Genomic DNA, 72,089 nt, shown 5'->3' with positions numbered 1-72,089 from the left:
TCCACCTATTTCACATGTCCATGAAGAAAATACATAATGCGAATTGATAGTAAGCATACCTCACAATACCACAGATCTTGAATATAGCATTTCTAACATGTTCTTGTAAGCACCCTTTTATTGTAATTGGAAGGATGAACTATCAAAGCAACAACTAAATCATGTCAACAATATAACATAATAATAATTACGCTAATGCATCACTATTATCGGTACACTAATTCTACTTAGAATACCTGTAAGACCTTGTGCCAATCATGGGACTTGAGGCCACTAAGCTTATTGTCCTTTGAAAATGCTCCTTTCAAGCAATGCATATACCCTGTCGGTGTTTGAAAAGAGGCAATGTCTGCCTTGATCGCTGCCTCCTCCCTCGTAGAGAGGATCCACGTTGCTTTCGGGAGGACAACTTTTCCTGAAGCATGCACTTGGGGCCACAAACGAGACATCCTATTCATAGCACGCAAGTCTTCTCGCACTCCTCTCGAGTCCTTGGAACCAACCAAGTGTGCCCAAATGGTAGCCCCCACATTCTTAAAGATATGCATGGGATCCAAGAGATGATTGATTTGTAACTGACCCCAATAAGGAAGCTCGTGAAAGATCGATAGCCTCTTCATACCAGGAGGAGGTTCCTCTCCATTCTCCCTCCAAGCTTGAATCCAATCACTTGCTTTCAAATATGATGGTGGTGGATCAAGCTGACCTCCATGTGCGAGATGGTCGAGCGGAAGGTATCGAGCATGACCTTCATAAACATTTTTCCTCATATGTTTGGAGTAGCATGCAAGCGATTTCAGAGCGGGTCCATAAACAGGACAAGCATGGTACCCACTTGTAACAAGTCCTGCACGCGTGCATGAATATGTTAGTACAAGACATGCGTGCAAAAGAGAGTAAAAAAAGCATAATCCCTCATTGTACATGTAAAGACATAACCACATACGTGCGCACTCTCCATATCCTGGGTAGTCATGCATGGTCCACATCAAGATACCCCTGACCAAAATATCATTGGTATGCCTAGGAGCTCTGGAAATATCAAAGACCTGCACTCCTCTCCATAATATCTGTAACTCCTCTATCAAAGGTGCCATGTACACGTCCATGTTTTTTGCCTTGTACTTTCCTGGCACAAGTAGTGCAAGCATGAGGTGTCCCTTTTTTATTGTTAGCCATGGTGGGATATTGTAATTCACCACGACTATGGGCCATGTCGACCAAGATGTCGAGCGTAACTCGAAAGGATTCACGCCGTCCATGGCTAGCCCAAGATGTAAGTTGCGTGGCTCTCTCGCAAAGTCCGGCCACTGATTATCTATGTGCTTCCAAGCTGCACAATCTGCGGGAATCCTCAATGTGTGATCAGTGGACCGATGAGATGCATGCCATGTCATCAACTCTGCTATGGATTTGCATCGAAACATGTGTTGTATTCTTGCAATGATGGGAAAGTGTCTTAAGACCTTTACCGGTATCCTCTCACCCTGCAAGTCATCTCTATATCATTCTTCCCCACACTTTGGACAACTAGCCAAATCTCCATGCTCACGACGAAAGAGAATACAATCATTACGGCAAGCATGGATGGTATCATAATCCATACCCACCATTGTTAGCATCTTTTTCACTTCATCTCTTGATGCGGGCATGGTATTTGGTGCAGGCAACATCTTTTGGAGCAACCTATGACAAAGACACTATCCAAATGATGATTCTCAAAACAAACAATATCCAAATAATGAGTCAAATTAATGCAAGGGCTAACCTCATTAAGGCCGAGACACTTGTATCCGACCACCCATACTGTACTTGTAGATTCAAGATTGAGAGACAAGCACGTAGTTTAGACATCCTAGCCCCCTCGTACAATTGTGTTGATTGCAACTCTCGCATTTTCACCTCAGACTCTGACATCACGTGTACGTGGGATGTAGTGCCCCTAAAAATGGAATCCATCATGTCGACCATACCCTTGTCGTCATCCGAGAGACTATAGTCTTGTTGAAAGTGAGAAGGTATATGTGTACCCTCGTCACCCTCGTCATCCTGTCATAAGCTCATTCGTGTAAATAGAAGATCTTCTATTTCCGAGTATACAATAAGATTGCGAACTTAAATAGCTTTGACTTACCGATGATCCATCAACATGTGCAACACCAACGGGGGGTACTGGTTCCGGCTCCTCCCCATACATCCGCAAGTGGCGCATGATAATATGACGTTGATGTCGTACTTCTCGCTTGCAATGAGTGCAATGACAATATAACCTCTCCGAGAGCCACTTCGTGCTCCCGGGCGTTGGCGCATCATCGGATGAGCTTCCACTCGTCCCTTCCATCTACACTTATAAAACCAAAACATAAGCATGAAGAGGAGATATTGACAATTATGAGCATAGCATGTTTAATTTGAGCTTCTCTTGAGGCCATATAAAAAGAATGACGTCACTATATAGTAAGGATTGAAACAAAAAATCCTATATAGTAAGGCTATATAGTAAGAGGAGATATTGACAATTATAAGCATAGCATGTTTGAGCTTCACAAGAGGCCATACAAAAAAATAAACAGTAAGCGTCGCTATATAGCGACGCTCTGTTTCGTCGCTATATAGCGACGTTTTTAATTTAAAACGTCGCTATATAGCGACGCTTTAAATTAAAAACGTCGCTATATACGATGAAAGAGCGTCGCTATATAGCGACACTGTGGGTTAAAACCTGAAACGACGAAACGTGCGCCGTTTTGCTCAAGCCATACCTAATCTCTCAAGTAAGCAACCCAAAATCTCCTCCCACCTATTTTCGACGACCTCCCATCTATTCCAAGCAACCTCCTACTCTATTTCCCACTCCTCACCCTTCTCCTACCTCTTGTACTCCCTCTCTCTCCTTTTTCCCTCTTTGGTTTCCAGAAAGAAAGTTCTTCAAGAGGTGAGTTTGTTTCAACAATGTAGGTTGTTTGTTTGTTAGCTTTGGTTTTGTGAGTGTTTCTACTTGTATTGCTAAAGTTTTAAACTAGTTTTCATGCTTGATTTGAAAGGATTGAAACAAAAAACGAAATTTCAAGAAAGAAAGAAAGAAACTCACCTCTTCTTCCTGTATTTCTCTTCCTTCTGTTTCTCCTTGTCTCCTCAATCTCCTCCTTTCCTTGTCTCCTCAATCTTCTCTTTCCTTGTCTCCTTTCAAGAAGTTGCTTTTGTGATCTCCTCTTTCCACTAACATCTTATTTGAAAAAATGGGTTGTTTTCTCTCTTTTGTAGGGCCAGTCCACTACACCGAGCGGGACATACTCTCTCTTTTGTGGGGCCAGTCCACTACACCGAGCGGGACATACTTTTACAAGTAAGTGCTTCCTCTTCTTTCCATTTAATATTTTTGTTATTTGCATTGGCCTGCAGCTAGCGCCTTAAGCGCTAGCTGCAGTGATGGGCGTAGGAACCCTCTCTTCCCCTCTCTCTCTTTCCGTCTTCCCCCTTCTCTTTTTCTCATTTTTCCCCCTTCTCTTTTTTCCCTCTTCTCTTATTCTCTCTTTCCCCCTTCTCTCTTTCCCCCTCTCTCTTTTCCCTTCTCTCTTTCCTTTCCCTCTTATTCTCTATTTCCTTTCCCTCTTATTCTCTTATGCTTATGCTTCTCTCATTCCCCCTTCTCTATTTCCCCCTTCTCTCATCTGCATAAGCTCTTTTTCCGCATGAGCATAAGCTCCTTCTCTATTTCCGCATGAGCATAAGCATGAGCTTATGCTTATGCTTATGCTTAAGCATAAGCATAAGCATAAGCTCATGCTTATGCTCATGCAGAAATAGAGAAGGAGCTTACTTAAGCATAAGCATAAGCATAAGCTCATGCTTATGCTCATGCGGAAATAGAGAAGGAACTTATGCTCATGCGAAAAAAGAGCATAAGCATAAGCATAAGCTCTTTTTCCGCATGAGCATAAACTCCTTCTCTATTTCCGCATGAGCATAAGCATGAGCTTATGCTTATGCTTATGCTTAAGCATAAGCATGAGCATAAACTCATGCTTATGCTCATGCATGAGCATGAGCTTATGCGTAAGTTTCCGCATAAGCTCCTTCTCTATTTCCGCATGAGCATAAACATGAGCTTATGCTTAAGCATAAGCATAAGCATAAGCTCATGCTTATGCTCATGCATGATCATGAGCTTATGCGTAAGTTTCTGCATAAGCTTATGCGGAAATAGAGAATGAGAGAAGCTTATGCTTCTCTCATTCTCTTTTTCCGCATAAGCTCCTTCTCTCTTTCCACATAAGCTCCTTCTCTATTTCCGCATGAGCATAAGCTCATGCTTATGCTCATGCATGAGCATGAGCTTATGCGTAAGTTTCCGCATAAGCTTATGCGGAAATAGAGAATGAGAGAAGCTTATGCTTCTCTCATTCTCTTTTTCTGCATAAGCTCCTTCTCTCTTTCCACATAAGCTCTTTCTCTATTTCCGCATGAGCATAAGCTCCTTCTCTTTTTCCGCATGAGCATAAGCATGAGCTTATGCTTATGCTTATGCTTATGCTTAAGCATAAGCATAAGCATAAGCTCATGCTTATGCTCATGCATGAGCATAAGATTATGCGCAAGTTTCCGCATAAGCTTATGTGGAAATAGAGAATGAGAGAAGCTTATGCTTCTCTCATTCTCTTTTTCCGCATAAGCTCCTTCTCTTTTTCCGCATAAGCTCCTTCTCTATTTCCGCATGAGCATAAGCTCCTTCTCTTTTTCCGCATGAGCATCATGCATGAGCATGAGCTTATGCGTAAGTTTCCGCATAAGCTTATGTGGAAATAGAGAATGAGAGAAGCTTATGCTTCTCTCATTCTCTTTTTCCGCATAAGCTCCTTCTCTCTTTCCGCATGAGCATAAGCATGAGCATAAGCTCCTTCTCTATTTCCGGATGAGCTCCTTCTCTATTTCCACATGAGCATAAGCATGAGCTTATGCTTAAGCATAAGCATAAGCATAAGCTCATGCTTATGCTCATGCATGAGCATGAGCTTATGCGTAAGTTTCCGCATAAGCTTATGCGGAAATAGAGAATGAGAGAAGCTTATGCTTCTTTCATTCTCTTTTTCCGCATAAGCTCCTTCTCTCTTTCCGCATAAGCTCCTTCTCTATTTCCGCATGAGCATAAGCTCCTTCTCTTTTTCCGCATGAGCATGAGCTTATGCGTAAGTTTTCGCATAAGCTCCTTCTCTCTTTCCGCATAAGCTCCTTCTCTATTTCTGCATGAGCATAAGCTCCTTCTCTTTTTTCACATGAGCATAAGCATGAGCTTATGCTTATGCTTATGCTTAAGCATAAGCATAAGCATAAGCTCATGCTTATGCTCATGCATGAGCATGAGCTTATGCGTAAGTTTCTGCATAAGCTCCTTCTCTCTTTCCGCATAAGCTCCTTCTCTATTTCCGCATGAGCATAAGCATGAGCTTATGCTTATGCTTATGCTTATGCTCATGCATGAGCATGAGCTTATGCATAAGTTTCCGCATATGCGTGAGCATATGCGGAAACATGAGCATAAGCTCATGCTCACCCATGAGCATAAGCATAAGCTCATGCGGAAAAAGAGAAGGAGCTTATGTGGAAATAGAGAATGAGTTTCCGCATAAGCTCCTTCTCTTTTTCCGCATAAGCTCCTTCTCTTTCTCTTTTGCGTGAGCATATGCGGAAACATGAGCATAAGCTCATGCTCACCCATGAGCATAAGCATAAGCTCATGCGGAAAAAGAGAAGGAGCTTATGCGGAAATAGAGAATGAGTTTCTGCATAAGCTCCTTCTCTTTTTCCGCATAAGCTCCTTCTCTTTCTCTTTTGCGTGAACATATGCGGAAACATGAGCATAAGCTCATGCTCACCCATGAGCATAAGCATAAGCTCATGCGGAAAAAGAAAAGGAGCTTATGCGAAAATAGAGAATGAGTTTCCGCATAAGCTCCTTCTCTTTCTCTTTTGCGTGAGCATATGCGAAAACATGAGCATAAGCTCATGCTCACCCATGAGCATAAGCATAAGCTCATGCGGAAAAAGAGAAGGAGCTTATGCGGAAATAGAGAATGAGTTTCCGCATAAGCTCCTTCTCTTTTTTCGCATAAGCTCCTTCTCTTTGTCTTTTGCGTGAGCATATGCGGAAACATGAGCATAAGCATAAGCTCATGCGGAAAGAGAGAAGGAGCTTATGCGGAAATAGAGAATGAGTTTCCGCATAAGCTCTTTCTCTTTTTCCGCATAAGCTCTTTCTCTTTCTCTTTTACGTGAGCATATGCGGAAACATGAGCATAAGCTCATGCTCACCCATGAGCATAAGCATAAGCTCATGCGGAAAAAGAGGAGGAGCTTATGCGGAAATAGAGAATGAGAGAAGCTTATGCTTCTCTCCTTCTCTTTTTCTGCATAAGCTCCTTCTCTTTTTCCGCATGAGCATAAGCATGCGGAAACTCATTCTCTATTTTATGCATAAGCTCCTTCTCTATTTCCGATGCCTATGCTTAAGCATAAGCTCATGCTTATGCTCATGCATGTGCATGAGCTTATGCTTAAGTTTCCGCATAAGCTCATCCTTATGCGTGAGCTTATGCGGAAATAGAGAATGAGAGAAGCATAAGCTCATTCTCTATTTCTGCATAAGCTCATTCTCTATTTCCCACTCTATTTCCCCCTTCTCTCATTTCCCCCTTCTCTCCTTCTCTATTTTCCCTCATCTCTTTCCCCTTCTCTATTTCCCCCTTCTCTCATTCTCTATTTCCTCATTCTCATTCTTTTCTTTCCTTTACATCTTCTTTCCCTCTTATCTTTCCCTCTTCTTTCCCTCTTTCCTTTCCCTCTTCTTTCCTTTCCCTCTTCTTTCTTCTTGCCTATGAGAATGCTCATGTTTGTTTTTTGTTTTCTATTTTCGTGTTTGTGTCTATGTTAGACATGGGATCACGTCGCTCATCGGACGAGTACGGACAGCCTCGCAGGAGAAGAGCTCACGATCTATATGCTCCAGAGGACTTTGATTCCTCTCAGGCGACTACCCCGAGGACTACCCCTGGTCCGACTCCTCTCGGTCCTAGCACTGTGACTACCCCTGGTCCGACCCCTCTTCCACGTAGCACTGCGACTACCCCTCAGGGGACTCCTTTGCTAGCCGTGCATGGCTTTGTCGGGACTCCCGACGAGTTTGTAGTGCAGATGAGTGATGAGGAGGCAGCGAGATTCTTCTCTCTACTCTCTCAAAGGACCTCCGCAGTTCCTTCCCCTACACCGATGGGTGGACGTACTGCCCAGCCATCCCCTCGCGCCCCTTCGACCGCGGGATCATCACCTGCGCATGCCTCCCGCAAGGGAAGGAAGAGTAGGATGGGCGGCTCATGTTGTGCTGACTCAGGAGATGTAGACGAGTCAGCACACTCACTCTCCTTTAGGTCTCCACTTGGTCCGGAGACACAGTATCAGTCAGGTCCCTTTCCCTCTCCTACTCCCATAGCTACTCCTCGATCCAGAACCGGTCGCGCAGCTTCCACTCCTTCAGACTCTGCTACCGTCAGTCCCCCTTACTCATCAGGGGATCTCTCCTATCAAATCACATCTGCCGGAGAGATAATAGAAGACAAAAAGGGCAAAGCAGTGATGGCCGCCATGAGGCGGTTGATGAGTCATCACTTCAAGAGCGGCATAAATATCGATTGGCGGTATCAAGATGCCCAAAAGAAGCAGGCGGTGATCGATGAGTTAAAACAAAGATATCCTAATCCGCCAAATGTGGAGTTTAATAACAATTATATGCTCGAGCGCATGGGTTTGGTCCTAAAGCATCGCAGATCAACCTTGCGTACTTCCATTACAAAAAAGGGGTTGGCTAAACCCAGCTGGGCAGACAAAGCTGATTGGAAGTACTTCAAGAAGCAACATAGGGACCATCCCGAAATGTTCGAGGGTCAAAGGAGGGCTGCGAAGAGACGGCTCGACATCGCAGGTACTTCGCACTTTGGTGCAGGCGGACGGTATGCGTTCGAGGCAACCGTGGTAAGTCTACTTCTTCCCATTTAATGTATTGTTCTATTTGTTTTACTTACATATTACATGCACTTTAGCTAACTCTAACTCTTGTAAATTGGATCCACAGCAAGCTACGATGGGTCGTCTTCCTACGGATGATGAGAGCGGCGCGCATTTCGGATAGGAACAAAGCCGTGGTTCATTGAGCAAGAGGCAATGGGAGCGACAGTCGATTGGGCTGAGGTGGCTGCTCGCACGGTATAAGTTTACTCCTACTTGTAATCTCACTTTTTAATTTAAGTTCCAATCTAATTTTCGATTTATATGGTTCACTCTTAGGGTCAAAGCTCAAGCGTCCCATCATCAGAGACGAGCGATCAACAGGGGCAAGGATCGGACGCAGGTGCCGAGGACGAGGGAGAAGACGCAGGTGTCGGGGACGAGGGAGAAGACGCAGGTGTCGAGGACCAAGGAACAGGCCAACAAGACGATTCGGATTCGGATTCGGATTAGTAGTGGTAGTAGCATTTTGTATATCCGCTCGTTAGAGCAATTTTGTATCGCCCTTTCACAGGGTAATTTTGTTACAAACACAGTTGTATATGTATATGCATTTCTTCCTCATCGTTCACAAGAACAATTTTGTATCACCTTGCAAGCAAGGGAAATTTTGTTATAAAAAACTTTCTTTTGTAATTACAAAAAAAAAAAAAGGATTAGTGGGGCTAAACAGGGCCAAAAGGAAGCCCTGTTTAGCCCCACTAACCCTTTTTTTTTACTTCTGTTAATCGTCGCTATATAGCGATGTTTACCAGTGTCGCTATATAGCGACGATTAACAGAGTCACTATATAGCGACGTTTGCATCATCGCTATATAGCGACGATTAACAGCGTCGCTATATAGCAACGGTTTATAGCGACGCTCCTTTTTCGACGATTTTAACGACTTTTATAGCGACCTTTGCGCCCGTGAAAAAAAAAAAATTTAATGTAAAAAGCGTCGGTATTTCCGTCGGAAAATGGCCTATGCCTTGTAGTGAAAGCACATAATTTTAATAAAAATATCAATGATTTTTGGCAAACCCTACATATACAAAAATTAAGTGAGGTGAGGAGAATGAGACAATATGTAAAATAGTTTTGCCAATATCAATGATGCACTACGGTTCAATCTCATCCTTAATGAGATCAACCCTTTCCAAACTATCTACTTCAAAATACAAACCAATGTTGAGATCTACAAATACATTCCACCCACTACTACTTATGCTACTCATGTGCTCATCAAAATCAACATCAACGATGGAAGGCTCGTCCTCATGGGTAATGGCCTGAATATTTGTATCTCCTATCTCATGATCATACTCCTCTCTCGTATCATGATCATCATCACCTCCATGGCCATGATTACTCCATGCGCTCCATAGTAGTAAATGTACTACACGTCACTTTGGAACGTGCTGTAATAGGTATGACATGCCACCACCTATTATTATCCACCATTGGTTGATAAACAACCTGATTTAAACACAAATACAATCATGTTATTTTCCTTGCATCAAAGGTATCAAATATTTAAAAGTGAGTATTTTTATATGTGTACAGTACATGTTCACATTGTTGTGGTACTACTAGTGTGTCCTTCTTGCTTTGCGAAAACTTTGTGGAGTCAATAGTTATTACAAAGCCACTTGCATGCAATTTAATTATTACATTAGGGCCTCTTTCCACCATGTCCTTAAACCACTTGACATCCAAAACATACACAAAGAAGCATCGAAAGTCAAGCTTAATACTATCTTGGATTATGCCACAATAATCATCCATGGCTCCATTGGCTCCCTCAAAGATAGCAATGATGCTGCGATCTTGTGTGTTTCTCTTATCATCAATCCATTGTATCCGAAAATGCTTGCCCTCACACCATATAGCATTAAACATAGTACACTATACCAAGACAAAATCAATTGAATAAGCAATCTAAATTGTTGAAAGCTCCTAGCTTATGCATAACATTCTATATACCGACCTTGCTCATGGATCCTCTAGCATACTCCCATTCTTCCATTGTGATATTCATCCCCTTGTCTCTCTCCGCTCTCTCCATTTTGTCAAGTAGCCAATCCACAAGAATATCCTGGAAGTGCTCTTAGATGCTGAGGGTATGGCACACGAGATTCGTGGTGTATACGAAAGAGGGCCCTTTCTCCTTGTCTTCTTACCTTTGCATCCTAGTATCTTGTCACCCATCTTTTCATCACATCATTATTAAGCATGCAATACAGTTTGATATTATTAAGCAACTCTGTGTCCATTACTTTGCTCCGTCCTTTTCTTTGAGGCACAATAGAGGTCATCCTTAGGACTTCATCGTCTTTGCATAGTCGTGGGAGAGAGCTATCCACATCAACAAGAACTCAGAAATATATACAAGTGACTCTTGTAACGTCAACCAACCCTCGGCCATGCTACCTTCGGGCCAGCCTTGCATTTTGCCTTACAAAACCCTTCAAGGTCTTCATGAAGCACTCTAGGAAGAACAACCATCGTGCATGTACAGTGCTGCATATAGCAATCTCATCCACCAAATGCACTATGAGATGTAGTTGGCTTGTGAGAATAGAACGTGGAAAGGTCTTCTCCACTAAATAAACCACCCCCACTGACATAACTCAAGCATCCTCAAGTGTGGTGGGATCTATTTACTTTGAGCTCACATACTTAGAAAGAAATAAGTACACCATATTAGCAATATGAAAACCTTGCATGGAGAATTGATCCGCTTCACATTTTGTATCATGTAAAGTACATCACAAGCTCGCCCATCTTGTAAATACAATTCTTCACGTCCTTAGACGCACTACGAGAAATGCTAGTGGATAGTATGAACTGAACACATGAGCGATTGTTGATTAGTTGCTTTCACACTCACAATTTGGAAGGAAAAAGAGATTATGCTAACTTATACTTACTTCGAACATCTTGTGCCAATCATTAGATTTCAAGCCATATAATTTCTCTACACCTCTTTTCTTGCTATTTGTGACGGCCCCCTTCAAACACCTCATGCATCTAGTGGGAGTACGAATTGTAGTGATAGCTCGCTTCATCGCCACCATCTCTAGCTTTGATAACCTTCATGGTGCACGGGGTAAAAAGACATACCCATTTGACCTCTCGTGTGGCCAAACTTCACACATTCTCCTTGTGGTGCATAAATCCTCCCTTATGCCTTCAAAATTGCGTGTCTCGTTCAAATGTTCCCAAATGGTAAACGCCACATTCTTGAAGATATGCATGGGATCAAGTAAGTGATTGATTTTGAGGTGGGACCAATATGGCATCCGATAAAAGTTGGAGTATCTAAAACACTATATTTAAGGGTTGGAGATTTGACCATGTGGCTAAAATTTTAACCTGTAAGGATTAATAATCCTTACAATATAGTCTTTAGGTTGGATTTACCACTACTGGATATATTTCGAAATCGGATATCTTCTGCAGAGATTTTTAATCCTGCTATTTGATTTTGAGTACAGGTGTGGACTCGGACGCGTACGAAGTGCACGAGATGCAACGCGGTAGTGATCTTTAGCTGGAGGGAAGATCCAAAAGCGGAACTGAGGAATTGTGTAAGAGAAGGCTAATAATATATGGGATAGGCCGCAGGGCCGGGCCACCGGGCCGTGAGGGCACCCCAAGTTCCAGCTGATCTGCCTGCATGATGTCTGCATGCGATTGAGGGGATGTGCACCTGATCTGGCATCGTTGCCTCTGGTAAGGAAAAACTTGCGAGACAGACTTGTGAGTAGTGACTCCGATTCTCCGAGGACCGAGACTCGACGTACGTTGCCTGATGTTTGCAATCAGACTAGTCGCTGTTCAAATAACTAGTCATTGGACGCGCAGGCACCAGCGCAGCCTGCAGGAGGAAGCCTCGGGGTCGGAGTGATCCTTCGTGTCGCGGTGTCTCGTGCACTGCGCAATCCAAACTCTGAGTGCTCAGTAGTCAGTACACCCGTTTGCACCGCCCATCTGCAGTGAGCGAAGAGAAGGACAGAAAGAGAGATCGGAGCGGAGAGAGAGAGACAAAGCCTGCAACGCCAGAGACCGGAGAGAGAGAGAGAGAGGGAGAGAGAGAGAGATGTCTTCGCGCAACCTCCTTGCAGCTCTTATGCCCCTAACTCTTGCGTGAGCTCCGCTTACGTCTATTGAGCATGGCCAACGCCCTGCAAAACGAGTCCATGGCCGATCTGAATGAGGTTCCAAGTCATTTCCTCCAGACTGCAACGCAAGCCACACCCTCGGAGTGCAAGAATGCTCTACTTCCAGACAGGATCTGGAATCGAAGCTGCGTCGCTGATAGACAAAGAATGCAGTCTGTACTGTGGTGATGTTGGTATCTTCGAGGATCTCTTCCGATTCAGCAGATGTGGCTAGCATATGGAAGGACATGGCAGTCATGCCAAGTTGCAAACTTCAAACCATTGGATCCCATATGTTTTCCTTTCGTTGCATATTTGATAGGGATCAGTATGCATAATATGCTTTATCCGAAGTCTCGGGCGGGTGCGACTTCTTGCAAAGCAAGAGAGAGAGAGAGAGAGAAGTGGGGCAAGACCTTTGACGCGCCCATGAAACATCGTTATTTGCACCATGTTTACACTCAGAGATGTCGATATGCAATTGGTGCTTGCACGAAGATGATACGGCCCAAAAGAACAAGAAGTTGATGCAACCGAAGCTGAAGACAGACTCTCGTGCTCGTAGAAATAACGCGTTCGAGATCCTACTGCAGATAGCTCAAATTTCACCAGACAACAAGAGCAGCACTCCTGAAGAAGATACGCTCGTGGATAGAGAGTTTTATATTGCCAGGAACACCGAAGTTCAAAGGCGCCAACGCTGCAACTATGCAGTAGAGAAAAATCGAGAGGTAGTGTTGGATAGATGGCAGGAGATCTTCAAGGACGGACGTTTGAACAGGCCGAGGGGCATCGGTGGCCGTTACAAAATTCTAACAATGTTATGTGCCAGCAAAATGGGTTGAAACATCCAGTAGCTTGCAAAAAAAACACCAATTTGAATTTACAATGTCAATCTTTGCAGAGTTCTTTGAGTCTTCTATTGCATGAGCGCGCCAAAGTATGGTTTAACTCCCGAAATCTTGAATCAGTTGGACTTGGAGCGATGCTTCGACGAGATCATGTGTATTGCATGTGTGAGCCGAAGGCCTAAAGTTCGCCTGGAACTAGTTTTACAGCAACGTAAACACCATGAAATCTTAGATCTATTCAAGTCGTATTCCGGCTTCTGCTCTTTCCTCACGGACTGCTCTTGAGGATGCTCTAGCAAATTATTTTTTTGGCAACGAATAAAATAAAGACGACACTCTAACTAAGCGGGACCTTTATTAGCACTGGCTCGTTATAGACAGTTGTTTTTATTTGTTTACCGGATGCTACCTCTTCCTTTCTATCTCGATTCTCTACTCTCTATTAACTAATAAGGAGAGTTTTCTGGTGGAGCGATCGCCCGGTTAGGACGATCAGAGCATTGTTGATCATTGGAAAAAATATGCTCCATTGGAACTGGATTCATTGCTGACGAATGGAAGCACGCACGGAGAACTGATGATCATTGGATGATTTTTGGAAAATATGCAGGTCCATTGGATTCATTGCTGACGAAAGGAAACACGCGCGGAGCACTGACGATCATTGGATATTTTTTGCAAAATATGCACCATTGGATTCATTGCTGACTAGTGGCCACACGCATTTGTTCGCGTCTACTCCGTGCCACGACGTGCGTCGTGTATATCTCCTTGCCTCGTCATTTGATTAATATATTACTGTTGAATGCTTCCGTTCTGGAAGAAACCACATGAGAATCTATCCACCCAGTAGCCAAATCAATTCTCGAATCATTTACAAAACACTAGGATAGTATTGTGGTTATTCAATTCTGTCCTGCTGCTTGAAGCTGGCACTATAGTCTCAGGGAAGGCGAGAGCCGCGAGACATCACAGATCATAGGTGGACTGTCAATTCTGATAAATCGATTCCGTTGTGATTAGCTTCAATCGACACTGGACAGTACCTATACGAGCTCGTGTCGGCGATACTGTCATGGTGGAGCTGCTGTGTAGAATCTGATACACACAAAGGCCTCTCTGCTACATTCGGACGACATTAGGCAGGTATGCAGTTAATGTTGTATGATGTTGATGGTTTTTTTACTGAGGCAAACGATACGCTTTTTTCTTTTCTTCCTTAGACATTTTGAACCGCATTTACCGCACCATGTTTCCCTCACCTCTCCTCTAGCTTTACGAGTTTTCAATCAAGCTTCCAGATTCCAGTGGAAACCCAATGTGCGGCATTTTCATATAGCATCGGGAATGTAAAATTTTAATGTCGGTCCGTGCCACCAAGGAATGACATATCCTCCTCTGAGTTCTTGCTCAACATAGGAAACGTTGGTTCCGTCAATAGTCAGTCTAAATAGAATATGCAGAGCAAATATGATGCCGGCTTGGAGATTCCTGTCTAACGAGTTAACTACGAGAGAGCCGCGGAGATTGTGAAAGGAAACTTACTCGAGATCCCCGGAAGCCTTGGTAGTGGACCATCTCCTCAACTTCCGACTTTCTAGTGTATGAATGGAAAGCACCAGATAAGATAATGACTATGGGTGAGATAAAAGAAGGGCTAATTGGGCGAGATAAAAGAAGGGGTAATGTAAAAGGCAGGGGAAGATACGCATCACAAGAAGTAGAGAATCAAACGATGCCACGGAAAGACAGATCAGACGTGCCGGGATCAAAAGAACCTAAAGATAGGACCCTAAGAGAGCAAGAAGAAGCCAAATTCGAGGTTGAAAGGCAGATGAGAATGCTGAAGCTTCCTAGGGAGAAAGGGGACTAGCGTCAATGTGTTCCATTTAAAACTCCAGGTGCGACGTCATTTGGTGAGTATGCTGATAATTATTTGACATTGATCTTCTTCGTATGGTTGTTCGGAGGAAAAACTGATATTGTAATTTCCTTCTTATTGTTTAGTCGCATTTCTTTTGCTAAGTGTATAGAAAGCATGTAATCGAACACGTACAAGGTCTACAAGGTGACATACCTTCTTGTCCTCATATTAATATTATTGAGACTAACCTTATTAAGACGGTAGTAGAAAGGAGTATTCGCAAATATTGTGAATTTTGGCTGCACATTTGTTGATGGAGAGATTCTAGGACACATTTCCTTTCTACAATGGGATTCAACCAGACTAGAGAAACAACTTTAAAAGCCAAGAGACTACAATAGTGAGTCACATTAATAGGAGTACGTCCTTCCCAATATAGATTTATAGGTGTAGGTCTATGGATGAGTTAGATTTATGTGTATGAAAGAGTAGTTTATAGGAAGGAATGGTCGGACCAATATGTGTAGTTTGTTCTCGAAACTTTGTTTTGGATGAATGCACTTTCTCGAATATGGTCTAAAGTGAAAGCATAAATCATAGTGGGCTCGTGAATGCGTTGTTCCATTCTGTATTATTGCATGAATTTGAGAAGTTTGTCCATGTTAGTTGTTTTGTTTGTATAATCAATGTTGAAGTCCTGCAAGTTATAAGTGGGAATGTTTGCATTTAAAATGTTAACCATTTTTTGAAGTGAATGGATAAGGACATTTACTAGTAAATTTTGCAATTTGTACACATTTACTATGGCTATAGTTTGTAAGGTCAAAGCAAACACTCAATTCCATCATTGAAGTAGTAGTCTTTGTTTATTAGATTTAGTTCGGGTTTGTAGTATGTTGATATTCTGAGGACATGGTTCCATTGATATGGTTGAAGTTTGGGCTTTTCGAATCATCATAAAGTTTAGGGTACATTTGCTATAGTGAGGCAAAAGCTGTGTTTTTTGTAGTGACAGAATATTTTGCAGTGTTCTGTAATGGCATCTGATTCTCTTTCACAGATTGTCACTGAAAAGCTTGACAAGAACAACTTCCAGGCATGGAAGTTTAGAATGATGAATTTCTTGATGGGAAAAGGCTATTGGGAATTCATTACAGGAAATGAAGAAGAACCTGTTCTTCCTAATGTTCCTAGTCAACAGGAAATGCAGGCATTCACATTGCAGTATGGACTATTTTATGAGGCTGGGGTTCAGATACAGTTGCATGGATACACTGATGCTGATTGGGCTGGTAGCATTTCTGATAGACGATCTACCAGTGGATATGTGTTCTCTTTTGGGAGTGCTACAGTCACTTGGAGCAGCAAGAAACAGCCTACAGTTGCCTTGTCGAGCACAGAGGCTGAGTACAAGTGTGCAACAATGGCTGCATGTGAGGTAGCTTGGTTGCATAAGCTACTCTATGATATGCATCAGTCTACAGATGGGCCGGTTGTCATTTATTGTGACAACATGAGCAGTATACACTTGGCAAAGAACCCAGTCTTTCATGCCAGAACAAAGCACATTGAGGTGCATTATCACTATGTGCGGGAGAAGGTTTTACTAGGTCTTATTGATCTAGTTTATGTCAGCACAGAGGATCAGGTAGCTGACATATTCACGAAAGCATTGGGCGCAGAGAAGCTGCGCAAGTTCAGAGACCTGCTTGGTGTGCAGGATTTGGGATTGAGCTCGAGGGGGAGTGTTGAGATATCGAGCTCCACTCGAGATATGCCAGGGTGACTGTTGTGTACTTATGTCACCGACTTGTTAGCTGGAGATGCGGTTGGTACACTGCCCACGAATAATAATAGCTGGATGACAGCTATCCTTATCTACTATAGTTTGTGGCTCAGTTAGTATGCCACCTTAGTTAGTTGAGTTTGGTTTGAGACCCACATATAGGGTTCTTCTATTTCTTTGTACTAGAGTTCTTTTGGCTTTACACAACTAAGAAGAGGAAAACTGTTTTCAGCCTCCACCTTTGTGTGTATTCCCCCATTTGTGATTGTGAGAAAGCCGCAAGTGAGACTCCTTCCCTCTCTCCCACAATCTTCACAGGATTTGTAAGTTAAGGTTGATTGAGATACCTATGGGTGTTCATATGTTTGAGTTATAATGATCCCGTTTTAATTTGATACAGGATGTAGTGCCACACCCGCACATGTTACCCTATGCCCGTCGTGAGGAGGCGAAGCGTCGGCGATATGAGGTGGGATCTTCAGGAGGGACCGTTACGGATGCATGGAGTGATGGTGATAGTAGCCCTCCACCATTACCTCATGAAGCTGTGGAGGAGGAGGTGTTTGATGATATGGTGCGGGATTTATATCTCCATCAAGGGAGGGATAATAGCATGGAGCAGGATGATCTTTTTACCGCAGCATCGACTCCACTGTTTGAGGGGTGCACATTCTCTATTCTACGTGCCTCCCTTGAGTTACTAAACTTGCAAGCCATCTATGGATGGAGCAATGCAAGTTTGAATGCATTACTCAAGTAAGCTTTAATTTAAAGTCGATTTTGCAAACATGATGAATTATGCGCGTGGGTCAATTACTCGAATGCTTTTCCTCATTTATGGTCTTCACGTGCAGGCTATTGTGTAAAATGCTTCCAAGGGAGAATAAATTACCGACCTCAAGAGATATGGCAAGGCAACATGTGACCTCTCTTGGAGGATTAGATTACAAGCGCATCCATGCATGTGTTAACGATTGCGTTTTGTTTCGTGGACTACATAAGGATGCAAGAGAGTGTCCTACTTGTGGATAGGCAAGATATAGAGCAGATCTCAAAACCTTGGACGTGCCTCGTAAGGTATTGTGACATTTTCCCATAATCCCTCGCATCCAACATATGTTCAAGTGCAAATCTATTGCAGAGCTCATGTCATGGCATTCCTCCCATCGATCAACCGATGGCAAGTGGAGAACTCCTGCGGACTCTCCTGCGTGGAAGCATATTGAAGACACATGGCCAAGCTTCAAGGAAGAACCTAGGAGCTTGAGACTTGGATTGGGTATGGATGGTGTGAACCCATTTGGTCTCAAAAGCATGTCTTACAGTGTATGGCCAGTGGTATTGGTGAATTACAATCTTCCACCCTCTATGGCTATTAAGAAAGGACATGTCATGCTGTCCCTTCTAATTCCAGGGAAACATAAAGTCAAAAACCCTGATGTTTATTTGGAGCCTTTGATTGATGAGCTAGAGATACTTTGGAGAGGTATCGAGGTGCATGATGTGAGCAGGCCTCCCTCGTCACGAGACTTCAACTGCAAAGCAGTCTTGATGTGGACGATGCATGACTTCCCAGGCTATGGCGAGTGTTCAGGTAAGCATTGCATTTTTTAATTATGAATAGGCAAGGACGTGGCACCCTAAACCCACCTTCCACTCTTAATTGCATCTATTGTTTCAGGTCTCACTACATCGGGTTACCATGCATGTCCTGTTTGTGGTCCTTCGCTAGTTGCCTCACGGGCAGACACATTGAATAAGGTCATCTATGAGAATCACCATCAATTTCTCCCACCTGATCATCCTAGATATGTTGCCCCTTGGAATGAAGTCCTCCCACAATCACTCACCGTGGGAGATTGGATGAGAATTTGGGACGATTCCACGACTCCTCCACCACTTGGCATGAGCTGGTAAGGATTTGTAACTATTGGCTGGAAGTAAAGATTGGCTGTAACTATTGGTTGAAAGTGAGGATTGCACGCTAACACTTTATTTTGTTTAGATACTCCATCTTTTATCCTTTACCATATTGGTCCCACCTCAAGATCAATCACCTGCTCGATCCCATGCATATCTTCAAGAATGTGGCATCTACCATTTGGGAGCATTTGAATGGGACACGAGATTCGGCAGGCATAAGGGAGGATCTACGTACCACAGGGAGGATGCATGAAGCTTGGCCTCAAGAGAGACCAAATGGGCGTGTTTTTTACCTCGTGCACCGTGGATGTTATCAAAGCTAGAGATGGCGACGGTGAAGCGTGCTATTACTACAATTTGTACTCCCACTGGATGCATGAGGTGTTTGAAGGGAGCCTTTACAAAGAGCAAGAAAAGAGGTGTAGAGCAATTATATGGCTTGAAATCTCATGATTGGCACAAGATGCTCCAAGTAAGTATTTTATATGCATAATATCTTTTTCCTTTCAAATTTGTGAGTGAATAGCTATAAGCAACTAATCAACCACCTCCTCGCGGGTTCAGTTCATACTACCTACTAGCATTTCACGTAGTGCATCAAAGGACGTGAAAGATTGTATTTACAAGATGGGTGAGCTTGTGAGGTATGTGAGCTCAAAGGAAATAGATCCCACCACGCTTGAGAATGCTCGAGTTATGTCAATGGAGGCGGTTTGTTTAGTGGAGGAGACATTTCCACGTTCTATTCTCACAAGCCAACTACATCTCATAGTGCATTTGGTGGATGAGATTGCTATATGCGGTACTATACATGCATGATGGTTGTTCTTCCTCGAGCGCTTCATGAAGACCTTGAAGGGCTTCGTGAGACAAAATGCAAGACCCGAAGGTAGCATGGCCGAGGGTTGGTTGGTACAAGAGTCACTTGTATATATTTCTGAGTTTCTTGTTGATGTGGATAGCTCTCTCCCACGACTATGGAGAGATGATGAAGACCTAAGGATGACCTCTATTGTGCCTCAAGGAAGAGGACGCAACAAAGTAATAGACACGGAGTTGCGTAATAGTATCAACCTCTTTTGCGTGCTTAATAGTGATGTGATGAAAAGATGGGTGACAAGATACGAGGATGCAAAGGCAAGAAGACAAGAAGAAAGGGCCCTCTTTCGTACACACCACGGATCTCGTGTGCCATACCTTCAGCGTCTAAGAGCACTTCCAAAGGATATTCATGTGGATTGGCTACTTGATGATGGAGAAAGCAGAGAAAGACGAGGGGATGCATATCACAATGGAAGAATGGGAGTATGCTAGGGGATGCATGAGCAAGGTCGGTATATAGAATGTTATGCATAAGTTAGGAGGTTTTTATAATTTAGATTGCTTATTTAATTGATTTTTTCTTGGTGTAGTGCACTATGTTCAATGCTATATGGTGTGAGGGCAAGCATTTTCGAACACAACGGATTGATGATAAGAGAAACACACAAGATTGCGGCGTCATTGCTAGCTTTGAGGGAGCCAATGGAGTCATGGATGATTATTGTGGCATAATCCAAGATATCATTATGCTTGACTTTCGACGCTTCTTTGTGTATGTTTTGGATGTAAAGTGGTTTAAGGACGTGGTGGAAAGAGGCCCTCATGCAACAATCAAACGCCATGCAAGTGGCTTTGTAACTATTGACTCCACAAAGTTTTGGCAAAGTAGGAAGGGCACACTAATACTACCGCAACAATGTGAACAGGTACTGTGCACACACATAAAAATACTCGCTTTTAAATATTTGATGCAAGAAAAGTAACATGATTGTATTTGTGTTTGAATTAGGTTGTCTATCAACCAATGGTGGATAATAATAGGTGGTGGCATGTCATACCTATTATGCCACGTTCCAAAGTGATGTATAGTACATTTACTAATATGGAGCGTATGGAGGATGATCATGCCCATGGACATGATGATGACCGTGATACAAGAGAGGAGGATGATCATGAGATAGGAGATATAGATATTGAGGCCGGCATTACCCGTGAGGACGAGCCTACCATTGGAGATCTTGATTTCGATGAGCACATGAGTGGCACAAGTAGTAGTGGGTTGAATGTATTTGTAGATCTAAACACTTGTTTGGATTTTGAAGTAGATAGTTTGGCAAGGGTTGATCTCATTGAGGATGAGATTGAACCGTAGCCCCACAATTGATATTGGCAAAACTATTTTACATATTGTCTCATTCTCCTCATTTCCCTTAATTCTTGTATATGTGGGCTTGAAAAAAATTATGTGCTTTGGTAATCATGGGCAATGTTTGGAAAGCAATGATGTACACCAAAATCTCACTTTCTGTATTCTCTGGAGCGTGTCTAACCCCGCGTCTAAATGCGCGTCTGAGTCTCAGTGTAAACGCGCAAATAAACGCGCAAATACACGCGCAAATAGACGTGCTAATAGACGGGATGTTAGACGGGCCCATATTTTCTCAGGTCTAACACGCAAATAAACGCGGTGATTGACGCGCAAATAGACGAGCATTTAGCCGCGCTAATAGACGCGCCCGTAATTTCTCTACTAGAGCAACGCCTATAGATGCGCCCGCTATTTTGCGCGTCTATAGTTGCTTTGTGTTGTTGTGCTACTTGTGCTACTGATGTGCTCATCAAAATCAGCATCACCAATAGCAGGCTCGTCCTCATGGTGGGTAATGGCCTTAATATCTGTATCTCTGATCCTATCTCATGATCATCCTCTTCTCTCGTATCACGATCATCATCACCTCCATGGCCATGATCATCCTCCATACGCTCCATATTAGTAAATGTACTATACATCACTTTGGAATGTGGAGTAATAGGTATGGCTTGCCACCACCTATTATTATCCACCATTGGTTGATAGACAACCTAATTCAAATACAAATACAATCATGTTATTTTCCTTGCATTAAAGGCATCAAATATTTAAAAGTGCATATTTGTATATATGTGTACAACACCTATTCAGATTGTTGCGGTAGTACTAGTGTGTCCTTCTTGCTTTGCCAAAACTTTGTGGATTCAATAGTTATAAACACTACTACACATAGGCCCTATTTCGATGCTTAAGCACCGTGGTTTAGCATGCACGGGGCGTTAATCGTTGGTAATCAAAGAGGGATTTGTTAAGTGTCACTATATAGCAACTTTAGAAAAGTGTCACTATATAGCGACATTTAAAGAGTGCTGCTATATAGCGGCACTTATTGGACTTGTGAATGGTCGTTATATAGTGACACTGAGATAGTTTCCTATAGTGATGTTTTACAAAGAGTGTTTTTTTCCATGCTGACCTTAGTTTTTCCCAATGACAATTTTTTTTTCCTTTTCATACATGTTTGATCCTTTGAGAGAACAAAAGTACAAGAGCATGTACATCAAGTATAAAGCTCATATATTCATGTCCAAGTTTAAGATGAAAAAAATCAATGAAGAGCATAATTTACATCAACGGCTTCATCCTGAGCTAAGTCTAACGCGCCAAACAAGTCTATCTCTAACTCTATACCGAGTTGATCTCCTATATCATCGTACTGTAGCATCATACATTCACCTTAGACTTGATCATCTTCTTCAATAAAGTGTGATGATTCTTGATGATCACCATCTTCTTCCTCAATATCGTGATCTCTATCTTCGTCCTGTACGATGTCCACAACAAGTCAAAGCAACTATAGATGCGCTTGATAGATGCGCAAAATAGCAGGCACATCTATAGGCATTGCTAAAATAGCAAAAATACAAATGCATCTAATAGCACATCTACATTGTGAATTAGACACGGATTTATATGCAAAACAGAGAATACAAAAAGTGAGATTTTGGTGCAGGCTGATAAATGTACATCACTGCTTTCCAAACATTACCCATGATTACCAAAGCATGTAATTTTAACAAAAATGCTTTTTGGCAAACCCACATATACAAAAATTAAGTAAGGTGAGGAGCATGAGACAATATGTAAAATAGTTTTGCCAATATCAATGATGGGCTACGTTTCAATCTCATCCTAAATGAGATCAACCCTTGCCGAACTATCTACTTCAAAATCCAAACCAGTGTTGAGATCTACAAATACATTCAACCCACTACTACTTGTGCTACTCATGTGCTTATTGAAATCAACATCACCAATTGTCCTCATGGGTAATGGCCTCAATATCTGTATCTCCTATCTCATGATCATCCTCCTCTCTCGTATGATGGTCATCATCACCTCCTTGGCCATGATCATCCTCCATACGCTCCATATTAGTAAATGTACTATACATCACTTTGGAAAGTGGTGTAATACGTATGACATGCCACCACCTATTATTATCCCACATTGGTTGATAGACAACCTCATTCAAATACAAATACAATCATGTTATATTATTTTCCTTGCATCGAAGGTATCAAATATTCAAAAGTGAGTATATTTATATGTGTACAATACTTGTTCACATTGTTGTGGTAGTACTATTGTGTCCTTCTAACTTTGCCAAAAATTTGTGGAGTCAATAGTTACAAAGCCACTTTCATGGCATTTGATTGTTGCATAAGGGCCTCTTTCTACCACATCCTTAAACCACTTTACATCCAAAACATACACAAAGAAGCATGGAAAGTCAAGCTTAATAATATCTTGGATTATGCCACAATAATCATCCATGGCTCCATTGGCTCCCTCAAAGCTAGCAATGATGCCACAATCTTGTGTGTTTCTCTTATCATCAATCCATTGTGTTCGAAAATGCTTGCCCTCACACCATATAGCATTGAACATAATACACTACACCAAGACAAAATCAATTAAATAAGCAATCTAAATTGCTAAAAGCACCGAACTTATGCATAACATTCTATATACTGACCTTGCTCATGCATCCCTTAGCATACTCCCATTCTTCCATTGTGATATGATCCCCTTGTCTCTCTCTACTCTCTCCATTTCATCAAATAGTCAATCCACATGAATATCCTTTGGAAGTGCTCTTAGATGCTGAGGGCATGGTACACGAGATCCATGGTTTGTACGAAAGAGGGCCCTTTCTCCCTTTCTTCTTGCCTTTGCATCCTCATCTTTCTCTACTCTCTCCATTTCGTCAAGTTGTCAATCCACATGAATATCCTTTGGAAGTGCTCTTAGATGCTGAGGGTATGGCACATGAGATCCGTGGTGTGTATGAACGAGGGCCCTTTCTCCCTTTCTTCTTGCCTTTGCATCCTCGTATCTTGTCACCCATCTTTCCATCACATCACTATTAAGCATGTAATAGAGGTTGATGTTATTAAGCAACTCTGTGTCTATTAATTTGCTGTGTCCTTTCCCTTGAGGCATAATAGAGGTCATCCTTAGGTCTTCATCATCTCTCCATAGTTGTGGGAGAGAGCTATCCACATCAACAAGAAACTCAAAGATATATACAAGTTACTCTTGTACCAACCAACCCTCGGCCATGCTACCTTCGGGTCTTGCATTTTGTCTCACGAAACCCTTCAAGGTCTTCATGAAGTGCTCGAGGAAGAACAATCATCATGCATGTATAGTACTGCATATAGCAATCTCATCCACCAAATGCACTATGAGATGTAGTTGGCTTGTGAGAATAGAATGTGGAAATGCCTCCTCCACTAAACAAACCACCTCCACTAACATAACTCGAGCATTCTCAAGCGTGGTGGGATCTATTTCCTAGAAGGGAAAAGTATGCAATATTAGCAATATGAACACCTTGCATCCTGTAAAGTACCTCACAAGCTCGCCCATATTGTAAATACAATATTCACATTCTGTATCCTATAAAGTACCTCACAAGCTCACCCATCTTGTAAATAAAATCCTCCACGTTCTTCGATGCACTGCGAGAAATGCTAGTAGGTAGCATGAACTGAACACATGAGGAATGGTTGATTAGTTGCTTCTAATTCACTCACAAATTTGGAAAGAAAAAGATATTATGCACATAAAATGCCTACTTGCATTGGAGCATCTTGTGCCAATCATGAGATTTCAAGCCATATAATTTCTCTACACCTCTTTTCTTGCTCTTTTTTGAAGTCCCCCTTCAAACACCTCATGCATCTAGTGGGAGTACGAACTGTAGTGATAGCTCACTTCACCGCCACCATCTCTAGCTTTGATAACCTCCACAGTGCATGAGGTAAAGAGTGATTACATGAATGAAGAAAGGGATTGCATGAATGATGGAAAGGGATTGCATGATTGAAGAAAGGGATTGCATGAATGATGGAAACACAACAACACAAAGCAACTATAGATGCACTTGATAGATGCGCAAAATAGCGAGCACATCTATAGGCATTGCTTGAATAGAGAAATTATGGGCGCATATAATAGCGCGTCTAACAGCTCATCTATTTGCGCATGTATTGACACGTCTATTTGCGTGTCTACACTGAGAAAATATGGGCCCGTCTAACATTGTGTTTGTCAATGCGTCTATTTGCACGTGTATTAGTGCATCTATAAGCACATCTACACTAAGAATTAGACACGTATTTAGATCCAAAACAGAGAATATAGAAAGTGAGAATTTGGTGTACATCACTGCTTTCCAAACATTGTCCATGATTACCAAAGCACATAATTTTAACAAAAACATCAATGCTTTTTTGCAAGCCCACATATAAGAGAATTAAGTGAGGTGAGGAGAATGAGACAATATGTAAAATAGTTTTGCTAATATCAATGATGGGCTACGGTTCAATCTCATCCTCAATGACATCAACCCTTGCCAAACTATCTACTTCAAGTTCCAAACAAGTGTTTAGATCTACAAATACATTCAACCCACTACTACTTGTGCTACTCATGTGCTCATCGAAATCAGCATATTCACCAATGGCAGGCTCATCCTCACGGGTAATGGCCTCAATATCTGTATCTCCTATCTCATGATCATCCTCCTCTCTCGTATCAGGGTCATCATCACGTCCATGGCCATGATCATCCTCCATACACTCCATATTAGTAAATGTACTATACATCACTTTGGAACGTGGCATAATAGGTATGACATGCCACCATCTGTTATTATCCACCATTGGTTGATAGACAACCTAATTCAAACACAAATACAATCATGTTATTTCTCTTGCATCGAAGGTATCAAATATTTAAAAGCGAGTATTTTCATATGTGTGCACAGTACCTGTTCACATTGTTGCAGTGGTACTCGTGTGTCCTTCCTACTTTGCCAAAAGTACTTTGTGGAGTCAATAGTTACAAAGCCACTTGCATGGCATTTGATTGTTGCATTAGGGCCTCTTTCCACCATGTCCTTAAACCACTTTACATCCAAAACATACACAAAGAAGCGTCGCAAGTCAAGCTTAATAATATCTTGGATTATGCCACAATAATCATCCATGGCTCCATTGGCTCCCTCAAAGCTAGCAATGATGCCACAATCTTGTGTGTCTCTCTTATCATCAATCAATTGTGTTCGAAAATGCTTGCCCTCACACCATATAGCATTGAACATAGTACACTACACCAAGAAAAACTCAATTAAATAAGCAATCTAAATTATTGAAAGCTCCTAACTTATGCATAACATTCTATATACCGACCTTGCTCCTGCATCCCCCAGCATACTCCCATTCTTCCATTGTGATATGCATCCCCTCGTCTTTCTCTGCTTTCTCCATTTCATCAAGTAGCCAATCCACATGAATATCCTTTGGAAGTTTTCTTAGATACTGAGGGTATGGCACACGAGATCCGTAGTGTATATGAAAGAGGGCCCTTTCTTCTTATCTTCTTGCCTTTGCATCCTCATATCTTATCACCCATCTTTTCATCATATCACTATTAAGCACGCAATAGAGGTTGATACTATTATGCAACTTCGTGTCTATTACTTTGTTGCATCCTTTCCCTTGAGGCACAATAGAGGTCATCCTTAGGTCTTCATCATCTCTCCATAGTTGTGGGAGAGAGCTATCCACATCAACAAGAAACTCAAAAATATATACAAGTGACTCTTGTACCAACCAACCCTCGGCCATGCTACCTTCGGGTCTTGCATTTTGTCTCATGAAGCCCTTCAATGCCGTCTTATGCCCCTTCCCTAATGCCATCTTATGTCCCTTCCACCATGCTGTCTTATGCCCCTTCCCCCATGCCGTCAGGAGGTCCTTCTATCTCGCAGAGCCGTTAGCGTACTCCTGTGTACGGTTCTCCAGCTACAAGTGGTCCACGTAGTCCCGTGCAGTCTCCAGCTATGAGTTGCTAGTGTACTAGCTCGACACGACATGGTAGCAGGCATAGTAGCAGGGAGAGCGGTGGGGGATGCATGGAACAATGCTTTGGGAGGGGTGGTGGTGGGGACGATGATGATTCAGATGATTTGGATGTGCCTCCGAGTGATGGTACGATCTTCTATGACATCACTCAGATAGGAGGCATCTTGATGGATGCACAGGGGAAGGACATCATGGCCTTCATGCGCTCTGTAATTTCTATCAATTACAGAGATTGCTTTATCCACTACAAAGACCAACCAAAGAGGTTGGCTGATGAGACCCTCGCTGTTGTTCACTCTAGCATCCTACCCCCCCTAATTTTTAGTTCACAGATAAATGTGCCAAGTCAAAAATTGTTACGATACTTGGCAATAAAAGATCTTCACTTAAGAGGCAAGCACTAGCGGAGATTGCCAGGCTCGAGGGAGGTTAACCACCAAGGGGCCCGCCCCACACTGCTCACAAGAGTGAGTGGAAGAAAGCAATGAAGTCAGCAAGGGAGGACCCTAATCTGTAGCACGTGGAGGCACGAAGGATCCAGATGGAGCAATATCGAAGTGTGCATTTTGGAGTAGGGGGTGTTGAATCATGGGAGGCCCAATTGGTAAGTATTGATCTCAAATTATATTGCTTTATATGTAGTTTATTAGGAGGTTGTTTCTTTGTTCTAACCCCTCCGCAAATTGTGTCGTCTTGCAGCTTGACATCGTGGGCAGATACCCTACTGCTATCGAGATAGCCTACCACCGCCACCATCACAGAGGAGATACATGGAAGCACTTTTATCATGACAGGTTGATTACTGAGGAGCAGCATATCTGGGCTACTGGAGCGGCCCCCAAGGTATTTGAAAGTAATTAAATTATGTCAATATTATAAGTAAAGATTTGATTTTTCATACATTGATATATGTTGTCCCTTGTTTACAGGTCCCTGCACAAGAAGACAAGGAAGAAGACGAGGAAGGAGGCAAAGAAGGAAGCACAGAAGGGAGCATGGAAGGAAGCGAGGACATGGAGAACATAGATTAGTCGTAGAAGTAGTGCTAGCTACTCTTTTTTATACTTAAAGCCACTGGCTTGACTTCATGCCTCTTGTATATACACTCCTCTTATTTTAATTTGTACTTGAAGCCACATGACGTGGCTTAGCTTCGTGCTATATGTACATACAAGCACTTTTTGAGCTTTCAATTTTATTGCGTTTTGGAGTTGTAATGTTTTATTTGCAATTGTAATTAAAATGCGGTTGGCTGTAAGAATTGAATTACACAATGTGGAAATGGGATTCCTGTAACTATATAGCATACACAACATACACAGCATTCTGTAAATTAAAAAAAAATATTATGTAGCGCGTCTATCAGTGCATCTATAAATGCATTTATATATGTGTCTATCTGTTCGGGAAGTGTCTACTTGCGCGTCTATAAGACTGTTTATAAATGCATCTATACATGCATCTAATGATGCGTCTGTTTGTTTTTTAAAATTTTTAGCAGAGCATCTATTTAGGTGTCTATATGCGCATCTATATGCATGTCTATTTGCTATATAGACGCACTGTTAGATGTGGGTCTTTAGACGTGCAAATAGATGTGCAAATAGACGTGCCCGTAAGTTTTTTTTAAAGTTCAGTAAACGTGTTTGTGTGCACGTTTGTGGGTGCTTTGTCTTATTGTGAAAGGGAAAGCATGATTGAAGACACAGACTGCATTCGTGAGGAAGTAAGGGATTCTCTTTTCCTTTCTTTTCCTCTATTTTTCTCTCTTTTCTCCTCTCTTTCCTTCTCTCTTTTATCCCCACTTTTTCTCTCTTTTTCTCCTCTCTTTTTCTCTCCTTTCTCTGCTCTTTCCTTCTCTTTTCTCCTCTCTTTTTCTCTCTTATCTCCTTTCTTTTTTCTCCTCTCTTTTCCTCTCTTTTCCTCTCTTTTCTCCTCTCTTTCTTTCTCTCTTTTTCTCTCTTTTATCCCCACTTTTTCTCTCTTTTTCTCCTCTCCTTTCCTCTCCTTTCTCCTCTCTTTCCTTCTCTTTTCTCCTCTTTTCCTCTATTTTCCTCTCTCTTCTCCCCTCTTTCCTTCTCTCTTTTATCCCCACTTTTTCTCTCTTTTTCTCCTCTCTTTTCCTCTCCGTTCTCCTCTCTTTCCTTCTCTTTTCTCCTCTCTTTTTCTCTCTTATCTCCTTTCTTTTTTCTCCTCTCTTTTCCTCTATTTCTCTCTCTTTTCTCCTCTCTTTCCTTCTCTCTTTTTCCCCACATGAAGCTTCAATAGCCTGACATTGAGCAAGCAGATACAGACTTTTGTCACTCTAATTCAAAGAATGCAGGAGTCTGTAAATGCTTGCTCAATGTCAGGCTGTCACTCTGTTTTTTCTTTTGCATCTCGTGACAAGGGCATATTGCTCGATGATAATCTTCTTCTTTTCTTTTCTTCAATTCATCATGTGGCTAGGAAGCTCTTCAGCCTCACCTGATCTTTAGGATGCCATTTTTCGGGAGTTATATAACATTTTGGGGCACGCTCCCACTCCTGCACAGTTATACACATACATGACGGGTACTACAAACACCCCCCAAGAGTCGGTAGTATAGACTCCAAACCACCCCAATCCCATACCAATTGACTCGAGATAGCCCAGTCGGCGGCTAGAGAGGCGAGCCCCTTCTCCCCCCTTGCGGTCAGGAGGCCCTTTTGCCTCGTAGAGCCGCCGGCGTACTTTTATGCCATCAAGATTCACTTCTCCAGCTACGAGTGGCCAGCGTACTCCTGTGCAGTTGAGAGTCGCTTCTCTAGCTACGAGTGGCTAGCGTACTAGCTCGACACGATAGGGCAGTAGCCATAGTAGCAGGGAAAGTGGTGGGGGATGCATGGCACAGTGCTTTGGGGGGGTAGTGGTGGGGATGAGGATGATTCAGATGATGTAGACGTGCTAGAGGGTGATGGTACAATCTTCTATGACATCACTCAAAAAGGAGGCATCTTGATGGATGCACAAGGGAAGGACATCATGGCCTTCATGTGCTCTATAATTGCTAACAATTATAGAGATTGCTTTATTCACTACAAAGACTAGCTAGAAAAGTTAGCTAATGAGACCCTCGATGCTGTTTGCTCTAGGTATCCCAATCCTCCCAATGTTCAGTTCACAAATAAATGGGCCAAGTCAAAGATTGTTATGATACTTGCCAATAAAAGATCTTCGCTTAAGAGACAAACACTAGCCGAGATTGCCAGGAGAGAGGGAGATCAACCACCAAGGGGACAGCCCCGCATAGCTCACAAGAGTGAGTGGAAGAAAGCAGTGAAGGCAGCGAAGGCGGACCCCAGTTTGTAGCACGTGAAGGCACGAAGGATCGAAATGGAGCAATATGGAAGCATGCATTTTGGAGCAAGGGGTATTGAATCATGGGAGGCCCAATTTGTAAGTATCGATCTCAAGTTATTTTGTTTATGTAGTTTATTTTAGGAGGTTGTTTCTTTGTACTAACCCCTCCGCAAATTGTCATCTTGCAGCTTGATATCGTGGGTAGGTACCCTAATCCTGTTGAGATAGCCTACCACTGCCACCATCATAGAGCAGATACATGGAGGCACTTCTATAATGATGGGTTGATTACTGAGGAGCAGTATGTCTAGGCTACTGGAGCGCCCCCCTACGTATTTAAAAGTAGTTAAATAATGTCAATATTATAAGTAAAGATTTGATTTTTCATACATTGATACATGTTATCCCTCATTTACAAGGCCCTGTGGGGGGTGATCAGGAGGAAGAAGATGAGGAAGAAGGGAGCAAAGAAGGGGGTGAAGAAAGGAGCGAAGAAGGGAGTAAAGAAGGGAGCGAGGACGCGGAGAACTTAGATTAGTTGTAGTAGTGGTAGCTACTCTTTTTTGTACTTGAAGCCACTGGCTTGGCTTCGTGCCTCTCTTGTATATACACTCCTCTTATTTTTTGTACTTGAAGCCACAGGACATGGCTTGGCTTCGTGCTTTATGTACATACAAGCACTTTTTTAGCTATGCATTAATATACAATCCTTTTATTTTTTTGGCTTTCAATTTCCTTGTGCAACATTCTATCAATGAATTCCTTGTGAACTAAACGTTTTGGAGTTGTAATGTTTTATTCAAAATTGCAATCGTCGGCTATAGACGTGCTTGCAATCATGAAATGCGGTTGGTTATAAGAATTGAATTGCACAATGTGGAAATGGGATTCTTGTAACTACATAGCATACACAACATACACAACATTCTATTCAACCATACAAAATTTTGCTTTTATTAACAAAAACGATTCTGTAGAGTGTCTATAAGCGCATCTATAAACGTGTCTATGTACGCATCTCTCACTACTACACACGGGTCCTATTTTGATGATTAAGCATCGATGTTTAGCATGAGTGGGGCACTAATCATTGGTAACCAAAGTGGCATTCGTTAAGTGTCGCTATATAGCAACTTTAGGCAAGTGTCACTGTATAGTGACATTTAAAGGGCATCGCTATATAGACACTTATTAGACTTGTGAATGGTCGTTATATAGTGACACTGAGATAGTTTCCTATAGTGACATTTTACAGAGAGTGTTTTTTTCCATACCGACCTTAAAAGATAGTTTTTCCCAATGACAAATTTTTTTTCATTTTCATACATGTTTGATCCTTTGAGAGAATAAAAGTACAAGAGCATGTACATCTAGCCTTTGAAGCTCATATATTCATGTCCAAGTTGTCCAAGTTTGAGATGAAAAAAATCAATGAAGAGCATTTACATCAACGGCTTCATCGTGAGCCAAGTCTAAACAAGTCTATCTCTAACTCTATACTGAATTGAGCTCCTATATCATCATCGTACTCTAGCATCGTATGTTCACCTAAGACTTCAATAAAGTGTGGTGATTCTTGATGATCGTCATCTTCTTCCTCAATATCATGATCTTTATCTTCCTCCCATACAATGTCATTATGTGCATCTTCCTCTTGGCTCATATTGTGATCTTCACCTTCTTTGCTAGATCCATCTGGATCAATTGGATCCGGCATTGGTAGTGGCATCTCCATATCCACATCGCTATCTTCAAAATTTTGCTTAGTTTGTGGTGCAACTTGGATCACGTACCACCATCTTGGATCAGAACGATGCGGATGAAAAACCACCTATATTGAAGATGGGTGCCAAATGTTATCAATTATATATATGAAATTATGCTTAGGTACATGTATCAATGAATCTTTACAAACAAAATCTTTGATTAATTAAATCATTAGTATGCACCTCCTCACAATGCTCCGGAAGAACAAAAGTATCACCTTCATCGGTCCAAAGTTTTGTGGAGTCTATCACAAAGAAACCACTACTGTCTTTTCTCATTGTCGCATGGGGACCGTTGTAAATAGTTCTAAACCATTTTACATCAAGAATGAAAATACTAAATCGTCTGAAATTAATTTCATAGATTTTGCATATGGTTCCACAATAATCCAACTATGAGGAGAGAAGATTGGTATCCGAAGCACTTGCTCGGCTATTTTGTGTAAAGTTAGCTTGACTCCACAATCATATGTGAATCTCTTTGAATCGATGTGTTCCAAGCAAAAATGTCATCCGTATGACCATAATGCGTTGTACTTTTTGTAGTGCAATAGAGCATCATTAAAACAATGAAGATGCATCTATTTTATAGCGTATATTGCCACAAATAATTACTTAATTACGTCAAGAGATAAGAAACTTACATGCATCATATATCCAGATGATAACTCTCACTCGTGCTCATTTATTTTCTCTCCATCGCATTCGGCTTTACGTAGAGCCAGTTGTAGCCAATGAAGTGACATGTGAGTGAGGAGAAGGGCGAGATCCTATGGATATGGTTGCGATCACCTATACATTACTCTGACTCTCATCCTTGCATTTATTCTTTTTGCTTTGGCGGCTTTATATCTGTCAATCCACTTCTTCATCTCCTTGCTATTGAGGATACAAAAGTTATTGAATTTCTCCATTTGCTCTTCGCTCATCTTTCTTTCAATCCCTTTTCCTTGGGGAACCTCGCCAACGATGTGATCATCATCCTTGTTATGCCAAGCTTGTGGTTTATTGGGATCCGTGGATGTAAGAAACTCCGTGATATATACTAATGACTCTTGCACAAGCCATCCCTCTGCCATGCTTGCTTCTGGTCTTGCTCTTTGTCTTACAAATCCCTTCAAAGTTTGCATAAACCGCTCAAGAAAAAACATCGACCGACTATGAATGGTACCTGCAATGGCCACCTTATCAACTATGTGCACAAGCAAGTGCACTTGAGTTGTCATAATGCTTGAGGGAAAGTGCTTCTCAAGCAAGCATATGGCTTCAATGGATTCCACCCTAGCCTTCTCACTGCTCGATATAGAGATCTCTTTTTGAGATATCCACCGATTTCACATGCCCATGTAAGATATATTCAATATAATCACCAGTCTACAGATTATTCAGCTTAAATTGAAGAAAATGCAATCAATACGATTCGATAGTAAGCATACCTCACAATACCACTGATCTTGAATATAGCATTTCTAACATCTTCTTGTAAGCACCCTTTTATTGTAATTGGGAGGATGAACTATCAAAGCAACAAAGAAGTCATGTCAATAATATAACATAATCATAATTACATTAACGCATCACGATTATCAATACACTAAGCCTACAGCTTAGAATACCTATAAGACCTTGTGCCAATCATGGGACTTGAGCCCACTAAGCTTATTGTCCTTTGAAAATGCTCCTTTCAAGCAATGCATATACCATGTGGGTTTTTGAAAAGAGGCAATGGATTCCTTGACTGCTACCTCCTCTCTGGTGGAGAGGATTCATGTTGCTTTCGGCAAGACAACTTTTCCCGAAGCACGTACATGGGGCCACAAATGAGACATCTTATTCATAGCACACAAGTCTTCTCACACTCCTCTTGAGTCTTTGGAACCAACCAACTGTGCCCAAAGAGTAGCCCCCACATTCTTGAAGATATGGATGGGATCCAAGAGATGATTGATTTGTAACTGACCCCAATAAGGAAGCTCGTGAAAGATCGATAGCCTCTTCATACCACGAGGAGATTCCTCTCCATTTGCCCTCCAAACCTGAATCCAATCACTTGCCTTCAAATATGGTAGTGGTGGATCAAGTTGCCTCAACACGCAAGATGGTCCAGCAGAAGGTATCGAGCATGACCTTCATAAACATCTTTGCTCATATGTTTGGAGTATCGTGCAAGTGATGTCAAAGCCGGTCCACAAATAGGACAAGCATGGTACCCACTTGTAACAAGTCTTACACATGTGCGTGAACACAATAAGACAAAGCACCCATAGACGTGCACACAGACGCGTTTCGTGATCTAAATAAAAAACTTACGGGTGCGTCTATTTGCGTGTCTATTTATGCATCTAGAGACCCGTGTCTAATTGTGCGTCTATATATCAGACACACGCACGTATAGATGCGCAGTTAGATGCATACATATACATGCTTATAAAGGCGTTTATAGATGCACATATAGACGCAAGTCGAACAGACAGACGCATATATAAACACGTTTTTAAACGCATTGATAGACACGCTTTATTTTTTTTTTTTTTAATTTTACAGAATACTGTGTATGTTGTGTATGCTATATAGTTACAAGAATCCCATATCCACATTGTGTAATTCAATTCTCACAGCCAACCGCATTTTAATTACAATTCCAAATAAAACATTACAACTCCAAAACGCAATAAAATTGAAAGCTCAAAAAGTGCTTGTATATACATATAGCACGAAGCTAAGCCATGTCATGTGGCTTTAAGTACAAAAAATAAGAGGAGTGTATATACAAGAGGCACAAAGCCAAGCCAGTGGCTTTAAGTACAAAAAGGAGTAGCTAGCACTACTTATACGACTAATCTATGTTCTCCAGGTCCTCGCTCCCTTCCACGCTCCCTTCTGCGCTCCCTTCTGTGCCTCCTTCCTCCTCTTCCTCATCATCTTGTGCACGGGCCTGTAAACAAGGGACAACATATATCAATGTATGAAAAATCAAATCTTTACTTATAATTTTGGCATTATTTAATTACTTTCAAATACCTGGGGGGCCGCTCCAGTAGCTCGGGTATATTGCTCCTCAATAATCAACCCGTCATCATAGAAGTGCCTCCATGTATCTCCTCTGCGATGGTGGTGGTGGTAGGCTGTCTCCACTGGAGTAGGGTATCTGCCCATGATCTCAAGCTGCATGACCGTGACACACTTTGCGGAGGGATTAGTACAAAGAAACAACCAACCTCCTAATAAACTACATAAGCAATATAATTTGAGATCGATACTTACAAATTGGGCCTCCCATGATTCAACACCCCCTCCTCCAAAATGCGCGCTTCCATATTCCTCCATCTGGATCCTCTATGCCTCCACGTGCTACAGACTGGGGTCCTCCCTCGCTGAATTCATTGTCTTCTTCCACTCTCACAAGGTGTGAGCGGTGTGGGGCGGGCCCCTTGGTGGTTGACCTACCTCAAGCCTCGCAAGCTCCGCTAGTGCCTGCCTCTTAAGCAAAGATCTTTTATTGCTAAGTATCGTAACAATCTTTGACTTGCCCCATTTATCTGTGAACTGGTGATTGGGGGGGTTAGGATACCTAGAGCGAACAGTAGCGAGGGTCTCATCAACCAACCTCTTTGGGTGGTCTTTGTAGTGGATAAAGCAATCTCTGTAATTGTTAGCAATTACAGAGCGCATGAAGGCCATGATGTCCTTCCCCCGCACATCCATCAAGATGCCTCCTGTCTGAGTGATGTCATAAGAAATCGTACCATCACCCAGAGGCACGTCTAAATCATCTGAATCATCATCCTCCCCATCGCCACATGGCCCAAAGCACTGTGCCATGCATCCCCCACCGCTCTCCCTACTACTACGCCTGCTACCCTGTCGTGTCGAGCTCGTACGCTGGCCACTCGTAGCTGGGGACTGCACGGGACAACGCTGACCACTCGTAGCTAGAGAATCGAGTCTCGACGGCACAGGAGTACGTCGATGGCTCACCGAGACAGAAGGACCTCCTGACGGCATGGGGGAAGGGGCATAAGACGGTATGGGGGAAGGGGCATAAGACGGCTTTGCTGACTCTGCTAGGGTGATCTCAGGTGGTGTGGGGTGGCTTGGAGTCTGTAGTGCCGACTCCTGGGGAGTGTTTAGAGTACCTGTCATATACCCATATAACTCCGCAGGACTAGGAGGGTGCCCTAAAAGGTTATATAAGTCCTTCCAAATAGATTCCCGGGGATCAGGTGAGCTAGAAGCACTTCCTGGCCACATGTTGAACTGGAAAAAAGGAAAAAAATCTATTACTGATGAGCTGAGAAGAAAGGGGAAGAAAAGACAGGCTTACTATCAAAGCGCATCTATAGACGCGTCTGATTTGCACGTCTATAGACACGTCTAATAGAGCATCTAATAGAGCATTTAACAGAGCATCTAACAGAGCGTTTAACAGAGCCTCTAACAGAGCGTTTAACAGAGTGTCTAACAGAGCGTCTAACAGAGCGTCTATAGACACGTCTGTCTATGTCTGCAACAAGCCAGACGCGCGATTAGATGCACCTGTAGATGCGCTTTTAGACACGCTCTGAGATGCGCCTATAGACGCGCTCCGACAGATGGGATTTCTAAAAAGTAGAAAAGATAATGCGCTTCTTGGATACGAGAAAGTACAAATCTGGAGAGAGCAAACTTCCAAACAAGATCAACTGCAAAAAGACTTACTTGGATAGAGGTATAGAAGGTTCTTCTTTCTTTTTCAAAGTTGCTTCTCCTCCTTGTTCGCCCTCCTCTCCTTTAAGCTTAGAAGTAAGTGTGGGTGCCTTTCTCTTGAGTGTAAGCTTGGAAGTAAGTATGGGAGCCTCCCTCTTAAGCGTCGAAACTATGGATCTACTAATAAAGAAGGAAGCAAGCCGCACGAAGTATAAGTAATGTGAAGAAAAGAAAAGCGAGCGGCATGTCGAAAAGCAGGTTTAAAAGCCGCGTCTATAGTCACATCTCATAGTGCGTCTATAGGCACGTCTAAATACACAGAGTAGACGCGCATTTAGACACGCAGTTAGACGCAATTTTAGACGCGACTATAGACGTGGCTATAGACGTGCCATAGAGTTTAAATTAAACATTTGAAGAAGAGCAGATTTGGTGGGTTGTTTGTTTGTAGGATGTCTTCATCTTCAACAAGTAGCTCCAGTGAGGATGAATCCCTCCGTATCCACCATCGTGAAATGTGATTGGAGCAAAAAATCAAATGTCTGTGTGATCGATGTCAAGGAAACATGTATCGTGCATGCAGGATTACACTCAATCATATCTCAAAGTATGGAGAATGGGATGTGACCGTAAACAGGGTAAGGGTTTGTAAGTTAAGGTTGATTGAGATACCTATGGGTGTTCATATGTTTGAGTTATGATCCCATTTTAATTTGATATAGGATGCAGTGCCACACCCGCATATGTTACCCTATGCCCGTCATGAGGAGGCGAAGCATCGCTGATATGAGGTGGGATCTTCAAGAGGGACCGTTACGGATGCATGGAGTGATGGTGATAGTAGCCCTCCACCATTACCTCATGAAGTCGTGGAGGAGGAGGTGTTTGATGATATGGTGCGGGATTTATATGTCTATCAAGGGAGGGATAATAGCATGGAGCAGGATGATCTTTTTACTACAGCATCGACTCCACTGTTTGAGGGGTGCACATTCTCTGTTCTACGTGCCTCCCTTGAGTTACTAAACTTGCAAACCATCTATGGATGGAGCAATGCAAGTTTGAATGCATTACTCAAGTAAGCTTTAAAGTCGATTTTGCAAACATGGTGAATTATGCTAGTGGGTCAATTACTTGAATGCTTTTCCTCATTTATGGTCTTCACGTGTAGGCTATTGTGTAAAATTCTTCCAAGGGAGAATAAACTACTGACCTCAAGAGATATGGCAAGGCAACATGTGACCTCTCTTGGAGGATTAGATTACAAGCGCATCCATGCATGTGTCAACGATTGCGTTTTGTTTCGTGGACTACACAAGGATGCAAGAGAGTGTCCTACTTGTGGAGAGGCAAGATATAGAGCAGATCTCAAAACCTTGGACGTACCTCATAAGGTATTGCGACATTTCCCATAATCCTTCGCATCCAACATGTGTTCAAGGGCAAATCTATTGCAGAGCTCATGTCATGGCATTCCTCCCATCGATCAACGGATGGCAAGTGGAGAACTCCCGCGGACTCTCCTGCGTGGAAGCATATTGAAGACACATGGCCAAGCTTCAAGGAAGAACCTAGGAGCTTGAGACTTGGATTGGGTATGGACGGTGTGAACCCATTTGGTCTCAAAAGCATGTCTTACAGTGTATGGCCAGTGGTATTGGTGAATTACAATCTTCCACCCTCTATGGCTATTAAGAAAGAACATGTCATGCTGTCCCTTCTAATTCCAGGGAAACATAAAGTCAAAAACCCTTATGTTTATTTGGAGCCTTTGATTGATGAGCTAGAGATACTTTGGAGAGGTATCGAGGTGCATGATGTGAGCAGGCCTCCCTCGTCATGAGACTTCAACTGCAAAGCAGTCTTGATGTGGACGATGCATGACTTCCCAGGATATGGCGAGTGTTCAGGTAAGCATTGCATTTTTAATTAAGAATAGGCAAAGGACGTGGCACCCTAAACCCACCTTCCACTCTTAATTGCATCTATTGTTTAGGTCTCACTACATCGGGTTACCATGCATGTCTTGTTTGTGGTTCTTCGCTAGTTGCCTCACAGGCAGACACATTGAATAAGGTCATCTATGAGAATCACCATCGATTTCTCTCACCTGATTATCCTAGATATGTTGCCCCTTGGAATGAAGTCCTCCCACAATCACTCACTGCGGGAGATTGGATGAGAATTTGGGATGGTTCCACGACTCCTCCACCACTTGGCATGAGCCAGTAAGGGTTTGTAACTATTGGCTGGAAGTAAAGATTGGCTATATTGGCTGAAAGTAAAGATTGCACGCTAACACTTTATTTTGTTTAGATACTCCATCTTTTATCGTTTACCATATTGGTCCCACCTCAAGATCAATCACCTGCTTGATCCCATGCATATCTTCAAGAATGTGGCATCTACCATTTGGGAGCATTTGAATGGGACACGAGATTCGGCAGGCATAAGGGAGGATCTACGTACCACAGGGAGGATGCGTAAAGCTTGGCCTCAAGAGAGACCAAATGGGCATGGCTTTTTACCTCGTGCACCGTGGATGTTATCAAAGCTAGAGATGGCGATGGGGAAGTGCGCTATTACTACAATTTGTACTCCCACTGGATGCATGAGGTGTTTGAAGGGAGCCTTTACAAAGAGAAAGAAAAGAGGTGTAGAGCAATTATATGGCTTGAAATCTCATGATTGGCACAAGATGCTCCAAGTAAGTATTTTATGTGCATAATATCTTTTTCCTTTCAAATTTCTGAGTGAATAGCTATAAGCAACTAATCAACCACATCCTCGCGGGTTCAGTTCATACTACCTACTAGCATTTCACGTAGTGCATCGAAGGATGTGAAAGATTGTATTTACAAGATGGGCAAGCTTGTGAGGTATGTGAGCTCAAAGGAAATAGATCCCACCACGCTTGAGAATGCTCGAGTTATGTCAGTGGAGGCGGTTTTTTTAGTGGAGGAGACATTTCCACGTTCTATTCTCACAAGCCAACTACATCTCATAGTGCATTTGGTGGATGAGATTGCTATATGCGGTACTATACATGCACAATGGTTGTTCTTCCTCGAGTGCTTCATGAAGACCTTGAAGGGCTTCGTGAGACAAAATGCATGACCCGAAGGTAGCATGGCCGAGGGTTGGTTGGTACAAGAGTCACTTGTATATATTTTTGAGTTTCTTGTTGATGTGGACAACTCTCTCCCACGACTATGGAGAGATGATGAAGACCTAAGGATGACCTCTATTGTGCCTCAAGAGAAAGGATGCAACAAAGTAATAGACACGGAGTTGCATAATAGTATCAACGTCTTTTGTGTGCTTAATAGTGATGTGATGAAAAGATGGGTGACAAGATACGAGGATGCAAACACAAGAAGACAAGAAGAAAGGGCCGTCTTTCGTATACACCACGGATCTCGTGTGCCATACCCTCAGCATCTAAGAGCAATTCCAAAGGATATTCATGTGGATTGGCTACTTGATGAAATGGAGAAAGCAGAGAAAGATGAGGGGATGCATATCACAATGGAAGAATGGGAGTATGCTAGGGGATGCATGAGCAAGGTCGGTATATAGAATGTTATGCATAAGTTAGGAGTTTTTAATAATTTAGATTGCTTATTTAATTGATTTTTTCTTGGTGTAGTGCACTATGTTCAATCCTATATGGTGTGAGGGCAGGCATTTTCGAACACAACGGATTGATGATAAGAGAAACACACAAGATTGCAGCGTCATTGCTAGCTTTGAGGGAGCCAATGGAGCCATGGATGATTATTGTAGCATAATCCAAGATATTATTATGCTTGACTTTTGACGCTTCTTTGTGTATGGTTTGGATGCAAAGTGGTTTAAGGACGTGGTGGAAAGAGGCCCTAATGCAACAATCAAATGCCATGCAAGTGGCTTTGTAACTATTGACTCCACAAAGTTTTGGCAAAGTAGGAAGGACACACTAGTACTACCGCAACAATGTGAACAGGTACTGTGCACACATATAAAAATACTCGCTTTTAAATATTTGATGCAAGAAAAGTAACATGATTGTATTTGTGTTTGAATTAGGTTGTCTATCAACCAATGGTGGATAATAATAGATGGTGGCATGTCATACCTATTATGCCACGTTCCAAAGTGATGTATAGTACATTTACTAATATGGAGCGTATGGAGGATGATCATGGCCATGGACATGATGATGACCGTGATACAAGAGAGGAGGATGATCATGAGATAGGAGATACAAATATTGAGGCCATTACCCATGAGGGCGAGCCTACTATTTGAGATGCTGATTTCAATGAGCACATGAGTGGCACAAGTAGTAGTGGGTTGAATGTATTTGTAGATATAAACACTTGTTTGGATTTTGAAGTAGATAGTTTGGCAAGGGTTGATCTCATTGAGGATGAGATTGAACCGTAGCCCCATAATTAATATTGGCAAAACTATTTTACACATTGTCTCATTCTCCTCATCTCACTTAATTCTTGTATATGTGGGCTTGCAAAAAGTTATGTGCTTTGGTAATCATGGGCAATGTTTGGAAAGCAATGATGTACACCAAAATATCACTTTCTGTATTCTCTAGTTTGCGTCTATTTACGCATCTAAATGCGCGTCTGATTCTCAATGTAAACGCACAAATAAATGCGCTAATACACGTGCAAATAGACGCGCTAATAAACGGGATGTTAGACGGGCCCGTATTTTCTCAGGTTAGACGTGCATGTAGATGCGGTAATCTATGCGCAAATAGACGAGCTTTTAGACACGCCCATAATTCCTCTACTAAAGCAACACCTATAGACGCGCCCGCTATTTTGCGCGTCTACCAAGCGCATCTATAGTTGCTTTGTGTTGTTGTGGAATGTGCTAGTATAAGACATGCATGCAAAAGAGAGTCATAAAAGCATAATCCTATATTATACATGTAAAGAGCCAACCACGTACCTGCGCACTCTCCATATCCTGGGTAGTCATGCATGGTTCACATCAAGATACCCCTGACCAAAATATCATTGGTATGTCTAGGAGATCTTGAAATATCAAAGACTCACAATCCTCTCCATAAGATCTCTAACTCCTCTATCAAAGGTGCCATGTACATGTCCATATTTTTTGCCTTGTACTTCCCTGGCACAAGTAGTGGAAGCATGAGGTGTTCCTTCTTTATAGTTAGCCATGGTGGGATATTGTAATTCACCAAGAATATGGTCCATGTCGACCAAGATGTCGAGAGCGTAAGCCAAAAGGATTCACGCCATCCATGGCGAGCCCAAGATGTAAGTTGCGTGGCTCCCTCACAAAGTTCGGCCACTGATTGTCTATGTGCTTCCAAGTTGCACAATCTGCAGAAATCCTCAATGTGTCATCAGTGGACCGATGAGATGCATGCCAAGTCATCAACTTGCTAAATGGTAGGCTATTGAAGCTTCACGTGGGGAAAAAGAGAGAAGGAAAGAGAGGAGAAAAGAGAGGAAAACAGAGGATAAAAAGGAGAAAAAAGAGGAGAAAAAAGATAGAAAAAGAGAGGAGATAAGAGAGAAAGTGAAAAGAGAAAAATTGGAGATAAAAGAGAGAAAAAGAGAGGAGAAAAAAGAGAGAAAAAGAGAGGAAATAAGATAGAAAAAGAGAGGAAATAAGATAGAAAAAGAGAGGAGAAAAGAGACGAAAAGAGAGATTAAAAGAGAGAAGGATAAAAGAGAGTCACAATTCAAACATACATAGGCTTTGAATAATGATGATTCTCAAACATACATGATGATTCTCAAAACAAACAATATCCAAATAATGAGTCAAATTAATGTGGGAGCTAACCTCATTAAGGTCGAGACACTTGTATCCGACCACCCATACTTTGCTTGCAGATTCAAGATTGAGAGACAAGCCCATAATTTAGACATCCTAGCACTCTTGTACAATTGCGTTGATTGCAACTCTTGCATATTGACCTCAGACTCTGACATCACGTGTACATGTGATGTAGTGTCCCTAAAAATAAAATCCATCATGTCCATACCCTCGTCATCATCTGGCACATCTGGGAGACTATAGTCTTGCTCAAAGTGTGAAGGTATATGCGCACCCTCACCACCCTCCTCATCCTATCTCAAGATTTCATGTAAATATAAGATCTTGTCTCAAGGTTTCGTGTCATAATGGTATCCAATATTAATCATGAACTCAAATAGCATTTACTTACTGATGATCCATCACCATGTGAGATACCAATGGTGGGTACTAGTTCAAGCTCCTCCCCATACATCCTTAAGTGGCGCATGACAATATGACATTGATGTCGTACTTCTCACTTGCAATGAGTGTAATGATAATACAACTTCTCTGTAAACCACTCTGCGCTCTCGAGGGTTGGCGCATCATCTGATGAGCTTCCACGCATCCCTTCCATCTACACATTTCCAAAATCACAACATGAGCTATAAGGAAATCAATTAAGATCCAAAAAATAGCCACCCATGAGCACCTTTTCTCTCTTCTAATAATAAGTGCCCTGAATCATCGCTATATAGCAACGCTTTGCCCTATTCCATTACTATATAGTGACACTTTTTGGATATAAATGTCACTATATAGTGACGCTGGAGGCTTAAACCCAAAACCCTGCACGACACCGTGTTTCACATCTCTATTGCAGGAAAAGCAAAAATCTCTCCTCCCACCTTATATTCGACGACCTCGCTTTCCTCCTCTCTATTCCCTACCCAGCCCCTTTCCCAACACTTGTGCTCCCTCTCCACCCGCCTCCCTCTCTACTTGTATGAAAGGAAGTTTTTCAAGAAGGTGGGTCTCTTTAAGCAATGTAGGTTCATTTTTTGTGAGATTTCATTTTGTGAGTATTGAGGCATTTTCTCCTTGTATTGTTAAGGCTATGTGCTAATTTTCATGCTTGATTTTCAGAGGTTGAGGGCAAAAAACGAAATTTTGTGAAAAAAAGAAGACTCGCCTCTTCTCTTTTTAGTATTTCTCTTCCTTATCTTTCTCCTTAATTGTAGGCTTCTCCAAACTCATCCCATCCTTTTGAAAAGTTGCTTCCCCAAACTTCACCTTCCTCTAACTAGGTATCTAAAAAAATGGTATGTTTTCTCTTTTTTGTAGGGCCAATCCACGAAACACGGTTTAGGACTTTGTCAGGTAAGAAAGTGCTTCCTCTTTTTCCCTTTTGTTATTTTCATTATTTGCATAGGCCTGCAGCTAACGCCTTAAGCGCCAGCTAACGCCTTAAGTGCTAGTTGCAGTGATGGGCGTAGGAACCCTCTCTTTCCCTCTCTTCTCTTATTCTCTCTTATTCCCCTCTTTTCCTCTTTTCCTCCCTCTTTCCCCCCCTCTTTTCCTCATATGCTCATGCATAAGCATAAGCATAAGCATAATCTTTCTCTCTTTTTCTCTTATGCATATGTTTTTCCTTCTCTTATGCTTATGCTCTTTTCTCGTCTTCTTTTCCCTTCTTTCAATCTCTTTTCCCCTCTTCCTTCTCTAATTTTCCACTCTCTTTTTTCCTCTCTTTTCTCCTCTTTTCATAAGCATATGTATCTACCTATGCTTATGCTTATGCATGAGCATACGCTCATATGCTCATGCATAAGCACAAGCTTATGCTTTCTCTCTTTTTCTCTTATGCTTATATTCTCATGCATAAGCATAAGCATATGCTTTCTTTTCTTTTCTCTTATGCTTATGCTCTTTTGACCTCTTCCTTCTCTTATGCTTATGCTCTTTTCCTCTCTTCTTTTTCCCATTAGGGGAGAATTGGGGTCTCCAAAGGGCCCCCAATTAGTGTTTCCTAATTTCAAGGGGTTAGTGAGGGATTTGAGGTGTACCAATGGGAATGCTCCTTTTTGTGGGCAATGCCATGTTGAGGTGGCATGTGCATGATAGATGCCAAAGTAAATAGCTAGTTTCAATTGGAAAAGCCATGGTTTGTGCAGAAAGAAAACCATGGATTTTGAGGAGAAAACCACCAAGTTAGGGGAGGAAGAAGCATGTGCTTCCATGTGGCCTTGAGCACCAAAAATTTGAAATTTGCCCCTACAAAGGTCCAAAATAGATATTCAATGCATGGCAAGTGGCCTTGCAAATGGGAGGAGGGAGGAAATCCCATGAGAGTGACATGTGGCACTTTGCTTCCCAAAGTAAGGACCAAAACAATGAGTAGCTCTGTGCGACTACCACATGGCACGACCCGCCACCACCCGCCCACGTTGCTTGCCAAGAATTTATTATGCGACTGGCACGCTTGTAGGGAATGGAACCGACATTGAGGAGCTCTTTTTTTTGTTGGAAATCTAGGATTGCGATCTACAACTTTTTGGAAGAGGTCGAGATCTAATTACATGATCTATTATAAGTAGAAAACTCAAAATATGTAGAGACAACAAGGCAGCATATTTCATAAGCACCGAGATTGATAGTGAGAGTGAGAGTGAGAGTGAGATTATTCTTTCATCTATGATTGTATCATCTTGAGTGAGAGTGAGATTCATTGAAACACCTTGGTGTGAGTGAGAGGAGAATAATAGCTCTTACCAGATGAGAGTACACAAATGTTTGTGGACTCTTATGTAGAAGTTCATAATTGCAGGCTCTCTTGGATGTTTTTTTGTACCAAAAAGCTCCGATTACAACATCCCACTTCTCATACATTGTTCCCCAATTATCGTTAAATGCTTCCTCAACCTTGTGCTCAGGTTTTGTGGACTGCAACATAAAGTATGGGTCATCTTCCTTGTTCTCCCCAGATGTAGCGACAACTACAAAGTTAGCCCCCTCTTCTAGACACTGAGTGAGGTCATCGAAAGTATCCCCAAACTATGGCGAGTCGTTTGTCTCTCCATCATTTGTCACTCCATCTGAATGTAGAGGGAAAACTTGAACTCGCTCCCATGTCTTCACAATTGCAATGTTTTCACAATCATCGTGATTCCCTATGATGCACATACTACAGAAACAAGAAAATTTTATTGTTTTAATCAATTGGTTGTTTGAAAAGCCCCATATGTTGTGCTGACCAAAAAATTATTTAAGTTTCTCGCAATTGTGTCGGCTTCTCCTTTGCACTTCATCCAATTTCACTTCATGGAACACTTTGTGTACTACACTATTCTTAAGCCTTTGTTTACTGTATGTTGAATGCGTGCCTGTGGAGAGCTTGGCTATAAGATATGTTGCAGGATCATGTGCATCATTGAGTTTTTCTCGAGGCATGTTAATTGGTATTTAAATAGAGGTTGCTTAATAACAACGCCTCATCCATCATGTTCACCCTTGCCATGGCTAGACCCAAAAAGATTCCACTTCATGTCTAAACTAGTCAGGGATTTGAGCCTTCAGACAAAGTAGAATCCGTGGGCTGATTTAAATTGAGAGGCAGCACCATCTGACCACAACCAATGTTGTTTCATATTTTCTACATGGGGATTTTCCTTTTTCATCCATTCCCAATGCAGTAGAAAAGCATGCTCCATAAATAAGGTGTCATGTTCCCTATCATTTGAAATGTTGAAATGGTATGTGCGTTGCATTGACTTGGACTCTTGTTCCTCCGATATATTTGTCGACCACCCAGAGGAGTGATATGGTAGAATCCCTCATCTTACCCCCTCCCCTCCTCTTATCGAGGATTGATTACCTCCTCCCCCTCCCCTCACCCGATGTCTCTCCTCCTCCCCTCCTCTGATGTTTACTTGGATTTGAGAGACAATGACTATGAGAGGGGTGATCATAATAGATAAGGAGAGAGATAAGGAGAGGAGATCCTCTCCCCTTAACCCCTGGTGGCCACGACCACCGATGGGTAAGGGGAGGGGGTAGAGGGAGGGAAGACAATCTCCACTCCCTAGTGGCACTCAAGGGAAGACACCCCTCCCCTAACCCATGGCAACCGCGGTTGCCGAGGGGTAAGGGAAGGAGGCGAGGGAGGGGACACAATATTAATTAATTAATTTTAAGATCAATTAATTTAAATTTATTAACATCTAAAAAATAGTTGATTTAATTAAATATAGTTTATACTTTATGTTTTTAAATAAAGTTTTATTTATTAGTTTGTATATATCTATTTATTTAAATCAAAATTAATGAATTGAATTTGTAAAAATTTTGTGTTTTTGAATTTCTATTTATATAAATGACATAATAGTTATATTTTTAAAATTTGAATTCAATTTAGTATAAATCTACATTATTTAATTTAGTAGACTATATTTAATACACTTTAAAATATTTTTCTTAAATAAATATATTTATATATATCAAATGATTAAAATTTGTTTATAAGATCTCTCTTGTCTCTTGCAGGTAACCTATTAAAATGCACATGAAAAAGAAATGATTTCTTGCTTTCTCTTCAATTCGACGATTGTTATAGCTTAGATTGGCATAGATTAGTTTATCCATAGAGGAGAGAACTCCAAAATAGCCATGCTAGAAACTTCTCGACTAGTTCCTAATCGGAGTCAGCAGTCCTATGCTCACATGCAGTTTCACACTCACAACACAACCCTATGAGAAAAGTTTTAGTTGATAGATCAATGAGCAGAATCAGAGTTTCAGTGGGCACATTGCAATTGTTAATCATGGAGAGATCATAGTTTTATTTTTTTTGTATATCATCATTATAAAGCCTTATTGCTATAGTTTTTCAATTTATGTATATATATTGAGCCTTGTAAAGCCTTTAAGGCTATTTTTTGATCATCCATTAAAGAGTTTCAAAGATTTTTTTAAATGGACACACAAACAATTGTATCAGTGGGCACATTATAGTATGATGGGCAAAATGTATTGTCTTTCAATTTATACTTTAGAAACTTATTGGTTATTTTGTTGAAGCATTGTATGTATCTAAAGTCTTGTGAATCATTTTTCATGTAGGATTTTCAAGTATTATGGAGCACTCTCAAGAGATTAGAGCATTTGTCTCTAGCACCACCTTACATTTGAATGGAAAAGTGTATGCCCCTGATAACTTTGAAGGGAAGTGGACTCACATGCACATGGGAAGAAAAGCTTGGTTTCTCATTCAAAGAAAAGTTGAGATACATCTTATGATGTCAAGGAAAGATATGGAGCAAAATGAAGAGCCATGGAATACAAGCTTCTCTAAGAAAGGTATAACTTCTAGCATGGGGCCTTTAGGCCTTCTTGTGCTCTCATTTTTCAAGTAATATAAGTAGCACTACTTTTTGCGAAAAAAAAACTTCTAGCATGGTTGTGGGAATTACAATGGAACCTCGGGGGGGTCACTCATCATATGTAACCCTATCACGTGAGTTCAACAGAAGGATATTTTTTATTTCTAAAATTTACAGAAATAAATATACATAAGGGACTATTTAAAATAGTTTTGGAAAAAATTTACAGATTTGTATAGAAAAGGGGTACATTTTATTAATGAAAAAATTTATAGATAAGGGATTTTAAATATAGGCCTTGAACGCACGTGATATAGAGGGTTTATACATAGTGACCCCCCTGAGAATGGAACCAAAGAGATAATACTTAGATATTTTTTTGAAATGTTCACAACCTGATATTGGGGGCTATCATTTTATCTTATCAAGAGGTCTAAACAAGTTCGAAATGCCACCTCCTCCACCGTCAAACTTTAAAGAATTACAAACTCCATTAAAGGCCCTCATGGATAAATGGAGTACATTTCCGAGTGCAGAGGCAAGTAGCTTGCATCAAAAGATTATGATTGAGTACTTTAAGACATCTTCACTCAAGGTAGACCATGAATTCAGTTAAGAGCAGAGAGGGCACAATCAGGATGCTTGTTTGGTTCAGAGGGATGCTAGTTTGATTCAGAAATAGAGAGGGCATGAGAAGGATTAGATGGATGCTAGTCTAGTTTAGAAATAAAGAGGACACAAGCAGGATTAGAGGGATGCTTGTTTGGATCAGAAGCAACCTAAACAAGGAGCCCCAAATCAATGGTCTACACACAAACTCTTTGAGATAGAAATAGAAGAAGATGTTGCATTCGAACAGAAAAATGAAGAATCGACACAATTGTTGCATACTAACGAAGTACAAGATACAAGAGGAGGAAGGTTAAGCCATGGCCATGTTGGTGCAACCTATCAAAGGAAAAGAAAGATGAAAAATATAAAAGATTAATACTACAAGGTCCACAGTTCCAAAGGCTACTTTCAAATCAAAAACTACAAGTAAAGGAGAAATAGGACACAAATCCAAAGGCTACTTTAAAAAAAAGACAATGTTCCTCTGCTTAGAAACTACAAGTAAAAGAGGAAGAGGAGGATAGAGAAAATAAAGAGAAAGAAGAGTTAGATCAAGAGGTTGAGGAAGATAAAGATGAGATCATGTCAATAAAGAATCTCAATCCGCATCTTAATGAGATGATCATAGAATATGCTCTCCGATATATATATAGGGACAAAAGCCCTATATTGTGAATGCTCAAGATGTGGAGTCAACAACAACTATTTTTACCAACAATAGGAATCTTGATATATCTTATGTGATGCAGATATTCAAGCATTTGGTAGATGGCAAGAAACTCGAGGTCCCTAATGTACTCTTATGTCCAATCATATTTTGTTCAAATATAGGTAGCCTTGACAATGGAATTATGTTTAACGGACCTACACATTTTAAGGAGACCTTCACCAAATTATTCACACAACACCTTTGACAAATTTTGCATGAACAAATTGAAGAGGCAAATTTTGAGAGAACTTTGAAAGAGGCAAAGATAAATTTTTTGCTACATTGTAAATTTGAGTTGATTGATTGTCAACATTATGCTTATGCTTGTATTGAACTCACTAGACAAGCAAGGGAATCTAGAAGACTCACTCTAGAGAAATTTTAAAAGGTTCTTCCCGTGAGGTTTTATATGGCCACAATATGTATTTGGCACCCGACAAAATATTTTGATTGAGTCAAAAAAACCGAATCATGATATTTTTGCAAAGCATAAGATAACCTTGACATCAGAAACTCTAATGAAAGTGAGGTGTCTATGGATGAAGGCTTAATTTTCTAGCAACAGATTTGAAACGAAATGCCACAAAAGCAGATGCCAACACATTGGTCAATTTTTATACATGTTTGCGTGCAATTGTACCAAGGGGAAATCAAGAATGGGAAGAATCTCTCACATGCTTCAAGGTAGCAAGAGATAGGTATGTGGACTACACAAGTATAATTTTTTTACCTAATGAGGTGTTTGAGAAAGTTGTGGCAGTTTGCTATGCATATGAGAAGAGTGATGTTGCTTATGAAGGTCCTTTTTTACTATAACAAAAGTCAAAGGTAGAGAAAAAAAAGGTGACCAACAAGAATATAGAGGCCCATAAAATATTTGCTGGATAGCTATGTAGCAATGGCAACAAACAAACTCCTCAAGAAAGAATGATTTTAGGGCAAGAAGGACAAAGATCATTGCATGGAGGAGTGCATCAACATATAGGTGAAACATGATGCAATGGATAGTGCGATTAGATATTTGGTCACAGAAAAAGATATCCCTATTGGTCAATGCAATATTGACTCGGGGGGGTCACTCATTATATGTAACCCTATCACATGAGTTCAACAGAAGGATGTTTTTAATATCTACATTTAACAAAAGTTAATTTAACAAAGGGTACATTTTATTAATGAAAATTTTATAGATAAGGGATTTTAGAAATATGCCTTGAATGCACGTGATATAGAGAGTTTATACATAGTGACCCCCCTGAGAATATTGACCCTAGTATTGTGAAGCATATAGTTGCATTATCCATAGCTAAGGAAAAGTAATGGGCACATAAGTGGATGAATAATTAGGAAGATGGGTCCAAAGTAGTCACCTTGTTCATGAGAGCCCCAATCCCACCACAGGTGATTGTGTATGTTGAGAATCTTGTGAATGAGCATAAAATGAGAATATCAATGGGATGTCAACCATGTCTTTCAATTCAATGTGAACATCACTTAAGAATCTAGAAAGGTTGTAGCGTACATGGGCATTTCAGATAAGGATTTTTTACTTGATGAAACAAATTGGGATAAGCCCCAAGTAGTCTTTATTGATGAGGTTTCTTCCAATGATAGTCGCCAATTCATCGATAGAATACTATATACCACCATTAGTAGAGTTGGAATTTGCAATATTGTCATTTCTATCAATAAAGAAAACAAGGAAGAGATGCATAGCACCTTGGAGAAAGTTTATGCCTCTGATTTCAAGATCTACAATGGTGTGTATGTAGCTAACCCAAACAAGAGAGGATGTGGGTTAAAGATCCAATTCCTCAAGTCATTCTTGTTATGCCTATGGAGTCAATATCCTAACCACTCCCTACAACATAACATAAGGGTGACTTCCAAGACTTTGCATCTCATGCTAGAGGAGAAAGAAATCCACAGGTTCTCTCATCATCATGTGCATTCCAAAATCTACGAATGTCCAACAAAAAGTGGAAGTCTTTTGATTACTTGCAACTCCCTAATGTTGGAATACTTGCAACTCCCTAATTGGGAGATTACCTTATTGCAGATGGGATATCTTTTTGAAGATCTTCTCAAAAAAGGATATTCTAGTAATATTATTGAAAGAAAGGTTTGCATGCCACACTTCCACTTGCAAGTTGATCTAACTATCGACTACAAGAAAGACGTGGAACATAAGAGGATTAGAGCTGATGACATGGATGACCTTGATGGCTTCTAGGATAAAGTAATGATGTAAAGATTGATCATAGTAGACGATGACATGGATAATCTTCATGGCTCACAAGATTACACAAAGATACCATGGACATATATTCTGGTATGACAATTTACTTTTCTTTTACAAGCATTATATTTAACTATAACCTATCAATCTCACAAGCTTTTGTCTTTTTTATAGACAGAAGAGGGGAGGGACAAAGAAATGATTGCACATAGATGTGAAGTAGGAAGGCCACAGCCTTCCCTCCAAGCTCAATTGATATGGTGATTGATGGAAAAACTAAAAAGGAAATATTTGAGACAGTAAGAGGATCACTGAAAGAATTTTCTAACATGGAGAGTCAACTACTTGGCTTATATGGGAAATCAGAGAGTATGAGGATGGTGTAGATGATGCTGAAAAATTCTCAAGATTTGTCTAAGCTACAAGACATGGGAAGCAACTTTGATGTTTAGGTTCTCATCGGGCAAAAATAATAATATTTATCATTTGGTGAAGAAGAGATTCAAATCCTCAGATATTGTAAGAAAGACGTTAATGATAAAGTTATAATGGCCACCCTTAGGTTTTGATACAAAGTTTATCTTGGCTTAGTATATGTATATTTTGATTACATCTAATAAGCTAATGCTCGTTTATTTTTTGATGCAGTATAATTATATCTTGGTGTTTCCTAAAGTTTTTGGAAAGTGTGTATATGCCATAGATTCCCTACTTTGTACATGGCTCAATACAATTAAAAAGTCAATAGGAGATATTGCACCTGGTTGCAATCTCTCAATATGGATAATGTACGAGTTATCATTTTGCCATATTATGAGAAGTAAGTGACACTGCAACCTCATATTTACTTTTGCCAGGAGTAAGATGTAGACAAATAATAAAGATTCTTAATTGGCCATACAATTCACATTGGGGTTTGGTGACTTTGGACCTTCAAGCCAAGAAATGTCATTTTGACAATTCAATGCATATGGCAAGATATCATGGCAATGTGTTAGCGTAAGTGTACTCTTAATGCATTGTAACTTTCATGGTATGTATGTTTTGTGATATTCCCTTGTATGTTATGATGTACATGTCTACATCAAGGTTAATAAGTGCAATCGGACAAGTCACAAAGTATGATGGTGACTTGCAGGAAGCAATGGACCTATAAAGATGTGAGGTTATAGAGAAAAATGATGCACACAACTATGGGAGCAGAGAGCGCTACAGTTGCAAGTTGCTCCTCAATGAAATATTTGATGTGAAGGGCTCACAATCCTCAATGTTAGCATATTCCAATGTGAAACTATATTCATTTGAGGCTCATATCATTTGATACATAATTTATCAATCTCCAATTGAAGTCAATGAGACACCCAAATCTGTGTCAAAGTCTCTCAAGGAAATAGAGACTCAATATACTCCCAATGCATCACAGCCTTTAAAGGAGTCTACTCTCGAAACATCACAATCAAGTCCATGAGCAAAAGTAGAGATTCAACATATGCCTAAGGAGTCTAAACCCAAAGCATCATAATGGAGTCCACTCGCAGAAGTAGAGACTCAATCTATGCCCAAAGCATCACAACACTTAGGGGAGTCTATGCCCAAAGCATCCCAACAGAGTCCACGAATGGAAGTAGAGATTGATTCAATGCCACAAGCATCACGTCCTCCTGTGGAGTCTATGCCTAAGGCATCACAATCGAGCCCACACTCAAAACCAAAGATTCATTATATTCCCGGAGAATCACAACCTCCAATGAAGTCTACACCTAAACCATCACAACTGAGTCCACGCTTGGAAGTAGATGAATTCTATGCCCAAAAGGAGGAGTCCATATATGCCAAAGCATCAAAGCCTTGAGAGAAATATTCTACTCCCAATGCATCACAACCATGTGTCCACAACAAGCATTAGAGTCCACTTCATTGTGAAGCATGTAGATGAGTAATTGTGAAGTAGGAAAAACTTTATTCAAGGCAAGTGATGCATGTACAAGTGCAAAGTCATGAAATTTTGTATTTGTTGCTCATAATGTTATTTTGGTTAATTTTATTACATATGTGAATACATAAGAGGCATTTACTCATAGATACATAATGGGCATTTATCATGGATACATATTAAATGTGTGACCTGTTTTCATTGTGTCATAATGTTATTTTGGTTGATTTTATTAAATTTTTGAATAGATAAGGGGCATTTACTCCTGGGATACATAAGGGACATTTATCATGGATACATATAAAGTGTGTGATGATGAAAAACAAAACATATTTCAGTAAAACATATTTCAGTCTTGCAATCTATTATATACATTAAATAGTCTCTCATGAGATAAGAATATAGTAATTATTTATTATATCTAACTTTATTTGAAATCTATCATCTCACATTACAATCTTTCACAACCTCACACTATCTAGTAGAGTGTTCTCATCATTGACAACTCCTCCTCTCTCAATTTATTTAATCAGTTTCACTTTATTTAAAGTCCAACTTATTATATATAATAAATATCTCATGATAGGATCTAATAATTATATCATTCTTTTCTTCACTCACTTTATTTCATAGATTTTGATATATTCAAAATCTATCCTCTCATATGTCTCACATTACGGTCTTGCATCTTTTACTTCACCCAATTGACAACTCATCCTCTCTTAATTTATTTAATAAGTTTCACTTTATAATTTATTACATAAAATAAATATCTCATGATAAGAATATATCATTCTTGTCTTCCATCACTTTATTTTATAGATTTCAATGTATTCAAAATCTATCATCTCACATGTCTCGTATTACAATCTTGCATTTGTTACTTCACACAATCTAGTAGTCTAGAGTTCTCCAACCATCATCATAGCGACATATCAGCCTCTCACAATTCTTTATTCATCTCACATTATGAGTCTGCACTTTTATAAATTCCTCTCTAGTCACGTTGGTCTTCTACATCTTTCCTGCCGAATAGCTTTACTCTCAAGAGTCTTCTTCCACTTTGCTCTCATTACCTTCCTCCACTCATGAAGCTTCTCTCCTTCCATCTCACCTACAGCCTTACTCTCGAACTCTTCTTCCATCTCACCTTGGAGACATTTTCCATTACATTTCTTGCACTCATCTCACAACTTTCTCTCCAACTCTTCTTCCATCTCACCTTGGAGTATACTCCCATTACCATTCTTGCACTCTTCTTTCATGTCACAACCTTACTCTCGAACTCTTCTTCTGCCTCACCTTACTCCCTCACTTTCTCTTGTTCCTCATTCCATATTCTCTTAGATCAAATCTTCATGGATCTTTTTGAATTCATCAATTCCTTTGAGAAAGCTATTTGCACCAATAAAGATTGGATCACTGAGAATGAGGTGAACAGAGAGCAAAGAAAGAGACAACGAGATCCACTAACCTAGGAGGAAAAGGAGGAGTTTTCTCTTCAGAAACTCCTAGAGAGGGAGGAGAGAGAAAAAATAAGTAGGACTACTATTAAAATAAATAGTTTAGTTTTAGGTAGGAGAGAGCTAATAGACTTTCTAAGTGAAGTTACTTCTCATAGCACTTGTTATGGGAGATTTCCTCCCCATGAAGCACAAGACATACAAAACCGAGAAAGTACTATTAAGGAAAAAAAAATATCTTACTTCTCTTCTGTAGAACTTTTTAACTACATTGATCATGATGAGATGGTCTCAACATAGGAATGGGCTGAATCTTGGATAGAAATGGAAAATATTAATGTTGTTCAATGAGAGGTGTATTGTAACTTTTGAATCTATTTGTTAACACCATTATAAATATTATGAGAGTTTACAACTGCTTCTTATCTTTTGGTGTAACTTATCTGTCATGTTAAATTTTATAATCTTGATCTAATTTCCTTCCAAAAGCTCTAATAAATTTCTTGTTTCTATGCTTTCATCTGTGTTTTGAAGAGTGGGTTTTTTCTTAAATTTTATCCAAAAACTAGTCCAAAAGTAGCGATAAAAATGAATTTGTACATTGACAAGTCCAAAATTAATGAAATAAGTGTTTAGTATACAATGTATTGTTATCTTGGTTCTCCTTCCTACCCTATAGCTCGTACCATACCACTGTAAATGTTGTATCTCTCCCTTGGTCATCCATGGTCACTCCCACAACTTTTGCAACCCAGAACTTCACGTTCTCATGTTCATCATCCCAAATTCACCATCATCACCCCCTACCTTAGGCCTTCTCGATGACCTATTCGACCAAACTCAATGCACATGCTCTCTTAGTGATTTATACACTTCAACTGAGCGGATTGATGCACTATTTGTCCACCATTAGTATGACTCTTAATATGTATATTCAGCCATATCAAAGTCACCCAATGTGCCCATTATAGATGATCCTATATCTGTTATTGAAGCTCTTAAAGGACCTAAATTCGAATCCTGGTGGGAAGCTATGAAAGGTGAAATTGCTTCCCTTGAAGCAAATCAAACCTGGACATTAGTTCCACTCCCGTTAGACTGCTATCCCATTAGTTTTGTAAATGGATATTATGTCGCAAATTGTGACCTGATGGCTCAATTTTGTATCTCTATGTGTTTCATACATGCATGAAACATAGGATTCCACGCCACTGCAATGGCACTCTTACTATCAGTGAACATTGGAGTAGGCTCCTCCAATGATGCATGTAGATATGCCAACAACAAATGTCTCAACTAGACACATTCCATTGTGGTTGTGAAAGCCGCCCTATACCAGGCTTCATACGAAAACCAATCAGACAACATTCCGATTCAACATAGAGCAAATTGATGAGAAGACTGCTTTGCCACAAAACAAGATCTATTCTTGTAGATTGCACTACTAAATTGGACTTCTCCCTTGCTTTGTGAATTCAATGGGATCTACTTTTTGGTTTTTTCCTAAATTCACCCATTCTCCTTGAGAGTTAGTGTCTCAACTCTATTAGTCGTCTTCCACTCCTTCCTGTCTTGGGTCTATGACACCATTTGTGGTCTGAAACCATTTAGTTTGCTCATTTCCTTCTTGGATTTTGAGTCTCCTCTATATAAGGCCCGTCTCATCACTTGTGGTTTTAGTCAAATCTTTGGTATAGATTATCAAGAGACCTTCTCTCCCGTCCTTCAAATGGCAAAAGCAAGTGGAGCAACTGATAGAGAGAGGATTGATAAGACCCAGCAGTTCTCCCTATGGAGCACTTGTCTTATTAGTCAAAAAGAAAAATGGAACCTATCAAATGTGCATAGACTATCGTGCACTAAACAAAATCACAGTGAGGAACAAATATCCAATCCCTAGGATTGATGATCTTTTGGACAAATTGAAAGGGGCCAAGGTCTTCAATCAGTAAGATAGATCTCAAATACAGCTATTATCAAGTTCGTATGGTAGAAGAGGATATATACAAGACTGCCTTTAGAACTCAAACGGGACATTATGAGTTCCTAGTTATGCCTTTTAGGCTAACTAATGCTCCAGCTACTTTTAGTAGAATGATGAACCGAATCTTTCTTAAACACCAAGATTGTGTGGTAGTATTTTTTGATGATATTCTGGTGTTTAGCAAAGACATTGAGGAGCATAAGGAACATCTAAAGCTAGTCTTTTCACTCTTGCAAGAAAATCAATTGTACGCAAATCTTGAAAAGGGCAGTTTCTTTCAAGATAAGATAAAGTATTTGGGTCACATTGTATTTGCCGATGGGATTCGAGTAGATCCAAAGAAGATTGAGTGCATAGTCACATGGCCTAAACCCTGAGATATACATTAATTAAGATCATTCTTGGGATTGTGTAGCTTTTATAGAAAGTTCATCAAGAATTTCGCATACATTGCACATCCATTGATAGACCTTCTTACAAAAGCTAAACATTTCTTATGGACCAAGCGTCAAGATAAATCTTTTATAGCTTTGAAAGAATCTCTCACACAAGCTCCTATGTTGCAACTACCTGATTTCTCTAGAGCATTCTTTGTAGTTGTAACTGATGCTAGTAGATATGGAATTAGAGCTGTACTTATGCAAGATGGACATCTAATAGCATATGAGACCTGAAAATTAAAACCAGCAGAATGCAATTATAGCACATATGATAAAGAATTAACCGTTGTTGTGCATGCCCTACGAATGTGGAAATATTATTTGATGGGAGCTGAGTTTCTTATCAAAATCGATCAGCAAAGTATCAAGCATTTGTTGACTCAGCCACTAATATCCAATAGGCACATCAAGTGGGCATCATTTATACAAAGTTTTCAGCCCATGATTCAGTATCAACCTAGAAAAGAAAATGTAGTTGCTGATGCTCTTAGCAGAAAGCCAAGGATTAATCACATCACTACTGTAGAGACCCAGCCTTTCAAAGGTATGAAGAATTCTTATCAAGAGGATCCAGACTTTTTCGATATATGGAACAAATTAGAGAATAATAATTGGAATCCTATGTTGGACTATTCATGCAATGATGGATACCTTTTTTATCAAAAGAAATTATACATTACTCGACCCTTTAGACAAATTGTAAGGAACCAAACTCAACTAACTAAGGTGGCATACTAACTGAGCCACGAACTAGTGTAGATAAGGATAGCTGTCATCCAGCTATTATTCGTGTGCGGTGTACCAACCGCATCTCCAGCTAACAAGTCGGTGACATAAGTACACAACGGTCACCCTGGCATATCTCGAGTGGAGCTCGATATCTCAACACTCCCCCTCAAGCTCAATCCCAAATCCTGCACACCAAGCAGGTCTCTGAACTTGCGCAGCTTCTCTGCACCCAATGCTTTCGTGAATATGTCAGCTACCTGATCCTCTGTGCTGACATAAACTAGATCAATAAGACCTAGTAAAACCTTCTCCCGCACATAGTGATAATGCACCTCAATGTGCTTTGTTCTGGCATGAAAGACTGGGTTCTTTGCCAAGTGTATACTGCTCATGTTGTCACAATAAATGACAACCGACCCATCTGTAGACTGATGCATATCATAGAGTAGCTTATGCAACCAAGCTACCTCACATGCAGCCATTGCTGCACCCCTGTACTCAGCCTCTGTGCTTGACAAGGCAACTGTAGGTTGTTTCTTGCTGCTCCAAGTGACTGCAGCACTCCCAAAAGAGAACACATATCCACTGGTAGATCGTCTATTAGAAATGCTACCAGCCCAATCAGCATCAGTGTATCCATGCAACTGTATCTGAACCCCAGCCTCATAAAATAGTCCATACTGCAATGTGGACTTCACATACCTGAGTATGCGTCTAGCCGCATCCAAATGCGGTTTCCTTGGAGCCTGCATAAACTGACTTACCAACCCAATAGCATAGCTCAAATCTGGCCTGGTAATAGTCATGTAAATCAAACTTCCTACTATGCGTCTGTACATAGTAGGGTCTTCCAGAAGCTCACCTGCATCTGTGCTCAGCTTCACATTCTGCTCCAAAGGAACTGAAATAGGCTTACAGCCTGTCATCCCATATTTGGACAGCATGTCCAATCCATACTGCCTCTGCAAGAGCTGTATCCCACTTGGTGATCTAATCACCTCAATGCCCAAGAAATAACGCAGCTCTCCCAAATCCTTCATCTCAAACTTCTGCCTCAATAGCATTTTCACATGAAGGATATCTTCATCACTATCACCTGTGATGATCAAATCATCAACATAAATGACCAGCAGCATAATCCCTTTCTCTGTTTTTCTCACATAGAGTGAGAAATCTGCCTTGGAAATCTAAAAGCCAATAGTGACAAGATACTGTCCTATCTTGTCAGACCATGCTCTAGGTGCTTGCTTCAAGCCATACAAGGCTTTCTTCAACCTGCAAACAAACTCAGGATGAGTAGCATGAACATAACCTGCTGGCTGCTCCATAAAGACCTCTTATTGCAAATCACCATGCAAGAAGGCATTCTTTACATCCATCTGATGTAAAGACCATCCCTTTGATGAAGCCATAGCAATGGCTGCTCTTACGGTTGCCATCCTTGCAACCGGGCTAAAAGTTTCTTCATAATCAATGCCATATGTCTGTGCATACCCCTTGACAACTAATCTTGCCTTGTATCTATTCATAGAACCATCTGCATTGTGCTTGATCTTATAAACCCACTTACAGCCAATTGCATTCTTGCCTTTAGGCAAAGGCACAATTTCCCATGTAGCATTAGCATCCAAGGCATCCATTTCTTCATCCATGGCTTTCTCCCATTTTTCATTTCCCATGGCTTGCTCAAAAGAAGTGGGTTCTGGTTCCTGTATCACTTTGACCATATAGGCATAGTGAATGGCTGTAAATCCATCATATTTCAGCCTATCCACAGGATACCTAACCTTGGTAGACCTGCGCAAAATAGGCTCACTTCCAGGTGCTCTCAAAACATCCCTGGTCTTCCTTACTCCAGGTGTAACAACAGAAGGAATACCCAACTCATCATCAATGCTCTGTTCTGAGCCACTGGATTCACCATCCACATAAGAGTGACCTGCATTCACATCAAACATGGGCTGATCTACCTTCTCTTTTCCTTTTCGTGATACCTGCATACCACTATCTGCATTGCTTTGAGGGGATTCTCCTGATCTCAATCTGCCTGTCCATGGCAAAGTATGTGAACCACTGGTAGAGGACACTCCAGGTCCACTGATATTTTGTGATTGCTGCTGTGCATTCTGTGCAGCATTACCATTTTGTGCATCTACATCAATCATCACATTTACTGGTTTATACCAGCTGCTCATCTCATAAAAAACAACATCTCTGCTCACTGTGAACTTACGTGTAGAAGGGTTATAGCATCTATACCCTTTCTGCTGCAGAGAATAACCAATAAAGATGCACTTCTCAGCTTTTGGATCCAACTTGGACCTCAACTCATCTGGCACATGGACATAAGCAATGCAACCAAAAATTTTCAAATGAGAAATATCTGGTTTCCTACCAGTATACATCTCCTCTGGCGTCATGCCATGTATTGCTGCACTGGGAGTCCTATTCATTATATAGATTGTTGTAGCAACTGCTTCAGCCCAATAATAATCTGGTAGATCTTTTTCATTTAGCATAGCCCGAGACACCTCTCCAATATGCCTGTTTTTTTCTTTCTGCAATTCCATTTTGCTGTGGGGTATGACTGCATGAATATTGCTGCTTTATACCATGCTCCTGCAAGAACCTTGCAAACTCATTTGAGAGGTACTCTCCCCCTCCATCTGACCTTAGGCATTTTATTTGCAGGCCTGTTTCTTTTTCAACCATAGCTTTGAAAGCTTTGAAGTGCCCAAACACTTCACTTTTCTTTTTCATAAAATACACCCACAATTTTCTGCTGAAGTCATCAATAAATGTGACAAAATAGTGACAGCTTCCAATAGATGCAGCTTTTGTAGTCCACACATCAGAGTGGATTAATTCCAATGGTTTTTTACTCTCTTGAACATGCCTAGGAAAAGGTTTCCTTGCCTGTTTCCCAAATTGACAGGCTTCACAAATCTTGTGCATTTCTGCAACCTTGAATTTTGGCAATCCTGCAACAATATTTTGGGCTTGCATTGATTTAAGTCGCTGTATATTAACATGACCAATGCGTTTGTGCCAGATATCAATATCTGCAACTACACCGGTCCCATGTGCAAACATTGCTGCACTCAATTCAGGCATGTTTGCATCCAACGAAAACATCCTGCCCTTCTTCTTTCCTTTTTCTATCAAGCGACCGTTATTTTTCATATCCTCAACAAAGCATCCATGAGGATTAAATCTGACCTGCAAGCCCTGCTCAACCATCTGACCAACAGAAACCAGGTTCTTGGTGATGTTCGGGACATGAAATACATCAGACAAGTATTTCTTTTTCCCATCCTGCATAGACAAAGGAATTTTGCCAATCTACACAATAGGATGTGCAGTATCATCACCAGTCTCCACAAATCCTGGCTTTTCCATCTTCCTTGCATCTTGCATCCATTCTGCATGACCTGTCATGTGGTTTGACGCACCTGAGTCAACATACCACACATCATTTTGTTCTTTTGCACTTGTCACACAGAATTGGTCATATGCTACACCATAAATAGATGCTCATTTCTGTCATCACCTTGCCTGCTAGAAGATGCATAATTGCCTTGCTGCAATTTTCCACTCATAATGTCATTCTGCTTTTTATAGCAGTCCTTAGCCATATGACCCATTTTGCCACAATAGTAGCATTCAACATTGCTGTTTGCATTTTGGCTTCTGTGCCATCCACCACGGCCTCTTTGGCTCCCCCTGCCTCTAGAGTTACCACGTCCTCCTGCATAGGACTGGTTTTCTTGCGTTTGCTGCATATTCTGATTTCTACCACGGATCGGCCTCCTCCACCTCTGCCTCTACCTCTGCCAGCATTTGAGTAGAAGACAGTTTCTTTTGAAGTTCCTGCTGAAGAAGATGCACCCCCATTTCTCTGCTCTTCAGAAATTAGAAGAGCAATCAACTCCTCAAAATCAGGAAAGTTTTCACGGACGGCAATGTATGTCCGGAACTATGCATAATCCTTTCCTAGACCATTCAAGGTCACAGAAACCAAATCGTCATCATCCACTGGCGACCCAATGGAAGCAAGTGCATCTGCAATTTTCTTCACTTTCATGTGGTAGTCATTTATGCTCAAATTTTCTCTCTGCACATTGTGTAACTCCTGTTTGAGTTGCATTTTCCTGGCTTGCATATTTGTGCTGTACATCTTTGCCAAAGTATCCCATGCCTCCTTTGGCGTATTTGCATCCTGAATATGCACAATCATGGAGTCCGAAATACTGATAGACAGCCAGTACATAACTTTCCTGGCTCTCTCATGCCATCCTTTAAATGCCTGCATTTCGTGTTGACTGGGAACATTAGGAAGAACAGGTTCTTCTTCATTTCCTGTAATGAATTCCCAATAGCCTTTTCCCATCAAGAAATTCGTCATTCTAAACTTCCATGTGTGGAAGTTGTTCTTGTCAAGCTTTTCAGTGACAATCTGTGAAAGAGAATCAGATGCCATTACAGAACACTGCAAAATATTCTGTCACTGTAAAAAACACAACTTTTGCCTCACACGGGCAGATCTGCAAAACTGACGAAAGTGGTATTTCACCACACAGTCACTTCCTAGTGACGATTTTGCATCAACAGGCAACAGGCATGAATTTGCAACTCCCAATATCTCTGCACACAGGCACACGATATGCAATTTCTGCGGCACCTTTCCACCGACTAGCCGCGCAGTGGTCGCACAGCAAAAAACAGGGCCTTTTCCTGAGTGCCTGCGAAGAACTTCCGCCTCCAAAACGGGCCCCGAAACGCCCTAAAATCAGAAAAATAAAGTCACTGAGGGCTTCGCCCATTCCCGCAGCATATACTGCGCTCTCGCCACACCGCGAAGGGCGTCTCAATCTGAAACAGTGCACTCCTGCACTTCTGGCTGTGCTACCTGCAGAGATTTGCTCCCAAACTCGAAATAGGAAAGCAACACTGGTCCTCTTACCAGAACACCACAAACTTGGCTTGCTTCCTTGAGCTCCTTACCACGAACAAGGCTCTGATACCATGTGAAGATTGTGGGAGAGAGGGAAGGAGTCTCACTTGAGGCTTTCTCACAATCACAATGGGGGAATACACACGAAGGTGGAGGCTGAAAACAGTTTTCCTCTTCTTAGTTGTGTAAGCCAAAAGAACTCTAGTACAAAGAAATAGAAGAACCCTATATGTGGGTCTCAAACCAAACTCAACTAACTAAGGTGGCATACTAACTGAGCCACGAACTAGTGTAGATAAGGATAGCTGTCATCCAGCTATTATTCGTGTGCGGTGTACCAACCGCATCTCCAGCTAACAAGTCGGTGACATAAGTACACAACGGTCACCCTGGAATATCTCGAGTGGAGCTCAATATCTCAACACTTTCATGATGAACACCTATGGCCAACTCAATGAGTACTGGTTTTGCCGTGGCATCTATGGATTACTTATTGCATACTCATTTAAATGTGGCAAGGTTCAATGTCTTTCACGTGACAATATTTATGAACACATATGGCTAATTGTTTGAGTACTTATTTGGACGTGGCATATGGCTAACTACTTGAGTACTCGTCTGGACATGGTACATGGATTATTACTAACTCCTCGTTTGGATGTGATACATATTTACTCATCTGGATGTGGTACATGGATTATTACTAAGTCCTCGTTTGGATGTGACACATATTTATCTGGCTTTCACGATGGACACATGTGGATTACTTATTGAGTACTCATTTTGACATGGTCATATTGCATACTCATTTGCACGTGGCAAGGCTCAACGTCTTTCAGATGAACACATATGGATTACTTCTTGAGTACTCATTTGGACACAGCACATATGGATTATTTATTAAGTACTCGTTTGGACGTGGCACATATGCATTACTATTGAGTACTTGTTTGGACGGGATCACCGTTCCCGAATGCCCATTTTCTTGGTTTCTTCTAGTCGTTCTTTGTAATCTCAAATGCTTTTCTTCCCAGTTGTTCAGTACTTTCAGATGCAAAGAGGTTGTTATTTCATTCCCACTATGATTATGTAAGCCGTGTCTTATCCACACAAGCTTGCCTCTTGTCATACGTGCATGGCTTATTCTCGTTGTATTTTTGGTTGTTTGATACTTCTGGTTGCCCAATTGTTTGGTACTTTTGGGATGCCCAATTGTTCGTATTTCTGGTTGTTCGGTACTTTTGGCGGCCCAATTGTTTGGTACTTTTGGATGTCCAGATGCTTGTTGTGTTTCTAGAATATTGGTTCTTGATTTGTAGGATCATTATGAGATCGTATTTTTGGTTGTTCGGTACTTTCGGCTACCCAGTTGTTCGGTACTTCTGGGATGCTTAATTGTTTGGTACTTTCTGATGTCCGGATGCTTGTTGTGTTTCTAGATTATTGGTTCTTGATTTGCAGGATCATTATGGGCCTTTTTGTTGTGTTGCTATGACTTTCTTACACTACGCAAGCGACATTTCAGCCTTGGCTTTATGGACATATCAAATACGATACTTCAGGATGCCCGAATGCTTGTTGTTTTTTTGGATTATTGGTTCTTCATTTGCAGGAACTTTATGGGCCTTTTTATTGTGTTGCTATGACTTCTTACACTACCCAAGAGACATTTCAGCCTTGGCTTTGTGGACATCGCAAATCGCCCCTCCATACTCATCTTTTGAGTGACTAAAGCAATTTGCTCATACATTCATCCTTGGTACAATAGAAACAGACACTTGAATATTTGTTGTATTCATATACACTGCATGAAATAGATTATTTTATGTGGATAAATTATGCAAAACATGAAGGAATGATTATAAAGGTTTGATGAGGTTTGACCAGATTGAACTTGGAGACAACAAGCTCTACCATTCAGATGAAGAGCTCAAACATCAAACTTGAAGATCTCAAGCCCTGATTATGCATCATCAGTATGTCAAACAAGTTGAGATTTCCAAGAAGATTTTTCTATTTTTCACACATACTTTTCAGTGTATCATGCACCAAACATAGTGCCTATACTTTGCACTATACTATGGACAAGTGCTTGTCTTATGCCCTTGTACTATCCACATGCAATTTGCACTGTATCATTTAGCATTACACTATATCATTAAAAATGGCATATGGTCATCCTTTGTATATATATTTTCACATAGATATATATAGTGGCTCAGGTTTTTTCCCTTGTACTCCCTAAGGGTTTTTTCATCTGTAGCTAGAGGGCCTAGTTTGAGTGGGGGTGTTAGAGCTATAATAGCTTGCCCTAACTCAGCCTATTCCTCAACTATATATATGCCTATTATGTATGAATAGAATCCCTTTCTTGGGAGCAACTCTTGTGTCGGTCTCTCTCCTCTTTCTCGTCCTCGCAACACAACTCTTGTGTCCATCTCTCTCCTCTTTCTCTTCCTCTCAACACATGATACTGTGTGTAGGCATCAATCCTACATATTTTGATGCGTGTAAAAATTATCATGCCCATCGGATATGCTTTGGATGGTCAATGTTGCCACAAACCCTGTTTTTCACTAAGTAATATGCACAACTGCCAAAAGAAACTATCCGAGATGTCTAATAAGAATGCACTCATACTTGATGGACATGATACTTTACACATGTGAATCCAACCTATGTTGAGGCACATGTAAATTATCGTACCCATCGTATATGCTTTGGATGGTCAAACTCGCCCCACAAATGCTGTTTTTCACCAAGTGTTATGAGAATCTAAGGTGTGTCATTCGAATGTGCTCATAATTAACAGGCATGATACTTTACACATGTTTTCTATAAGCTAGAATTTGAAAATTCTAACCATTTAGATGACTCTAGATGGATTAAGCCGATCGATTTGAGTACTTGGAGGGCTAAATTTGGGTCTCATACATGGAAGTTATGTTAATCTTGGGGCTAATTTATGAAATTTCAAGTTTGAAATATTAGCTAAACTAGAAGGGGAAAGAGGGGGGGGAGGGGGGAAAAGGAGAAAGGTGGCATGGGAAGGGGGGGGAGGGGAAAGGGTGGAAAGGGGGAAGGGGGGAGGGGAATGGGGGAATGGGGGGAGCAGAAGGGGGAATGGGGGAAAGGGGGGAATGGAGGAAAGAGGGGAATAAGGGAATGGGGAATGGGGGGGAGGGGAATGGGAGAAAGGGGAATGGGGGGAGGGGAAGGGAAGGAAGGGGGAAAGGGGGGAATGGAGGAAAGGGGGGAATGGGGTTTAGGATTTAAGGTATAGGTTTTAGGGTTCAATTTATAGGAAATAGTGTTTACGGTATAGGAATTTGGGTTTAGGCTATAGGGATCAGGGTTTAGGATTTAGGGCATGGGGTAGAGTTATAAGTATTAGCCATGCTACAAATATTAGCCTATGAATTCGGTTTAAGCATAATTAAACTTCATTCACAGGTTTTTAATAAGTTGAAATTTGAAAATTCTAACACTATAGATGACTTTAGATGGCTTATGCTGATTGATTTGAGTACTTGGAGGGCTAAATTTGGAGCTCATACGATAAAGTTATATTAATTTTTGGGCGAATTTATCAAATTTAAAGATTGAAAGATTAGCCACACTAGTTTGGAGAAGCTCCTAAATTTGTCTTTGGAAAAATATTTGCCCATAAAAATTTATCTTGGGGAGGGTAGGGCAGAAAGGAAATTAATGGAATGGAGGAGAGGAAAGGGGGGGGGGAGGAAGGAGGAGGAGGAAAGGGGGAGGGGGAGGAAAAGGCCGAGGAGGGGAAAAGGGGAGAGAGGGGGGAGGGGAAGGGGGGAAGGGGGGAAAGGGAGGGGGAAAGGGGGGGGAGGGGAGGGGAAAGGGGGGGAAAAGGGAAAAGGGGAGAGGGGGAGGAATGGGGGGAAAGGGCGAAGGGGGGAAGTGGGGGAGGGGAAGGGGGGAGGGGAAGGGGAAGGGAAGGGGGGAGGGGAGGGGAAGGGGGGGAAGGGAAGGGGGGGAGGGGAAGGGGAAGGGGGGGATGAGGAATGGGGGAAGGGGGGAATGGAATGGGGAAAAGGGGGGAATGGGGGAGGGAAGTTTGAATTTTAGAGTGGGAAGTTTGAATTCCTTGAGGGAAGTATATTGACTCTCACCTCTCCCTCTCCCTTTTCAATCACACCCTCCCTCTCTTCGTGTTCCCCTTCCTTCCTCTCTCCCTATCCCTCTCCCTTACATTGCATTGCGTTGTGCTCCATCTCCCCTTCCCCTTCCCCTCTCCCTCTCCCTCTCCCTCTCCCACTCCCTCTCCTTTCTCCTCCCTTCTCTCCCGTTGTCTCTCCCTCCCTCCCTCCCTTTCTCTCTCTCCTCCTTCTCGTCTCCTCTCTCCCTCCCTTTCGTATATAGTGTGTGGTGGTGAGACACACATCGAGAGAGAGAGTTGCACTGCTACGGTAGTGTAGCGGCGGCGAGCGACACACCCAAAAAAATTTTTAAAAAAATTCCCGCCACTATGCTACCATGACAACGTGACTCTCTCTCTCTCTCTCTCTCTCTCTCTCTCTCTCTCTCTCCCTCGCTCTTTCCTTACCTTTATTCCTTCCCCCTGTTCTTTCCTCTTCTTCCCTCTCCATTCTCTTCCGTTCCTCTTCGTCACCCACCTATCTAATTAAATTTATTTTTAAAAAATCATTACTCCCTCCTCTACTCTTTCCTTCCTCTCTCCCTCTTCCTTCAAATCTAGTCCTTCCTTCTACTCTCACTCCCATTGTGGTCCCCTCCCTTTTTCCCTCTCCCTCTCCCTCACGTTGCACTCCGGTCCCCCTCTCCCTCTTCCTTCCCTTTCTCCTCCCTTCTCTCACTCTCTCTTCCCATTCTCCTCCCTTCTCTCCCTCTCTCTTCCCTTCTCCTCTCCTTCCTCCCTCCCTTGTCCAAGAGATGGTAATGCGGAGGCAGTGACAAAAATAAAATAGAACAAAAGAAAATAAAATAAAATAAAATTTTTAATTTTAATTTTAAACAAAAAATTTCCTCTCTTTCCCCCTCCATCAAGATATATCATTTGAAGGTGTTTGCTTAAAAAATCTTTGTAACTATTGCAAGGTGTTTCTTGGCACCATTATAAAGTTCTTTGAGATTATACCATTTTTGCTTTTTGAAACTCTAAATGGTGTTTATTGGCACCGTTATTAACTCTTGGAGATTTTAGAGTTTCGAAACTCTGAAAGGTGTTTATTAACACTGTTATTAAGTCTTGGAGATTTTAGAGGACTATCATGGTAAATTAATCTAATGCATGGACCTTATATATATATATATATACGTATGTATGTGCGTACATACGTACGTACATACATACACACATGCGCGCACACACACATATAGTTTATCCATGGATTTAAATGATTTTTTATTGATTAAAGTTATTAAAAAGTTAAACTTTTAAATGAAGATTCTTTAAAATGAAAAATTATACTAGGATTTCTACAATATAGAGTAATGTAAGAATTACATTTCTTAATTTTTGCATTATTAGTACAATATGATAGTGTAAGTAAATAAGCTCTTTATTTCAAAAGGGTAGTGTCATCTTTTGGTTTTGGAAGGATATTTTCATTAAGTAGATTTTTTCAATAGAAATTTAAGTACAAAAATGAATCGGGACCGTACACTAGTCTATGTAAGAAGTTACGTTAATCATATAGAAACATAGAAGCATAAACATAGGAATTCACACAGGCATACATAAACATAGGCATATAGCTTAAAGTATTTACATGAGATCTACATAAAGCAACATGGTGCCTGCTAGGTCAACCGTAGAAATAGCCTACTAGGTCTCTATATCTATATCAACTTTCCATGTAATATTAACAATAACATCCAATTGGCTATCTATCCAAGAGTATTCTAATATGAGTAGAAATAGCTTATTCGCGATGCATGTAGGAATTCTCATTCGGGCCGCAATTCAATTCTTGAAGCCACAGAGCTTGAGGTCTTTGATTCTTCACTATAATTATAAAACCTTTGTGTTTTCCTACCCAAACCCTTGCTCCTCTCTTCACCTCGAGTAGTGAGCAAAGACTTTATAGGCATATCTAAAAAATTAAATATTTTCTCCATCCTTGACCAAATGGACCTTGTAGCTTCTTTGATTCTCTTCGTGAAGGTTTTAGCCGATGGGGTGGCAAGGAGGGCTCCACCGGCTTCCACACTACCAATGACTTCATCATGATCTTCCTGTGGGTCTGGTTGATATTTTTGGTCGAGGAGGAATTTATTATGGTTGGAATCTTCATAATTTTAGTTTTATTTGCTACTATTTCTTATCTTTTAGTGTAGCTTATCTTTGTTACATTTTTATAATTTTGATTTTATTTCCTTCAAAACACTCTTAAAAATTCCTTGTTTTTATGTTTTTATCTGTGTTTTGAAGAGTGAGTTTTTCCTTAAATTTTATCCATAAACTAGTCCAAAAGTATCTATTAAAATGATTTTGTACATTGACAAGTCCAAAATCAATGAAATAAGTGTTTTTACAAAAACAATTTAATAAAAACCAACACGGTGATTGTTTGGGATATACTAAAAAGAAGCAGTCTCAATACAACATTACTACACCCGAGTCCTATTTCGACGCTTAAGGACCAACGATTAGCACGTGCGGGGTGCTAATCATCGATAATCAAAGCAGGATTCATTAAGTGTCGCTATATAGCGACTTTAGGCAAACGTCGCTATATAGCGACATTTAAAGAGCGTTGCTATATAGCGACACTTATTAGACTTGTAAATGGTCGCTATATAGTGACACTTATTAGACTTCTGAATGGTCACTATATAGCGACACTGAGACAGTTTCCTATAGCGATGTTTTATAGAGAGTGTTTTTTCTCATACTGACCTTAAAAGATAGTTTTTCGCAATGATAAATTTTTTTTCCTTTTCATACATGTTTGATCCTTTGAGAGAATAAAAGTACAAGAGCATGTACATCAAGCCTTTAAAGCTCATAAATTCATGTCCAAGTTTGAGATGAAAAAAATCAATGAAGAGCATTTACATCAATAGCTTCATCCTGAGCCAAGTCTAACATGCCAAACAAGTCTATCTCTAACTCTATACCGAGTTGATCTCCTATATCATCATCGTACTCCAACATCGTATGTTCACCTAAGAGTACTTGATCATCTTCTTCAATAAAGTATGGTGATTCTTGATGATCATCATCTTCTTCCTCAATATTGTGATCTCCATCTTCCTCCCATACGATGTCATTATGCGCATCTTCCTCTTGGCTCATATTGTGATCTTCATCTTCTTTGGCTAGATCCATCTGGATCAATAGGATCCGGCATTGGTAGTGGCATCTCCATATCCATATCTCTATCTTCAAAAATTTGCTTACTTCGTGGTGCAACTTGGATCACGTACCACCATCTTGGATCAAAACGATTCGGATGTAAAACCACCTATATTGAAGATGGGTGCCAAATGCCATCAATTATATGTATGAAATTATGCTTAAGTACATGTATCAATGGATCTTTAAAAATGAAATCTTCGATTAATCAAATCATTAGTATGCACCTGCTCACAATGCTCGGGAAGAACAAAAGTATCACTTTCATCGGTCCAAAGTTTGGTGGGGTCTATTGCAAAGAAATTGCTACTGTCTTTTCTCACTGTCGCATAATGGGGACCGTTGTAAATAGTTCTAAACCATTTTACATCAAAAATAAAAATACTAAATCGTCTGAAATCAATTTCATAGATTTCGCATATGGTCCCACAATAATCCAACTGTGAGGAGAGAAGAATGGTATTTGAAGCACTTGCTTGGCTATTTTGTGTGAAGTTAGCCATGACTCCACAATCATATGTCACTCTCTTTGAATCGATGTGTTCCATGTGAAAATATCATCCATATGACCATAATGCACTATACTTTTTATACTACAAAAGAGCATCATTAAAACAATGAAGATGCATCTATTTTATAGCATATATTGCCACAAATAATTACTTAATTACGTCAAGAGGTAAGAAACTTACATGCATCATACATCCAAATGATAACTCTCGCTCGTGCTCTTTTATTGTCTCTCCATCATGTTCGGCTTTATGTAGAGCCAGTTGTAGCCAATCAAGTGACATGTGAGTGGGGAGAAGGGCAAGATCCATGGATATGGTTGTGATCGCCTATACATTACTATGAATCTTGTCCTTGCATTTATTCTTTCTGCTTTGGCCGCTTCATATTTCTCAATCCAGCTCTGCATCTCCTTGCTATTGAGGATACAAAACTTATTGAATTTCTCCAGTTGCTCTTCACTCATCTTTCTTTCAATACCTTTTCCTTGGGGAACCTCACCAACAATGCAATCATCATCCTCTCATCATCCTTGTTATGCCAAGCTTTCGGCATAGGTTATTTGCCAAGTGTATACTACTCATGTTGTCACAATAAATGACAACTGGTCCATCTGTAGATTGATGCATATCATAAAGTAGCTTATGCAACCAAGCTACCTCACATGTAGCCATTGCTGCACCCCTGTACTAAGCCTTTGTGCTCGACAAGGCAACTGTAGGCTATTTCTTGCTGCTCCAAGTGACTGCAACACTCCCAAAAGAGAACATATATCCACTAGTAAATTGTCTATAAGAAATACTACCAGCCCAATCAGCATCAGTGTATCATCAACTGTATCTAAACCCCAACCTCATTAAATAGTCCATACTGCAATGTGGACTTCACATACCTGAGTATGCATCTAGCCGCATCCAAATGCGTTTCCTTGGAGCCTGCATAAACTGACTTACCAATCCAACAGCATAGCTCAAATCTGGCTTGATAATAGTCATATAAATCAAACTTCCTACTATGCGTCTGTACATAGTAGGGTCTTCTAGAAGCTCACCTGCATCTATGCTCAGCTTCACATTCTTCTCCAAAGGAGCTGAAATAGGCTTACAGCCTATCATCCCATATTTGGATAGCATGTCCAATCCATACTGCCTCTGCGAGAGCTGTATCCCACTTGGTGATCTAATCACCTCAATGCCCAAGAAATAATGCAGCTCTCCCAAATCCTTCATCTCAAACTTCTGCTTCAATAGCATTTTCACATGAAGGATATCTTCATCACTATCACCTGTGATGATCAAATCATCAACATAAATGACAAGCAGCATAA

The sequence above is a fragment of the Dipteris shenzhenensis genome, chromosome 15 (assembly GCF_047967505.1).
Source record: "Dipteris shenzhenensis isolate YYH24624 ecotype China chromosome 15, Dip_SZ_1.0, whole genome shotgun sequence".
Classification (NCBI taxonomy): domain Eukaryota; kingdom Viridiplantae; phylum Streptophyta; class Polypodiopsida; order Gleicheniales; family Dipteridaceae; genus Dipteris; species Dipteris shenzhenensis.
Note: the sequence above shows the minus strand (reverse complement) of the source record.